Source organism: Magnolia sinica, chromosome 7, assembly GCF_029962835.1.
Source record: "Magnolia sinica isolate HGM2019 chromosome 7, MsV1, whole genome shotgun sequence".
Lineage (NCBI taxonomy): Eukaryota > Viridiplantae > Streptophyta > Magnoliopsida > Magnoliales > Magnoliaceae > Magnolia > Magnolia sinica.
This window is the reverse complement of record NC_080579.1, coordinates 78,787,505-78,859,593: the sequence shown is the minus strand read 5'-3', so window position 1 is coordinate 78,859,593 and position 72,089 is coordinate 78,787,505. Positions and strand designations below refer to the sequence as shown.

General features: G+C 41.3%; 1 protein-coding gene and 1 long non-coding RNA gene across 3 annotated transcripts; both read right to left on the bottom strand.

Annotated features, from left to right (window-relative positions):
* Window positions 1-51,524: 51,524 nt before the first annotated feature.
* LOC131251487 (uncharacterized) lies at window positions 51,525-54,586 on the bottom strand. Its single transcript, XR_009173890.1, has 2 exons — window positions 53,372-54,586; window positions 51,525-51,790 (listed from the first exon to the last, which is right to left on the bottom strand). It is a non-coding gene; the product is annotated as an uncharacterized LOC131251487 (long non-coding RNA).
* Window positions 54,587-57,314: 2,728 nt separating this feature from the next.
* Window positions 57,315-63,084, bottom strand: LOC131251486 (protein TIFY 6B-like). 2 transcript variants are annotated; one of them, XM_058252228.1, is made up of 7 exons: window positions 62,859-63,084; window positions 59,579-59,778; window positions 59,195-59,493; window positions 59,024-59,114; window positions 58,429-58,759; window positions 58,248-58,305; window positions 57,315-57,797 (listed from the first exon to the last, which is right to left on the bottom strand). In XM_058252228.1, the coding sequence occupies exons 1-7, from the start codon at window positions 62,941-62,943 to the stop codon at window positions 57,632-57,634; spliced, it is 1,230 nt and encodes a 409-aa protein (XP_058108211.1). In that variant the 5' UTR covers window positions 62,944-63,084; the 3' UTR covers window positions 57,315-57,631. The 2 variants fall into 2 exon arrangements, with proteins under 2 accessions (XP_058108211.1, XP_058108212.1); XM_058252229.1 differs by lacking the exon at window positions 58,248-58,305 and having other exon boundaries at window positions 57,613-57,797.
* Window positions 63,085-72,089: the final 9,005 nt, after the last annotated feature.

Sequence of the window (72,089 nt, the reverse complement as noted above, 5' to 3'; positions counted from 1 at the left end):
TGGTCTACAGCCTGGGTAAGGGTTTCGGTTACGAGAGAAAATGGGATTAGGAACTTTCTCTTGCTCGCACTTACGTGCGGTCTATACTTTAAGGGATGTGTAGTTTTCAAGGAAATCGTATATTTGCAAGAAAAGTTAGTCATATGGCTGTACCATGCATGACCCTACGAGATGGCTGGGCAGGCAAAAGAAAAAATTAAACAAATCCCAGCCTTGCTTCACAATGTCAAAAGACAATGGGCAGGCAAATTGAATAAAGTAAACATGTAGGAAAGATCATAGCCTTGCTTCACGAAGTTGAAGCCCGGGTAGACGAATAAAATAAAGTAATAGAAAGTAAATGTAGTAAAGAAAAAGTGAACAAGAAGCAAGGTTAACTTATAATGGAATGTGCAGAATGGACCATGTTTTGACTTTGATTAAGATGTGATAAAGAGAAAAGGAAAGTCAAAAACCATTTCCTTGTATTAGGAAAGGGATAATCGGACATCCTTAATCTTGACGTGACAGGGTTGACTTTGTTGATTTAGATTGTTGTTGCTGGTTGGGATAGAACGTATGCGTTATTATAGTTGCTGTAGGGGAGCCTAGGCGGTAGAATCTCCTCATTGTTGGGAAGCAGAAGCCAAAAAAAAAAACTTTAGAGTATTCCCTCTGCCATTTTTGCATCTGTCTGGCTAAGGGACGAGTGCCGTTTAAATAAGTTAGAAAACCATTGGCTTGGCACGGTCGACGGACACATGTCAAGAAATTTTCATGTAAGGTGGACATGTGTTAAGAGCGAGCCATGCAGGTGTTGCACAAGTGGGGTATCTACACCCCTCCAATATCAACGTGGTACTAGTTGGTGTTCTGTGGACCCCTCCAAGATGTATGTGTTTTATCCACATTGTCCATCCATTTTGCTGGTTCATTTTAGGGCATCAACTAAAAAATGAGGAACATCCAAATACCAAGTAGAGAACACTAAAGGAAATGATGGTTATTAAAAGCCCACTACTAAAAACTTCCTAGGGTCCATTGTAGTGTTTATTTTCTATCTAACCTGTTGATTAAATTACATGATGAAGGGAAAATACAAATATCAGCTTGATTCAAACCTTTTTTGACCCCCATGAAGTCTTTAGTGGTGGGTAGAGGTGGGCATCGAGTCGAGTCGGACCAAATTGGGACCAACTCGACTCGGTCTGAAATTTTCATGGCTTGACTGGAATTCGATCCAATCCGAGACTGAGTCTGGGTCATCTAACTCGATCTGATCCGTTGTAGTGTTAGTCTGACCCGAACCGAGTCCGACTCGGTCAAGAAAACTAAGTCGGATCGGAATGGCTAATGTTGGGATTGAGTTTTTATTTATTTATTTTAAATCACCGTTCAAAAATTTGTAGGGCCCACCATAACATTTATTTTTCCATCCAATCGATCAATAACGTCATAACTACATGGGTGAAAAGGAAAAACAAATTTTATATTGATCCAAAACTTCCGTGACCCTTAAAAGAGTTTCAATGGTAGATGTTCAACCCCATTGGTTTTTTAAGTGTAGTCTACTTGATATTTAGATTTGTATTATTTTTCGGCTCAAGCCTTAAGACGAGCCTGCCAAATGGATAAATGGTTTGAATATAATACATTCCTCGTGATGGGAGCACATAATTTGCTAACGTCAATGCAAATATACAGTGCTGGTGCAAGGTACACCCGCCAGCTTCAGGACATCTCGTCACATCAATGTGGACGCGGATTTCCTGCAAAAGCCTTCCGCACAAAGTTACCGCACTTAAAGTTAGGTGAGGCACACCGTGATGTTTGCGAGAAATCCACACCTTCCATCAGTTTTGTGAGACCATTTTAGGACTTGAGACCAAAACTGAACAGGATCCAAGACTCAAGTAGGCCGCAATAAAGAAAAATGTGTAAGGAAATTCCTGTCGTTGAAACGTTTCTAGTGTCTATAGTGATGTTTGCATAGCATCTTTACCGTTTATAACGTGGTTCCTATTGGGTTGAAATGAAAACACAAATACTAGCATGATTCAAAGCTTCTGTGGCCACATGACTATTTCAACTGTAGACGTTCAATCCTCACGTTTTTGCCCACCCGAGTATTGGATCCGGATCATTTTTTGGCTTGTATCCTAAAATGAGCTCACAAAACGGATGGATGGAGTGGATTTCTCCAAAAAAAAAACTCACTGTAGGCCCCACCTAAATTCCAAGCGTAGGAACTCGCTGCGAAAGGCTTTCTCCCGCATTTAGTCAATACACGGGAGCTTTTTCGGAATGAAATGGATTGCTACTAGAGGTGTACACAAACCGTGCTAGCCCGGTTAACTCGCTCGACTTGGCCCGAAAAAACTCGACTCGGTCCGACCCGGAACTGAGTTCAGGTTAGGACGGGCTAGTTTTTGCAGCCCGAAACTGAGTTCGGGCTGAGTTCGGATACGTCCAAGTTCGGCCCGACTCGACCTGTCCCGACTCGGCCCGACCCGTCTCGACTCGCCATACGTGTATATATATACCCCTTTAAGAAAATCCCTAGGTCGCTTTCCCTTTCCCTTTTTGAGAAAATGCCCGACCCCAGCCGTCCCCACCAAACCCTCTCCCCTGCTCGCTCTCTCCCTGCCCGACCCCACCAAATCTCTCTCTCTCTCTCTCTCGTCCAGCAGAGGCCGTCCGCATCTCTTTGCTCGTTCGACCACCAGAAGTCGTCCGCCTCTCTCCGATCGTCCGACCAGCAGAGGCCGTCCACATCTCTCTGCTCGTCCGACCACTAGAAGTCGTTCACCTCTTTTTGCGAGGCCGTCCGCTCTCTCTGATCGTCCGACCTGCTGAGGCCGTCCGCCTTTCTCTGCTCGTCCGACCGTCCAACCACTAGAGGACCTCCGCCTCTCTCTGCTCGTCCGTCCGTCCAACCACCAGAGGACCTCCGCCTCTCTACTCTTCTCGCCATCCGTCCAGCAGAGCTCGCTCATCTTTCCGTCTAACTGCAACGAGTATGATTTCTCTCTCTCTCTCTCAGTGTGAATTCCAAATCTCTCTCTTTTTTGTGTTTATTTCATAATAATAGGAGATTCTGAATCCAAGATGCCAAACACGGCATGGCCGTTCATCGAAAGCCATGGTAAAACATCACCTTGATTGGATGAGCTTAACCCTTTTGAAGTGGGCCATCTTTTACAACCATCCATTTTTAGGTGTTATAGATCGGATGCATGGCATGATCAAATCTTGCTTCTTTTGATATATAGAATAGACATTTCAAGATGATGATTGGAACTATTTCGTTTCTTTACTTGCTAGGGACTCCATTTTTTCATGACGCCAGGACTATTGTATAACATGATTTTTACAATCTAACATTTGTCCCAGATGAAAGAATGAATAAACAGTTGAAATTGATGACTGATCATGACACATGTCACATAAAATAAAGAAATTACATCCTCACCTGAACGGCTTATTGCTGTGAATTTAATACGGTTAAAATGAAACATAACCAATGGTCCTTATTCACTGAACAAATGGTCCATTAATCAGAGTTTAGAACTCTTTGATCAATCTAATTTTGAAATTATGACCAATCTACAGTTGGTATGTAGATTTGGACAGTTTAACTTGAGTTATGCACATGGCAATATTTAAGTTCTTAGTGCATGTATATGAATCATTATACTCTCCAGCAACCAAGAGAGTATCCTGCATAACTCCTTGGCAGTTTTACCTCAAAATCCTATAGTAATTCTTATTTTAACAAAGTAGTAAAATCGAGAATTGTGGGCTGTATGGTATATGTATGACATCTAATCCGTCCAACAAATACAATCCACCAAGACAATCAGATGAACTGAAAATATGTGTGATTTAATCATAAGGCGGGTCCACAAAAATATACACCACCCTATCTATTCAAAATTCATGTAACGACCTTGGAATTTTTGTGCTAATCTTTCCTTAAGTAGTTGTTTTGGGGTAATTAGCGCTTTACTCGATTGCTTGTGAAATTCGCATCAATCACTTTAAATTGTATCTGCATGGCTCTAAACGTGTAGATTAGTGAGCGCTACGTTACTCTGAAATCTGGGATCCATCGCTAAATCCAGTTGTTCTGAGGAATTTTTGGAAGATCTGGATCGGACCTAGACCGCGCGTCGAAAGTCCGATAGCGATGATCTTAGGCTGTTGCGGTCACTGAGTTGGGCTTGGTCTTCACCTCAAAAATCAAGTCGATCTGATGTTCTGGGTCGATTTGGTTGAGCTCGGAGTGAAGAGTGTGAGAACGGTTGGAATTTATTAAGCTTTTTATGAAATCTGAGTCGTGTCGCTTGCGCGACGATTTTAAGCATTCTGACCGTTGGATTCTGACCCAATTTCACCCTCTGATCAGGATGGTTGGCCCAGGCATATCCTAGTGCTTGTGGACCTGATCGAGATTCCGTGACCGTTGAATTGAGTGTGGTCCGCCACGGCTGATCTGAAGAGCCGGTCGGTATGAAAACTCAGCCTGACCTAGATCCATGGTCAGTGAGCTTAAGTCCGACCTTTCGTGGTTATAGGCCCACCAGAAGTGCTTCGTTGGATCGAGAAAGGCGTACTTTGGTTATAACCTAAGTATACCTTGACCCTGGGGTTATTTCCATCATTTTAAGGTCTATATATAGTCCTTAAACCCTAGCTCTCATTTCCATACGAATTTCTCTAACCCTACCTTGGAAAGAGAGTGGAAAAGAGAGAGGAAGTGAGAGAGATTAGTTGGTGAATCACCTTGATTCTTCCTTGTTCTTCTTCACCTTTGAATCTTCACTTTGAATCGTTCCTTTGGCGATTCTGAGTTCTTTTGGGGTAAGTTAAACTAACCCTAACCTGTGTTAGAGCTTAGATTAGACTTGGTGTTGTTGTATCTCATTTCTATCCTTATTTTAGGGTATTCTTGCGCCGTTGACGAAGACAACTCGTCTAAATCAGTTCGGCGGTTCTTTCTTTGCTTAAGGTGCGGACTTTAAGTGTATAGGTTATGGTTTTCAAGGCTTTCAATCCCAGTTAGTGATTTATTCTTGTTATGGATGAGATTTCACATGCCAAATGTTGCGCTTACGTTGCTTTCCTGATATGCATGTGATATGTTGAGATTTGTGTATTCTATGTGTATTTATAAAGTACCGTATACGTATAGAATATGCACTTATGTTTGCCATGATTAATTGTCATGTATGTATGCTGGATGCATGTATGACAACTCCTTGGGAAAAGGAAATGTCTAAGTGCATGTGTTTCAACATACGTCATATATGTTGTTCCCTGAATGCTAAGTGTTTGTAGAAATGCATGAATGACCTAAGTGTAACTGATTACACTAAGTGTGGGCGTTGAGAAGTGGTTCTCAATACTTCTATGGATGCGCATGATTTCCTTTATGCATTTACATTCCAAGTTATTTAAATTCAAGCATTCCTATGCTTACATTTATGTTAAGTTGATATTCTTCAGATGTGTATGCACCATGATTTGAGTGGTTGTTCCATTACTGTTTTACATTCCATATGAATATCTGTAGTAGTGTAATGTATTTGGGACTATGCCTTAGTCCAGGAAATCGGTAATTGACCCTATGGTCGTGGTTGAGATTGCTTTCGCCACGTGAGACGCATTAGACGAACCCGAGTCGTATTAGAGTTGTCGGCAGTGGTTCGACCACGCGGAGTGTTTGCGCACTCCATGTCGTTCAATTCAACGTGCGCTCGTGCTAGTCGAGTTCGTCAACTAACCCGATTGTCCAGTGTATGTTAACCATGTATGGACGCTACTGCTTGAATCTAGGGTACCGAACTTACCAGTGAAATCCTAATAACCATGGTACCTGATCCGCTAAGACTCATGAGCCGGACATGGTGGTATGGGACACCGTGGTCGAGCTGTCGGCCTACGCTGGGGTGACGAGCCTCCCCGTAGTGACCAGTGAGCAACTTAATCTCGTGAGCCGATTATGGTGGTATGGGACACCATATTCGTGCTGTCGGCCTACATTGATTGGTGACGAGCCCTTTGTAGTGACCTCGAGCATACCTGGATACCGCAAGGAGGTGACGAGCTGATCTGTGGTAGTAAGGGCATGAAAGGCGTGCATTGATTGGTGACGAGCCCTTTGCTACGACCTCAACTATATGATCGTATGCAATATCTAGGATTGACGACCCTAGTATGGATCACTGTTTGGATGGTGATATGAGGAAGGTATCTTAGCTTCCCAATCCTGTTGTGTGAAATGGACTAATAACAACTTGGTAATCATAACCATGCACCGCATTTGCATGTGCTTTGTAGATGTGGCGCACTTTGAGGCGATGTCATGCGTAACGTAAGATGAAGACGCTGAGGGTGTACGTGTGAGGGCACGCATCATATTTCATTCATACCTGCATTAATAACAGTACTTAGGATTTATTTATTTATCCTGTTTTATCATTACTGTTTGATTGAACTGATAGCATGTTAACCAGAGCCTTATTGTTCCACCGAGTTGATCACTCACTCCCACGTTTCGGGCGGTGTTTCACACCCACCAGACTGTCTTAGGCCCTGATGTCGCAGATGTGGATGCGACGCCCGAGGCAGAGCGGAGCCGGATGACGACGAGGCCGCCTTCTCCTATATGCACGACGGGTTCTAGCGAGCCTTGTCCTGATGCGCGATTCCTGGAATATTTTGGGGATTGAAATGATGTAATTTGATACTTATAACTTTGTTAAATAACACTTTTACACGATCTGGTTGTATATGTAATTCAGGGATTTACACTTGTACACATTTTTACTATAAGTCTTCCGCTTGCTTTATTCACTTATCCCTGAATCATATCTGCGTTTTGGCTTAATCTATCCCATGTTTATGTGCTAATACAGTCAACATACATCATTCATTAATTATGTTGCATAAGTGATGTTTTGGAACTCGGGAGCTGAGTTATGCTCGACCCCCGAATTTCAGGGCGTTACAAGTTGGTATCAGAGCATGATCTGGATTAAACCGGACCTGGGTTATGGTCACACACCGCACGTTGTCGCCACTATAGTGTAATTGGGTGCGGGTCTATCATCGCTTTGTGTTTGTGCTCCGTAGTTTCTATCGGCGAAAGTTTCTTGAAAACTGTTGCCGAGATCGAGTCTGTACTCTTACCTGATCACACACAGCAACCCGAAACCTTTCCTAGACCCTCTATTAATGAGTGTAGATGGTCTATCTTCCCATTATTCATTTTTAAACCTTCCAGAAATCGCTGTTTCTGTCAGAATGACCCGATAGGCTTCAAACTACACAAGGGGCCAATCGGGGCATTTTCTGTGGGACCCAGGGGGGGAACCACATCATTTGGACCAAGGAGGACCAGGAGGACCTCGCTAAATCGGTGAGGCATCGCCGATATGTCCAGAGACCGGCGATGCCATCGCCGGTCGGCGGGCCAAGCGGGCCGGGCCGACGCGGGCCGATCGTCCCTAGGCTCAATGTGGCCCACTCCTCCACGGTTTTCATTTTAAAACCATTCCTTTCATCTATTTCCTTCACAACACCCACCTCCAAGCTTTCCTTTTCTTCCAAAACCTCTCCAAACTCTCTCAAATCTCTCCCAAATCTTCATCTTCCTTCCATTTTCGTGCAAACCCATCACCCCATTCTCAAATCTTCCATTCCATTGTTGATTTCTTCTTTTTCCCTTCTCATTTGAGCCCTTTCATTCCCTATTTGGCTAATATTTGTGTGGAAGCTTCACCATCTTCCTATTTCTCTCTTTCTCTCAATTCTCATGGCCCTCTTTGAGATTGTGACGGCCATCTTTTCCATTTCTTCCCTTCTTTCCTTAATGGGGAAGAAGAGAGCGCCCGTGGATGAAGCCGGGCCGAGCCGCCCAACCCGTGCACGGAGGCCGAGAGGTGCCGCCGGTAGCACGTCCGCCACGCGCGAGTTCCAGACGAAGCGGGACCTCGATCCTCGAGCTCCTGTCAGTAGGACATTGTTGGCAGAATTATCGCATGGAGTCTATGAGGGGCGTAGAGTCCTTTTTGAGGCTCATGTTGATCCGCGGCTCTTTGGAGAGTTCTTTTTGTTGGAGCGCCTAGAAGGGGCCGGTTGGGGTCCCTTGTTCGAAGGCGAGTATCGCGCAAATGCTAGCACTGTTCGGGCCTTCTATGCCAACATTCTGGAGCCTTCGCTGGATCCTCTGCAGTTCAAGATTCCCTGTGGTAGCGGTCGAGTTAGAATTGTCAATGTTGCTTTGATATCCCGACTCTTGAAGGTGCCACTTGGGGAAGTGCATGCCAGCGAGAAGAATGTGGACAGTGTGCGCGAGAGGGATCGTCGCACCCGATCCTTGTGTGGTCGTCTGGTTGAATGGCAGCCGAATAGGAGTCTTTTGGCTTCTTTCATGACGGACGACTTCCGTTTGCTTCACCACATCTTTACGTTCAATGTGTATCCCAGGTGGAGCAATCGCAGTGAGTGTACGCGCCCGATGGTAGATTTTCTATATCAGGTGGGGCAGGATGCGAAGTTGTGTGTGCCGACGTACGTCCTGCGTCAGATTATTCTCATCGCTCGTTCGAGTAGACGGACCGAGTCTCTTCCCTTTGGCCGCCTCATTTGCAAGATCACACATGAGTTTGGTTATAGGCTTGGAGCTGAGAAGCCGGTCCCTGTTCGCCATATCAACTTGAGGACCCTTAAGCTGATGGAGGTTGGTTCTTGTCGGCTTGCCTCTGAGGGTGAGGCCGGGTCTGAGAGTGGTGATGATGAGAGTTATGCTGAAGGCGGTGCGGAGTCTGAGGAAGAAGCAGAGCAAGACGAGGAAGAGATTGAGGCACAGGATTCGAGTGATCGCTCTCCTCCTGTGGTGCCAGAGCAGGGCACAGAGCAGGTTGCCAGAGATGCCCGTCTTACACGGCTTGAAGAAGGGCAAGCTGCTTTACGCCAGGAGATGGTTGATCTTCGAGGCTTGGTTAAGCACAAGTTCAAGAAGATGTCTCGGACTTTGAAGTCTATCCTGTGTTGCTTGCAGGATAAGGGTGCTCCGCCTCCATCTCCTGATTCCAACGAGTAGCATCGTCGTGGCCGTCTTTCCTTTGTTTGGTGTTTCTTTCTGTGTGTGGCCGTTGTTGGCTTGTAGTTGGAGTTGTTATAGTGTGGTAGCTGTTAGTGGTTGTAGTAGTTGTGGTTGTTTGAAGTGTTAGATGTTGTTGTTTTCATGCTTTCCTAGTCGTGATTCATGTATTGCTGCACTACTTGTATTGCGATGATTTTGGTTAATGGAATGCATGTTGTTTGTTTTTGGAGTTGTGCTGTGTTGTTGTTGTGTGGATGGATTATGTGACTTAGAATCTGACAGGTTGCATCCTTTGATTTAATGAAGGGATGCCTCCTAAGGGTTCGAAGACTTCGACCCGTCTTTCTCTGATTGAGTCGCTTGCTGGGGTTCCTCCCTTGAGCGATAGCCAGTCAGATCCACAGGCGGGTCCATCTCGTGCTGGTGTTGGGTCGACACCTATGGCTCCTCCAGTCACACCCTCGGTTTCTGAGCCGAGCCATGCACCTTCTTCGGCTCCACTGTTGATAGGTTTGAGCAGATGATGTTGTTGATGCAAGAGCAGCAGATTAAGGCAGCAGCAGCAGCCGCAGCAGCAGGAGTTCCTCTCCTCCATGGTTGGCATCTTTGCTCAGAGTAGGGGCGACTCCAACTGTTTCACCTATGCCTCCATCCGGGAGTGCCAGTGTCAGTGCCAGGCACATTCGAGTGATTCAGCGCTTGCGACCTCCTACTTTTGCGGGTTCTCATGACCCGAGGAGGCCGAGTATTGGATTGACCGCATCTCTAAGATGCCGAGGCCGCTACACTGTTCTAGGTCGAGCAAGTTGAGCTTGCCACCTTCATGTTTGAGAAGGAGGCCGGTTTGTGGTGGGACAGTGTGCTTCGCACTGTCGAGGAGGACTTCGTGTGGTCGTGGCAGCGTTTGAGGCGCACTTCCACGAGAAGTATTTCCTGATTTTCCGACACGAGAAGGAGAGTGAGTTCCTTCGCCTCCGCCGGGGAGGGATGTCGGTGACGGTATGAGAACCGGTTTACTGAGTTGGGGCGGTATGTTCCTTTGATCTGGGCGATCAACCGATGAGGATGCGGCGTTTTTCCGAGGGGCTGCGACCTGAGATCCGATCAAATTTCTTTAAACTATGTGTGAATGCGAGCTAGTGAGCATGTCCTTGCGAGCGAAGCAAGACGGAGATAGAGCGTCCCGCATGCGAGCACCGATGCCTCCTAGGCCGAGACCGGATTTCCATGGTGCACCTTTCCTTGGCAAGAGGCCGCGTGTTGATTCTCCTCCTAGGCGTTCAGCGCCCGCTCAGCAGATGAGAGCTGATCTGAGATGTTCTTATTGTGGGAAGGTTGGGCACTTGGACCGTTTCTGCTTTTCGTATGCGAGCCGGTGGTTTTACTCCACCGCAGAGGGTTAGCCGTCCGATGCCTCGGTTATTTCTCCTCCTCCTCTTCGATCGGCCACTCATCCATCCTTCGAGACTGCAGGTTCTGGTTTCGAGCCACCTCGGCCCCATGGTTCCTCCGCCGAATCGTCAGCAGCAGGCTCGTGTTCATGCGCTTTCAGCTAAAGCGCCTATGCCTGACTTAGTGCCGAGGTCCTTTGAGGTGACAGCGCACATTGAAGGTATTCCCGTTTCTGTGTTAGTGGATATAGGGTCCACTACTTCTCTTATATCTTATGCGGCAGTTAGGCATTTGGGTTTGAGATCTGTTCCTATGCAAGGAGTGACGCTTACTACCGCTACAGGAATTTCCTCTGCTTTGGGCAAGCGTTGTATGGATTGCTTGGTCGATCTGGGAAGTGGATCGATCTATGTTGATTTGCTAGTCGCACCGCTTTATCACTACGATGCTATTATGGGTATGGATTGTTGTGAAGCTAGATCAGTGACGATCCATGGACCTGAGGGCGAGATTGTTACTTTCCCAGTTCAGGTCAGTTACCCTCTTCGTATTAATTTTTATTCTTCTCTGTTGGAGAGTTCGGCCGAATCGGCGTTGGTTAGTACGCCGGTAGTTCAGGAATTTGAAGATGTGTTTGAGTCGATTCCTAGATTACCTCCTCAGTGTGAGATTGATTTTGCTATCGATCTTATGCCTAGTGTGGCGCCCATTTCTTTACCCACATATCGTATGCCTCCGAGTGAAATGGAGGAGTTGAGGAAGCAGATAGATGGTTTGCTGGAATTAGGTTTTATTCGGCCTAGTGTGTCTCCTTGGGGAGCACCTGTTTTGTTTGTGAAGAAGAAAGATGGTTCCTTGCGATTGTGTATTGATTATCGCAGTTGAACTTCTGGTAATCGTGAAGAATAAGTACCCTTGCCCGGATTGATGATCTGTTTGATCGGTTGAAGGGGGCACGGTACTTCTCGAAGGTTGATCTGATCGAGGGTATCATCGTGCCCAAGGATGGAGATGTGCGAGACCGCTTCGGACCGCGGTCATTATGAGTTCCTTGTGATGTCGTTCGGTCGACGAACTCACCGGCCGTGTTCATGGATCCGATGAACAGGGTATTTGGCCATTTCTGTTTCGATTCGTCATTGTATTTATTGATGACATTTTAATTTATTCGACGAGCCGGCAGAGCACGAGGAGCACTTAAGAGCGGTTTTGGGTACTCTTAGGGAGCATCAGCTTTTCGCATAGTTAAGAAGTGTGATTTCCGGAAAGAGGAAGTCAAGTTCCTGGGACATGTGGTGTCCAAGGAAGGTATAGCCGTCGACCTTGCCAAGGTAGGTGCAGTGCAGGACTGGTTATTGAGGTGAGGAGTTTTTTTGGCCTTGCAGGATATTATCGACGCTTTATTCGGACTTCTCGAAGATTGCCAGATCGTGTCGCAGATGACACGGAAGGATTTGAAGTTTGCTTGGAGTGAGCGGGCGGAGTGGAGCTCAAGGACAAGTTGACGTCCGCCCTGTGCTAGTATTGCCGAGCAAGGGGTTAAGTATATTATCTATACCGACGCCTCTCGCGTTGGCCAGGGTTGTGTCCTTATGCAGATGACAGGGTGATTGCTTATGCTTGCGTCACTTAAGGAAACACGAAGAGAATTACCCTACGCACGAACTGGAATTGGTCGTCATCTTCGCATTAAAGCTTTGGAGACATTACCTCTATGGTGAGGAGTTCGAGCTCTTTTGCGACCACAAGAGCCTTAAGTATATTTTCACGCAGCGTGATTTGAATATGAGGCACCGAGATGGATGGAAACATTGAAGGACTTCAAGTTCGATGTTTCTTACCATCCTGGTAAGGCGAACCTTGTGGCGATGCGTTGAGTCGCAAGAAGGCTTTGGAGTTTGCGGCTCCGCTAATGATAGCAGAGTGGGAGATGTTGGAGTTCGTGCGCGATTTTGAGCGAAGCTTACGGTGGTTGAGCCGTATGAGGTTATCGCACACATTCGTGTACGGCCCTTATCGACGAGAGGATCGTTGCGGCTCGGGCAGATGATGAGCTTTTGGTGAAGATGAGGCGGCGGGTTGGTACAGATGGGAACTCCGATTGGAGTGTTAGTTCGATGGGGGCCTACGTTTTCGTGGCCGGTTATGTGTTCCCGACATCCCTGACTTGAGACGTGAGGTTCTCGAGTTAGCCCATAGTTCTAAGCTTGCGATGCATCCAGTAGCACGAAGATGTATCGGGATATGAAGAGGTCTTATTGGTGGGACAATATGAAGGTCCAGATTGCTGAATTTGTTTCTCGTTGTCTCACGTGCGGTCAAGGCAGAGCATCGCCGACCTCCTGGGTGGTTGCAGCCCATGCCCATAGCTGAATGGAAGTGGGATTTCATCTCTATGGATTTTATTTCCGGGTTGCCGAGGACGAGAAAGGGATTTGACTCTATTTGGGTGATCGTCGATCGATTAACGAAGTCGGCGCATTTCTTACCGATCGAGTCACTTACTCTGCAGACGAGTTGGCTAGGTTGTATATCAAGGAGATAGTGCGTCTGCATGGAGTTCCCCTGGAGATTGTGTCCGATAGAGACACGCGTTTTACATCTATCTTCTGGACTCGTATCCGGGAAGCAATGGGTGTGAAACTGAAGTTCAGCACCGCGTTTCATCCGCAAACAGATGGGCCGACGGAGCGCGTGAATCAAGTCCTGGAGGATATGTTGCGAGCTTGTGTTTTGGATTTCAAAGACATTGGGATGATTGTCTTCGTATGCAGAGTTCGCGTATAATAATAGTTTCAGTCGAGTATCGGCATGGCTCCCTTCGAGGCGTTGTATGGTCGCCGTGCGAGCACCACATTGTTGGGCGTAAATTGGTGAGCGTAGTTTGCTTGGCCCGAGTTGGTGCAGGTGACTTCGAGAGAAGGTTGACATCATTCGACATCGACTTCTAGCAGCGCAGAAGGCAGAAGAGTTATGCCGATACGAGGCGTCGACCGCTTGAGTTCGTAGTGGGAGATCATGTTTTTCTCAAGGTCTCTCCTATGAAGGGAGTTTTCGGTTCGGTAAGAAGGGAAGCTGACGCCGAGATTTATTGGTCCATTTCAAGTTCTGGATCGAGTGGGAGCAGTAGCATACCGCCTTGCTTTGCCCACACCTCTTGCGGGCGTGCATAACGTATTTCATGTTTCTATGCTGAAGAAGTACGTTCCTGATCCTTCGCATATTATTAGTTGGGTGCAAGTATAGTTGAGTGAGGATGCCACTTATGTACTGCAACCGACGCCTATTCTCGACAGGAAGGAGCAGGTATTACGTAGCAAGGTTATCCCTCTTGTGAAGGTGTTGTGGTCGCATCATGGTGTGGAAGAGGCTACTTAGGAATCTGAAGCTGAGGTCAGAAAGACCTACCCTCTGATCCTTGCGGAATTTATGAAGGTATGAATTTCGAGGATGAAATTTTTTTTAAGGGGGGTAGATTGTAACGACCTTGGAATTTTTGTGCTAATCTTTCCTTAAGTAGTTGTTTTGGGGTAATTAGCGCTTTACTCGATTGCTGTGAAATTCGCATCAATCACTTTAAATTGTATTTGCATGGCTCTAAACGTGTAGATTAGAGAGCGCTACGTTACTCTGAAATCTTGGATCCATCGCTAAATCCAGTTGTTCTGGGGAATTTTTGGAAGATCTGGATCGGACCTGGACCACGCGTCGAAAGTCCGATAGCGATGATCTTAGTCATTCGGTCACCGAGTTGGGCTTAGTCTTCACCTCAAAAATCAAGTCGATCCGATGTTCGGGTCGATTTGGTTGAGCTCGGAGTGAAGAGTGTGAGAACGGTTGGAATTTATTAAGCTTTTATGAAATTGAGTCGTGACGCTTGCGCGACGATTTTAAGCTATCTCACCGTTGGATTCTGACCCAATTTCACCCTCCGATCGGGATGGTTGGCCCAGGCATATCCTAGTGCTTGTGGACTCGATCGAGATTCCGTGACCGTTGAATTGAGTGTGGTCCGCCACGGCCGATCCACTGATCCGATCGGACCGCTACCTGACCTAGATCCATGGTCATGAGCTTAAGTCCGACCTTTCGTGGTTATAGGCCCACCGAAGTGCTTCGTTGGATCGAGAAAGGCGTACTTTGGTTATAACCTAAGTATACCTTGACCCTGGGGTTATTTCCATCATTTTAAGGTCTATATATAGTCCTTAAACCCTAGCTCTCATTTCCATACGAATTTCTCTAACCCTACCTTGGAAAGAGAGTGGAAAAGAGAGAGGAAGTGAGAGAGTTAGTTGGTGAATCACCTTGATTCTTCCTTGTTCTTCTTCACCTTTGAATCTTCACTTTGAATCGTTCCTTTGGCGATTCTGAGTTCTTTTGGGGTAAGTTAAACTAACCCTAATCTGTGTTAGAGCTTAGATTAGACTTGGTGTTGTTGTATCTCATTTCTATCCTTATTTTAGGGTATTCTTGCGCCGTTGACGAAGACAACTCGTCTAAATCAGTTCGGCGGTTCTTTCTTTGCTTAAGGTGCGGACTTTAAGTGTATAGGTTATGGTTTTCAAGGCTTTCAATCCCAGTTAGTGATTTATTCTTGTTATGGATGAGATTTCACATGCCAAATGTTGTGCTTACGTTGCTTTCCTGATATGCATGTGATATGTTGAGATTTGTGTATTCTATGTGTATTTATAAAGTACCGTATACGTATAGAATATGCACTTATGTTTGCCATGATTAATTGTCATGTATGTATGCTAGATGCATTTACGACAGCTCCTTGATAAAAGGAAATGTCTAAGTGCATGTGTTTCAACATACGTCATGTATGTTGTTCCATGAATGCTAAGTGTTTGTAGAAATGCATGAATGATCTACGTGTAACTGATTACACTAAATGTGGGCGTTGAGAAGTGATTCTCAATACTTCTATGGATGCGCATGATTTCCTTTATGCATTTACATTCCAAGTTATTTAAATTCAAGCATTCCTATGCTTACATTTATGTTAAGTTGATATTCTTCAGATGTGTATGCACCATGATTTGAGTGGTTGTTCCATTACTGTTTTACATTCCATATGAATATCTGTAGTAGTGTAATGTATTTGGGACTATACCTTAGTCCAGGAAATCGGTAATTGACCCTATGGTCGTGGTTGAGATTGCTTTCGCCACGTGAGACGCATTAGACGAACCCGAGTCGTATTAGAGTTGTCGGCAGTGGTTCGACCACGCAGAGTGTTTGCGCACTCCATGTCGTTCAATTCAACGTGCGCTCGTGCTAGTCGAGTTCGTCAACTAACCCGATTGTCCAGTGTATGTTAACCATGTATGGACGCCATCGCTTGAATCTAGGGTACCGAACTTACCAGTGAAATCCTAATAACCATGGTACACGATCCGCTAAGACTCATGAGCCGGACATGGTGGTATGAGACACCGTGGTCGAGCTGCGGCCTACGCCGGGGTGACGAGCCTCCCGTAGTGACCAAAGTGAGCAACTTAATCTCGTGAGCCGATTATGGTGGTATGGGACACCATATTCGTCTTTGTCGGCCTACATTGATTGGTGACGAGCCCTTTGTAGTGACCCCGAGCATACCTGGATACCGCAAGGAGGTGACGAGCCGATCTATGGTAGTAAGGGCATGAAAGGCGTGCATTGATTGGTGACGAGCCCTTTGCTACAACCTCAACTATATGATCGTATGAGATATCTAGGATTGACGACCCTAGTATGGATCACTGTTTGGATGGTGATATGAGGAAGGTATCTTAGCTTCCCAATCCTGTTGTGTGAAATGGACTAATAACAACTTGGTAATCATAACCATGCACCGCATTTGCATGTGCTTTGTAGATGTGGCGCACTTTGAGGCGATGTCATGCGTAACGTAAGATGAAGACACTGAGGGTGTACGTGTGAGGGCACGCATCATATTTCATTCATACTGCATTAATAAGAGTACTTAGGATTTATTTATTTATCTGTTTTAAATAATGGCTTGATTGAACTGATAGCATGTTAACCAGTGCCTTATTGTTCCACTGAGTTGATCACTCACTCCCACGTTTCAGGGGCGGTGTTTCACACCCACCAGACTCTGTCTTAGGCCCTGATGTTGCAGATGTGGATGCGACGTCTGAGGCAGAGCGGGAGCTGGATGACGACGAGGCTGCCTTCTCCTATATGCAGTTTTCAGACGGGTTCTAGCGAGCCTTGGTCTGATGCGCGGGATTCCTGGGATATTTTGGGGATTGAAATGATGTAATTTGATACTTATAACTTTGTTAAATAACACTTTTACACGATCTGGTTGTATATGTAATTCAGAGATTTACACTTGTACACATTTTTACTATAAGTCTTCCGCTTGCTTTATTCACTTATCCCTGAATCATATCTGCGTTTTGGCTTAATCTATCCCATGTTTATGTGCTAATACAGTCAACATACATCATTCATTAATTATGTTGCATAAGTGATGTTTTGGAACTCGGGAGCTGAGTTATACTCGACCCCCGAATTTCAGGGCGTTACAATTCACATGTAACTCATATGATGAACGGGTTGGAAGTCATATACATGCCACATGGGCCCCATAAATTTTAATTTTTCCCTATTTAAAATAATAATAATAATAATAATAATAATAATGAAGGCATTTTGGCCGTTTCTCTCCCAAAAAACACTACCCTGATAGCATTATAGAATGAAATGACAACTCCCAAGAAATTTCATGGTAAAAAATCATTTTTCCTTTAAATTTTCCTCCTGGTAAAGGAGAAATTCTACTGATTTTCCTGCCAACTGTTTTGAAGTCACCCTTCTATGGACTGGGGGATCCCTGATGTGTGTCATTGGTGTCGTGTGGCCCATCTAACATTCAAAATGAGCGGTATGGATATTGCCTTGGTACGCACTCAGCTTCTGTATGCATCACACATGTACCTAAATCTAAACCGTCTAAAAAATTGGATCTACGCTGGATGGAATGTAGCTTGACTTTCTTTTGCTTTTAAATAGGACTTCATGTATGAGTATATAGTATATACTAGAAAGCTTCACATGAAATCTTTTATCACAAATGTTTTCTGTTTTTGTTAGTTAGTCTTAATCTATGCTTATACCAATTGCCTATTAGATACATTTTTATTTTTTTTGTTCTTGTTGTTGTAGTATAGGATAATCAGTTGCCCATTTGAGGATTTCTATGTTGCCAGACATAAATTGAGTGTGTTCATGGATGCATAGAAATTCTCAAATTGTCCCTTTTTGGACAGTTCAATGTTGGATAGATAGTAATGTTTTCATTTATTCTAATTTAAATGCACATGCTTGTTTCGGTTCGTCTCTCCTAATTCTCTCTGGATATATTTCTTGTATTTACTTTCTCATCAAATATCCACACTTTATGTGGATAGTTGACGTATGAATCAAATCCAAGATTAATATATTCTGGAGAGATAAGGGGAGATGCTGCCGAAATTTTGGCGTGGCATTTAAATTGAATAATGAAAGCATTACTATCTATTCAACATTGAATGGGTAACTGATTTAATTATTTTTTTATATTTTTGTTGTAATATAGGATAATCAGTTACCCATTTGAGGATTTCTATATTACCAGACATAGATTGAGTATGTTCATGGATGCATAGAAATTCTTACGTAATTGTCCCTTTTTGGACAGTTCAATATTAGATAGATATTAATATTTTCATTTATTCTAATTTAAATGCACATGCTTGTTTCGGTTCGTCTCTCCTAATTCTCTCTGGATATATTTCTTGCATTTACTTCCTCATCAAATATCCACACTTTGTGTGGATAGTTGACGTGTGAATCAAATACAAGATTAATATATTCTGGAGAGATAAGGGGAGATGGTATCGAAATTTTGGCGTAGCATTTAAATTAAATAATGAAAACATTACTATCTATCCAGCATTGAATAGGTAACTGATTTATCAGCTTAGGAAATTCTTTACTAAGGTATAAGGATAAATGAAATTATTTCATATCTTTAGATATGGCTAGTGAGGATGAAGTCCAACCTAACCCTAGTGCCAGTGCCGGTGCGTCAGCCACTTCACCACTTGTTGTTGAGGGAGAGGGGTCTTCAGCTGCAAACAAAGGAAAGAAACGGTCAGCTGTTTGGGATGATTTTGAAGAAGTAGTAGTTAACAATGTCCCTAAGATTAGATGTATGCACTGCAAAAGTCTATATACCAAAAGTGTCGGGGGGTCGACGTCTCATTTAAACAGACATAGACAAAGCTGTGCAAGGAGACCTAGACTTCCACGTTCAGGCCAACAATTTCTATCATTTATAAAGTCCGAAGGATCTGCTTCTGAAGGTACGCTTACCACTCATAAGTTTGAAAAAGAGAAACTAAAGGAGTGGTTTGCAAAGCTTATTATCATTGATGAGCAGCCATTTAAGATGGTAGAGAGTGAAATATTTATAGGATACAGCAAATACCTTAATCCTCAGTTTGAGAAGGTCTCCCGTGTTACTGTGAAGAGGGAGTGCATGAAGATGTATGCCAGTGAGAAAATGAAGCTGAAAGCAGTTTTAGATTCGGTTTCAAGGGTAAGCTTGACGTTTGATATGTGGACGGCGCAAAATCAAAGAAAGGGTTACATTTCATTGACTGCACACTATGTTGATGAAAATTGAAAACTCTGTAAGAGAATATTGAACTTTCGCCACCTTCCACCTCCCCATTCCGGTCTGGTTATTTCAAATTGCATTTACAACTGTCTATGAGATTGGGGCATTGAAAAAAAAGTCAGTTTATTAACTTTAGATAATGCTTCGACAAATGACAGTGTCATACAATTCTTATGTAACCAGTTCAAGGCAACTGACAGTTTATTTTTTGAGGGAAAAATATTTCATGTTCGGTGTTGTGCACATATTCTCAACTTAATTATACAAGAAGGGTTGAGATCAATTGACCAAACTATAGAGAATGTGAGGGAGAGTGTGAAGTACATAAGAGGCTCGCCGTTAAGATTGAGTATATGGAATGACATCGTCCAACCTTTGAATTTGACGTCTCCAAAAACGTTGAAACTAGATGTATGCACGCGTTGGAATTCCACTTTTGAGATGTTGGATTCGGCTCTGGAATTGAAACATGCCTTTCCAGAATATGCAGCGCGTGATAGAACATATGCTTGGTTGCCCACTGATGATGATTGGAGCAAAGTAAAAGAAGTTCATAAAATTTTGAAGGTTTTTTATGATTGTACAAAAATATTTTCTGGCAATAAGTTTCCTACAGCAAATATGTTTCTTCCATCAGTGCGGAGGATCAAGGATGCCTTGAAGAAAGCTGCTGATGACGGTCCATTTTTTCTCCAAATCATGACAGGTGGTATGCAAATGAAGTTCGATAAGTACTGGGATGATTGTCACCTGATAATGTCTTTAGCTGTTATTCTTGATCCTCGGCGCAAGTTGAGTTATGTTAAGTATATCTTCACGAGGATTTATCTTACTGAAAAGGCAATATATGAAACCTCGAAGGTTCGTGACGCAATTGAAGCATTGTACAACGCGTACATAACCACAGTGTCCACACCAAGTGTTTCTGAAGTTAGATCGCAAGTTACTTCAAGCTTTGACGATGATGATTTCATGTCTTTCTTAGAAAAAGAAAATATAGACACAAGCACAAAAGAATCAGAGTTAGACATGTATCTCAAAGAGTCGGTCATACTACGACAGGATTCAGAGTTTGATGTTTTGGAATGGTGGAAATTGCGAGTTAGTGAAGGAAAATATCTTACACTATCGATGATGGCACGAGATATTTTATCAATTCCTATTTCAACAGTGGCATCGGAATCTGCGTTTAGCACAGGGAGCAGGGTCGTGAGCAAGACTAGAAATTTCCTTGCACCAGATACAGTAGAAGCATTAATTTGTACACAAGATTGGTTGCGTCCGAGTCTAGGAGGTGTTCTTGATGAAGAAGATGAGGAGAATGTGAATGAAGCCGCAATACATGAAACAACAGCAATATGATGGATGTTTGGGATGAATGTTATGATCTTCTTAGTTTATTTGAATTTGTAAATGTTGTAATGGGTACTCTTTTGACTTTTATTTTTATTTATCTGTTATGTTGAAAGATATTATGCAAGCTGCGCAATGCATTTCTACATCTGTCTGCTGACTTTTATTTTTATTTATCTGTTATGTTGATGGATGTTATGCAAGCTGCGCAATGCATTTTTACATCTGTTTACTGACTTTTATTTTTATTTATCAGTTATGTTGACTTTTATTATTTTTTAATCCATAAATTGCTTTTATCTTATGTCGATATTTCATTATTGTTAAAAAGCCTAAAATACTTTTCCAACACAATATGTAGATATGTCTTCAAGCGAACCATCGATTAACGTTTGGGACTATAGTTCCTTAGTCCATTCTCCAAAGTCTGGAAAGTTCAAGATTTTGTGTAATTTGTGTGGAGCCAAGTTTGTTAATAAAACTAATCGGCTTAGATTACACTTATCCTGTCGGGGTGGAGATGCAAGACCATGTCCTAAAGCCTCAAAAGAAATCCAAGTTATTTTCCAAGCAGTTCTTGATTCAAACAAAAAAGCTTCCACTCCTCAATCCAAACTTTCTGAGGCAGAGAAGGAAGCTAAACTATTAGCATTGGAAGAAGAACAATTTCAACTCGCCTTAAAGTGCAGTATGGAAGAAGCTTCTACACATCAACGATGTCCTCCAAGACCACATGATGTAGAAGCAGGTTCAAGCTGCACAGGTAAAGAGAAAAATAGTAAGAATTCAGCTAAGTTTCTCTCCAGTCTGGGTGCGTTTTACAGGACGTTGGGAACTACGTATAAATCTTCTCACAAACATAGTTTGAAAAATCTAATTCAAACTATATAAGAGGAGGGCGATAAAAAGCTATCTCCACCTTCTAAAGAGGGAGAGGTGAATGAGTACGTATACGAAGATTTATGTAGCAGCTCAGGCTCAGATGAATTTCCTCGACAGTAGTTAGTAGTGTATGACTGTATTCAGTTTGTATAAAATGTTTTATTTTATGCTTTGTCAAATGTATGTAAATGTAGTAAAATTATAATATATCCTCTCTCTCATGAACTTATAAATTATAATGGGACGCGGATTACCTACCAAAGCCCTTCCCATAAACTTGCCATAAGGTTCGAAACTGGCCCGAACTCGAAGGTTCGAAACTAGCCCGAACTCGGCCCGAACTCGCCCGATTGCTGTCGGGCCGGGTTCGGGCTGGTGATGTTGGCCCGGTGACCAGGCCGGGCCGGGTTCGGGCCTGGTGCGGCTGTTGAACGGGCCTGGACGGGCTGAGGCCAGTTCGACTCGGCCCGACCCGTGTACACCCCTAATTGCTACTCCCCTTGCCACCAGCATGGTGGCTGATGGTCGGCATTTTGTGGGCCCCACTATGATGTATGTGTTTCATCCATTCGGTTCAACCATTTTTATAAATCATTTTAGAGCTTGACTCCAAAATAGAGGGATATACATCCTAGGTGGACCACACCACAAGAAAATAATAGTGATTGGATATCCATCATTAAAATCCTCCTAGGGCCCACTGTATTGTTTATTTGACATCTAATCTGTTTATTAGGTCATACAGGCCCAGATGAAGGGAATAAACAAAAATATGCTTGATCCAAAACTTGTATAGCTCCCGAAAGGTTTTCAATGGTCGACGCTCATTCATCGCTGTTTCCTGTAATGTGGTCCATTTGAGATTGGTATATATCTCATTTTTGGTCATATAAGTAAAATGATCTGGAAAAATATATGGACGGCATGGATGAAACACATACATCATGGTTTGGGCTCACAGAGAACTGACCACCTGCTATTGGCCGGTGGCAGGGAGAGTAGCAATCTGTTTCCGTCAAGGCTCAGAGGCCTTGTTTGGACGCGGATTTCCTGCGAAAGCCTTTCGCAGGAACTTCCTCCGCAAGGATGGTGGGTTGGCCCACTGAAATGTAAGTGAGAAATTCATTCGGTTCATCCGTTTTCAAACTCATTTTAGAACGTTGAGACAAAAAATGAGATGGATACAAAACTCAAGGGAGTCACACGAGAGGGAAAATTGGGGAAATAAATTTCCACCGTTGAAACCTTCCTAGTTTCGATCTTGATCTTTATATGCTATCCAAGCCGTTTATAAGGTCATTCCAAATGAGATTAAGTGAAAAAACTGAAAATATAGATTGATACAGAACTTTCATAGCCACGAGAATGCTTCAACGGTACTCACCGAATGCCCAATATTTCCTCTCGTGTGGCCTACTTGAGTGTTGGATACATCTATTTTTTGGTAAAACGTTATAAAATGAGATCTCAAAACGGATGGCCGGGGTGGATTTCATACAAACATCTCCTTGGGCCCCACCTAGCATCCTTGCGCAGGAAGTTCCTGCAAATGGCTGTCGCAGGAAATCGGCGTCCCATCAGAACTCGGTGCTCGAGGGGAGGGCAAAACGGTGGTCGGTGCTCTGTGGACACTACCATGATGTATTTATCTCATCCACGCGGTTCATCTATTTTTCTAGAGAATTTTATGATATTAAATAAAAAATGAGTTATATCTCAATTTCAAGTGGACAAAAATACATAAAACAGTGTTAAATGAACACTATGCGGATCGGTTCGGTTCGGTTTGAATCAGATCCAATCGAATCGGATTGGTCCGGATTGGTCATTGATCCAAACTCGACTCGATGTACGGTCGGATCTGGGTGGGCCTACTCAATCCGACCCGATCATGACCTTCGGTTCGGATCAAGTCGGATCGAGTCGGATTCGTTGGATCAGTCAGATTCTTCCCAGCTCTAGGTGGGTATTCAATGACCATTGTTTCTTGCCATGTGGTTCACTTTTTTATTTTTATTTTTAACAAAACATACTCACACCCACACACACTACAATTCCAACTCATGACCTAATTAGTGTTGACACTCACAAAGTCTACCAGTGGGCCATGAATAGGGATCCTGTGGTGTGGCTTACTGGATTGAACGCCCACCATTAAAAACTTCTTAGGGCCTAAATATCAACTTGATTCAAAGCTTTTTTGTCCCCAAGAATTTTTTTTAGTGGTAGGCATTTAATGACCAGTATTTGTGACAGTGTGGTTCACTTTTTTTTTTCTTCTCTTTCACACACACATTGATGCAAGGAAAAACATTAAATAATAATGAGAAAGATCATCATCTTTCTCAAGTAGTCAAAACATTTAATTCACAAGGTAGTTTTTGAATTTACAAGAAATAATAAGAGAAAAAACTTGAATATTTTATTAAATAATTGTCTAATGTCTATGTTTTCTCGATTACCACCTCAATAAAGAAAAAATAAAACTTAATTTGTAATTACCAAAAATAATAAAATTCTAACCCTAATATAAGTCTTAATTTAACTAAAATAAAACTCACTTTAAATAGTAAGTTTTGCCAAAAATAAAAGTTATAAATTAACTTTACTAGAGAGCACCCTACATGATTATAATTAATATCTAAAAAAGATGATTTTTTTTTTCTAATTACTAAAAGTAATATTTTTTTCTAAAATTTCATTTTTGAATTAAAATCGTGTGTTTTCTCATGAAATGGACAGACGCAACCCACCATGTGGGTCGATTAACCCCATATGGCCTGTTACTGTAAAGATCGATAGGTTGTGCATCCTATAATTGATGCAGGGATGGACGTGATGAGGTCGAGCACCGTCTTTCTCAGGGGATAACTATTCCGAATCCACGGAACTTCTCCGGACTCTTCATAGAGATACCTCGAATCCACGTGGAAAATAAGAAAATAGAAATAATTTCTATAAATTCATAATAAATTCATTGATAATTAAAACAAGATTACAACCTCTAAAATAGTGACATGAACCTTATGAAGAAGTTTTGGAATCAGACTACAACTAAAACTCTCAAAAATTGTGACTAAATAGACGGTCATGATTTCTACTTAGACATCATGGCTTCTGGCCAAAAATAGTAAGTGTCCTATTTGGCTTAACCATGCTAATCTCCTAATTTTTTAAAGCACTTTTCATGTTGAACACAACTCCTAAAGCCTAAGAAATGAAGAGTGAAAATCAAACTAAAACTTACTATAAATAGTAAAAATGAAAATAAAATGGAATTTTGACCGTCAATCTGATGAAATCTTGCAAATTCGGCATGTGCAACCAGGCTAAAGTAGCTTCTCCTATCCCAAAATCATATATGGCACGTCGGATAACTCATTCTTGTTTGCAAGATACGCCCATCTTAATGTTCTGATGGTCTGAATCACTTTCGCTTCCAATCAGGCCTTTTCTGGTCCATCTTGGCCATGAAATTGTACGCAACCTACTCTACATCAATAACGATACCCAGATTAAAATGTGCCTATAGCCTAGTTAGATCATGACTTCAAAGGACTGAGACCAAATGTGACGAACTACTTCCGCTTCCATTTGGCGTTCTTTTAGTCCAACCATTGTAAAAATGTATCTATGTCATGTCCTACATCACACACACTCACACCTACACACACTATAAGGGGTACTCGAACCCAAGACCTTAGTGTTGAAAGTCACAAAGTCTACCATTGAGTCATGTGTGGGTATTCAGTGGTGTGGTTCGCTTGATTGAGTGGTTAGCTTGATTGAACACACTATTAAAAACTTCTTATGACCATTGTAGCGTTTATTTATCATTTAACTTATTGATTTGGTTACGTAAATTTAGATGGAGGGAAAACACAAATATCAACTTGATTCAAAACTTTTCTAGCCTTAAAGAAGTTCTTAATTGTGGGCATTTAATGACCACTATCTTTTTAACCATCGGTCCTTACTCTTGATCCAGTGGCGGTGGACTCTTATGAATTTCAACACCCGGAAGGGTTCAAGTACCCTTAGGTGGTGAAATTCCACTAAGCGTGAGTGTGTGGGGTATGTGTGGATGTGTAAAATAAAATTCTTTAGAAAAGCTTAAATTTATAATATTTTTAGGATCATGCACAAAAAAGGCAAAAACAATATAGATGAACATCCAAACACATACATCATAGTGGCCCCCACGTAGCTTTTACAACACCAATGGGCACCGACACTAATACCGAAACGGTTACTATGCCACTATTGAATCCGAGTCTGCCCTAGCTTGGTTGAGATACCTGGCCTTGGAAACGGATTGGCTACTCCCCCTGCCACTAGCCTGGCGGCTGGCAGTCGGTGCTCTATGGCCCCCACCATGATGTATGTGTTTCATTCATGCCATTCATTCATTTTTACCGATCATTTTATGGCTTCATCCCAAAAATGAGAGGAATATAAATCTCAGTGGATCACCCCACAGGAAAACAATAGTGATTAGATATCCACCATTAAAATCCTCCTAAGACCCACTGTACTGTTTATTTGACATCCAATTTATTGATTAGGTTACATAGACTTAGATGAAAGCAAAAAACAAAGATCGGCTTGATCCAAAACTTTTATGGGCCTCAAAAAGTTTTAAATAGTCGATGTTGGTTCAACATTGTCTCCTGTAATGTGATCTACTTTAGATTGGGATATACCTCATTTTTGGTCTCATTTCCTAAAATGATCTAGGAAAATATATGTCCCACATGGATGAAAAAATACAACATAGTGAGGTCCACGTAACACCGACCACCAGCCATTGGTTGGTGCCAGGTGAATAGCCAATCCGTTTCCCCAGGCCTTTGCCAACCCTAGACGGATTATTTACACTTCTCCGCATCCAGTCATAGTGGCAACTGACGATTCTCGTTCTCGTAATTTCTTGAGATATTTTCAAATTTTAACATTTTCCCTGCAATATGATGGAGAAAATCTGGCTAAAAAAAGTATTTAAAATTATTAAATAATTTTAAAAATAGAATATAAAAATATAAAAAATGTTTTAACTTTTATATAATATTGTTTTAAAATTATAATAATTTCACAATGAAATCATGAAAATTTTAAAAGTACTTAAAATTTGAAAATCTTGTAATATTCTGCCTGTTATGCCAGCTCATAATATGACCCCAAAATCCAATCAATGGTTGGTGTCGCATCTAAACATGTCTCATGTGCAGTAGCTCATGGGACTGGACGGATTTTGATGTGACCCATCATGGAATGGTCGGTTTCCATATGAGCACATAACATTGCAGAGGCTGACATGTGGTACGGAGGTGGATCAGCACAGGTTGAGCAGCGAGAGTCTCTACTGAAGTGAAGTCACCAAGTTCTACGAGCCCAGAGTAATGCATTTGTTATATCTGCACCATTCATCCATTTGGATAGATAGTTTCAAGGCATGATACAATGCATAAAACAGATAAACATCTGAAGGTGGGATCCATTCATCCATTTGGATAGATAGTTTCAAGGCATGATACAATGCATAAAACAGATAAACATCTGAAGTAGATCCCACCTCAGAAAACATGGGGAGAGTGATGCTCACCGTTAAAACCTTTCTAAGGGCCACCATCATGTTTATTCGATCGCATACATGAAAGAAGGGAGAACACGGATATCAGCTTGATCGAAAACTTTTGTAGCCCTCAGAAGTTTTTAATGGTAGGCATCACTCTCCCCACTTTTCTTTGGTGGGGTCCACTCGATCTTTGGATATGACTCATTCTTTAGCTCATGCCTTAATATGATATCCCCAAATGGATGAACGGTGTGGATACAAAACATACATCATGGTGGGCCCACAAACTTGATGACATCACTTCAGTAGCCAGTCTTATACCCAACCTGTCACAGTAGCTGATCCGTGTCCCATGTGTTCGGTATTGGGGCCCACCCACCTGACAATGAGTCCGTGAATGGCTTTATTTTTATTTTTATTTTTACACACGCACACACACCCCCACACACTCACGCCGTGCATGGCTTTAATTCTGGGGAAGCAGATCGCCTCACCAAGTTGTGTGGCGCCACACGATGTATGTGCCGTATTCACACCATCCATCCATCGATCCATTTGGGGAGATCATTTTAGAGCACGAGTCTAAAAAATAAGGCAGATACAAATCTCAAGCGATCCACACCACATGAGGCAGCGAGAGCAATAATGTCCACCGTTAAAGCCTTTCTAAGTCTAACCATGATAATAATAATTATTATTATTATTATTATTGTTTGCAATCAACCTGTTTTTGATAAGGTCAAACAGACCTGAAAACAAATATCAACTTGACCCAAAAGATCTATGGCCTACAAAATGTTTTCAAGGGTTCAATCCACACTACTCTATGTATGGTTCATTTGAACTTTTGGATCTACTTTAATTTTGGGCTCTTGCCTTCGAATGATCTAGTAAAATGAATGTACTGTTTATATATAAAACATACATCATGGTGGGGCCTTATAAAACTTAGTGACATCGACACACCACCAAAGGTCCGACATACCAAGGAATCCAATTCCTAAAATCTTGTACTAAACTGACCACCACGTGAGGGAGAATCTACATCAAATCCACCCGTCAAGCATGTGCCCTGTCACATTTCACCGTTAATGCTAAAATCAGTCCCATCAAAGACTTTCTTAGGGTAAAATCATGCTTAAAATGATAAATACACGTGGTGTGGCCCACTGGAGTCTTAGGGTAAAATCATGCTTAAGATATCTATTCATCACGTGGCTTGTCAGATGAATGAACTGGATAGCACATATACATTACTGTAGACTCACACACAAATTGAATAATTTTAATGGTGGGATTTTCCATATTGGCTGTTCCCATGGTTTGCCTACTTGAGTATTGGATTAGCTTTATTTCTGCTTCCCCTGTCTAAAGATAGGGTGCATGTCTTATAGATGGTGTACATCTGATCCACACATGAAGTCTTCCATCCACATCAATGAATGTTGAGGCACCAATTAGAATTTTTGTTAATTTTAGTTGCATGAATTCCACATAGGTTAGGGCTTTAAGTGGCCACCCTGATGTATGGGTTTTATCTGCATTGTTTATGCAAAATCATTTTAAGGTATAAGTACAGGAAAAAAGAAAAACAAAAAAAAAAAAAAAAAAGAGAAGAAAGAAAAAGAAGAGATACATTCACAGCTCAAGTAGACCATATCACAAGAAGCAGAGGTGATGATAATAACAATTATGATATTTATTAGCCATCTAATCTATTATAAGGTCAGGCTGGATGAAGAGAAAATATAAAGATCAGCTTGATCTAAAACTCTTTTCGCCAGTAGAAGTTTTCACTGATAGGTGTTTAATCCCTTCTTTGTGGTCCACATGAGCTTTGTATCTACTGCATTATCGGGCTTGTACCCTAAAATAATAGGGTTAAATGGATGGACGGTGTGGATCAAATCCTTACATCACGGTGGCCACTTAGAGCCCCTACCTAGATCTTCTACCGTCAGCTGGTGGTGGATGAGAGAGTCAGGCACATTGAAAATTCAGTTCAGATGGGAATGTGCATGTGGATTCCCGCCACCATTTAGAAAGGGCGGGAGGTGTTTGGTATACAATCACTCCTGGCCCTTGCAATCTTTTCCAATATCCAAAGATTTGTCTTTTGGTATGTACTTGAGTTACCATGTTTTCAGTGATCCGACCGTTGATATTGTGGGCCTAATGTGGTGGAACAATGCACCAAAAATTTCCCAGATTAAAACATCCTAGCCCTTTGATAATTGGCAACTAGGAAAAGCCACAATTAATTAGATGGTTAAGATCTTTCAATCGAAAAGACTTTTTGTCGATGGGACAGCTATGGATGGGCCTAGAATTTAGCTGGGCATCGAGTCGAGTTCGACCGAGTTAGGCTGACTCAACTTGATCCTGTTTTGGAAAAAGCTTGACCCGAACTCAATCAACGTACCGAGTCCAACATGCCTGACTTGTTCCGAGTCTGAGTCTGGGTCGGACTGATCCAAACCGAGTTTGATCCAGTAAGAAATACCAAGTTGGAGAGACTTGGCATCGAGTTGGATCGGGTTGTTGGGCTGGGTTTTTGGGCAAGGCTACAAGGGCTTGGGTCAAACACTTGACCCGAAGGTTGAGCCCAAGCTTTAAAATGGATCCTTAGGGATCGAGTTGGCATTGAGTTGGATCGGGTTGTTGGGCTGTGTTACTATGGTAAGGCTGCAAAGGCTTGGGATCAAACACTTGACTCGAGGGCTGAGTACCTGAGCCTAAGTTTAAAAATCTAGTCTTAGGGTGTCCACTTCAGACTATATTCAAAATACATACGTCACTTAAAAGCACTAAGAGGGGTTTTCTTTAAAATTAAAATTAAATAAACCATGTTCATAAAACGAACAAAGTAAATAAACATTGTCAAAATTCAAAAGTAAATAAACCACGTCTACAAACAAATCAATAAACGTTTCATTCATTAAATATCCTCTGTATGATGAATGCCTTTGTGGCATGTAATATGAGTAATCTTCTCCGTAATAGTAACCCCCTCATCCACCTTCGTCACCAGAATCATCATTTGGTTCTCTTTTTACGGTTTTAACTATGAGAGAACTTTGGGCTGACTCCGAGTTGAAGGTGTACAAAAGATGGTTGTTTACCTTTGCTGAATCAGATGGTGGATATGCCTTTCCATTGTCTTCATTTATAAATTCAACAAGTTTTTCAGCCACTTTTAATGATCCAATTCATACGAGATTCCCAACCGTCTATAGAATACCGTGAGACTTTTAAGAAACTTTGATGATTTACTCATACTTGCTTCAACATCATGCTGTCTTGAAGGGGGTTGATGTTGTTACCTGATCCCGAATGCAATTTTTAAATTTTTTTTTTACGACATCTTTATAATCTTGTTTTTCTTGTTCCTTTAATGGTCTCTCTTGTTTTTCTCTACTAACTGTGGAGGTAGTTCTTCTGCTTAACCATTTTTCAATTATAATAAGCCTACTTTTATATCTTTTGTGGCTGGTTGTATTAGTTGTAATTGTAGGGGAAGAGGTAGAGAAAGTCTTTCTATTTGAGTCAAGAATGACATGAAATAAATCGCAGACTTCCTAAGGAGCTTTGCTATATGAGGCAGCGTATCTTCCCCGACAAGCCAAATGTAATTTCAACCAATTTGTTTTGTTTACAAATTGTTTTCTACACAACTTACATTGTAACTTTATCTTTCTATCCTGAGAGTAGACTTGAGCTCCATAATTCCAAATATCTGCCAATTGATCATTTTTCGATGACATATTTATAGGTTTTTATTTTAAAAGAAAAAAATATTTGATTAGGTTAAGACAACACAATTAATTAATGAATGAAGATAAATAAACGCAATCAGCCAACCAAATGAGATTTAAGCAACATTAACTAACTTAAAAGCACTAATGAAAAGAGGAAACTATTCATCCACCCATCAAATATTACAATTTAAGTCTTAAAAAAATAACTGTCAAAATCCTATTATAAGTAAATGCAAGAGAAATAAAAGGCAATTTATTGTCCCGCTTCATGCAATTGTTGCAGGTACTGTATCATCTTGCTTCTTACTATCCTCTTCCTCGAATTCCTCATCAATAAAGTTCTCTTTCCTCTAGATCAGATGCAACCAATCTTATGTACATATGAGCGCTTCGACTGATTCCAGTGTAGGTGAGCTTCGATACTTGTTCACAACTCTACTTCTTATACTAAATGCAGATTTCAAAGCCACAGTTGAAATTAAAATTGATAATATGTCTCGTGCCATTAACGAGAGTACAAGGTACCGTGAATGATGAGCTTTCGACTTCCACCAGTCTAAAACATCAAATTCTTCGCATTTGTTTTTTACAAGTGGCTCATTGAGATAGTGGTCAAGTTTTTTTTATTTTTTATTTTTTGGATGGTTTGCGTTTGAGTTTTAACCTGTGCCATGAAAGATATGAAATCATTAGGCCTGCTTCGTTGTTCATCAACAATAGAACTAAAACCCACTTTAGGAGTTAGGATTGCGACTGCAGTATTGTCTTTTGCGGTGCCCAAATTTTTTACATAGAAGTTGTACAAATTATCAACTGTATCATAAATCTTATCCACTTCAGTGGCACTCTTCTCACCAAACAACTTATTAAAGATGAATATAAGCATGAACATCTTATATCGAGGATCAAGAATGACGACAATAACTAATAACATGTTGCACTTAAACCAGTACTTATCAAACTTTAATTGCATATCCCTAGTCATTAATTATAAAAAGTCTAGTTTACTACAACTTTTGTACAAAACATCTTTTACCTTCCAAAGTTCTGGTAGAAATATATTTGTTGTTGGATACTTACTTCTTGAAAATTTCTTTGTTGTGTCGTAAAAAATTGAAAAGAACTTGCGAACTTCTTCAGCTCTTGTCCAATCATCATCAGAAGGCAATAAAAAATATACATTATCACGCTCCGCATAGTGAGAGAATGTATCTCTGAAAGCTATCATTTAATCTAATATTTCAAAAGTTGAATTCTAACATGTCATGACATTTAGCTTCATCATTCTCTTAAATGATAAACTCAACCGTTTCACGATCTCATTCCATGTATATAATCGTAAAGGTGACTCCCATATGTACTTCACACTCTCTCTTATATTTTTGATCGTTCATTCAATTGCTTTAAAGCCATCTTATACAATCAAGTTTAGGATGTGGGCACAACACCAAATATGAAACATCTTTTCACCAAAAAACAAGTCACCGGTGGCCCTAAATTGGTTCCATAAATTCTTTATCATGCTATCATTTGCAGATGCATTGTCTAAGATGCATTTTCTAAAGTTGAGGAGATTTTCTTCTCAATGCCCCACTCCATAAGACATCTGTAGATGCAGTATGAAATCATCAATCCAATGTGAGGAGGCGCAAGATAACAAAAGTTTAAGATTCTTTTACAGAGCCTCCATTCGGCATTAACGTAATGGTTAGTTAGTGACATATATCCCTTTTGTTGATTGGATGTCGTCTACAAATCTAATGTTAGGCCAATTTGAAAAACTGATTCCAACTATCCTTTTAACTTGAGCTTCTCGCTTGCATATATTTTCATATACCTTCTCTTTATTATTATACGGCAAACCTTCTTGTATCTGAGGTTAAAGTTTCTAGCTAATTCGACAAAGGAAAGACTCTTTACCATATGCAATGGTTTTTCATTGGTAATAATACATGTGGCCATCAACTCATTCACATGGTCTCTGTTATACTTATAGATCGACAATATTCCTTGCGATGAACTCACTAAAGATTGAATAAATGAAAGTGTCTGTTGCCCTAGGTCTGATTTCTCATTTTTTTTATAACACTCAAAAATGTATTTCTTTAGAGTTCTGGTCGACCCATTTACTTGTTTAGCATATTGACTCTTGCAGTACTTGCATTGTATTTTCACCGTGCTGTTTTTCAGGGTTACTTTTTCAAATTCTTCCCACACTAATGATTTTTTTTTCCTAAAATCTGTAATTGTGAGGTATTAATATCAATGGGCACCTCTTCATCTTCTAAACCTAATCCTTTATCATCCAAGATCATCGACGATGTGACTGACAAACTGACAGGGGAATTAAAAATTTCCTCATTAACTATCTACTAATTGAAAGATTCTAAATCAGATTAGAATTAACACTTTGATGCTTTAAAGGTTTATACTAAATCCTAAATTAGTCACCCATCCAAGGTTAGATAGATTGTAATACTTTCATATTTTCATTTAAATGTCTATACCGAAAATTCGGCAGTATCTCTACATGTCTCTCCAGATAAGTTGATCTTTCATTACTTTCTAATGCTAAATATGTCACACCCCGAACTCGGAAACCGGGCTCACAAAATTCCCAATCACCGAATCCGGCGCCGACAGCCTCCGTAGAACCCCGTTCTCGGATCCCGATACCCATTCACCAGGTTCCGATCCTGGGATACTACAAGGAGGGTTTCAAATCATCAGTCTGATTCATAATGAGCATAACAAAAGCATAACCCACAAACAATAACCACAAGAACACCACCACAAAATCCACTATGATCAAAAACTTTTTGTACAATACAACAGAAAGGGAAAATACAATGTAACAAAAGAAGCGAAACTCCAGAAGCTTAGCTGCAACGCTCCAACTACAGTGAGACTATGGCTGCGACTGCGTCCTGGCGTCACCTGCACGCATCAATCGTGCATAAGCTTATAGAAAGCTTAGAGGGTGGTGTGAGTGTGTGCGCAATACAAACGTGCTCAAAATGCAAGGTCAGAGTAATGCGGAATCATGGTGATGAGCACATGAATGCAATTAGCCGTATCAAGGCTATGCGGTGCAAGATATGAATGCTATCGGCCATACACAGCCATGCGATGCGAGATGCAACTCAAGCATGCCAATCCTCATCATGTATCAGTACAGTTCTCATTCTGGATAATCACCGGGGTTCAATACACTCCAAATGGCACTGTCGCTCTCCTAGCCGCACAGTCCAAGTGAGCGTAAGAAACCTCACTATCCGCCTGACCAATAGTCTGCCAATACCTATCCGGCACGTCGATAGCGGACCCATTCGCGAGCTGGTCAAACTCAGCCTAGTATTGCCCCCTACCCTCGGGCGAGTAAGGCCACACCCCTTTCCAACCGACCACGAACAGTGGGAGACGCGGCCTCCTGGTATTCGGCCCTCGTGCGCTCATATATCCACTCGGTCTCGACATTGGAGTCATCCTTTGGTACCATCGGGTTTAGGGATTTTCACTCAGGGACATCTATGGTGCCCGTATGCTAGAATCAAATATTTTCGGTCTCCAATCCTGCCATCCACGATGTATCTGTGGAGGCTATGGCCCTGATGTCGCTAGGGCATACAGTAACTACAATCACACCGGTCTCCAATCCTGCCATCCATGATGTATCTGTGGAGGCTATGGCCCTGATGTCGCTAGGGCATACAGTAACTACAATCACACAAATGCAAGTGCATGAATCATACTATCAGTCATGCAACAGCCCTGTATATACCATGCACTTATATGAGGCAACTCCGCCTATCAGGGAGCCCATAAACAGTCTATCCAAAGGTATATGCTATGATCGGTCATTCCTCACATCAGGCATACATATGGTGCGAATGATCATAAATCATGCATCTATACTAAACATGTAATAAGAGATGGGTTCTAGGTATAATGGAGATGGGCCTAGACGGCTTACTTACCACAAGTTTGGGCCTATCAGTGGGCCTTAGGGAGAGCTATAATGCGGACATTTAACCAACATTATCAATGTGGATGTCAAACCAACATCGCTCCCAAGGAATGGCCTTCCATGAATCACATATTGTAATGGGCCTTTTGTACATCTAATTGGGCTTTGACCAAAGGACCCAAATACATCAAATGGGCTACATAACATGAGCCCCATATCTATATCAAGGTGGGCCTCAATGGGCCACATAATATGGACCTAATACAAATCAAGGTGGGCCTCAACAAGGACCACTAATGCATGAAGATGGGCCTCCATAATGGGCCTTAAATTATCTCCAAAAACAGTTGGACAGTGGGATGAAACACATACATTATGATGGAGCCCACACTAATAGAGGGTGTGGTTTACAATACTTACATAAGTGGGGCCCACCAAAATGCTCATTTTCCACCCAGCTTAAGGCCCAACATAATGTTTATTTTCCACCCAACTGTTCATAAAGCTACCTGAATCAAGGTAGGGCCCACTGGACTGGGCCCACTGGAATGTTTATTTTCTACCCAACCTGGGCCCATTGTATTGTTTATTTGCCATCCAACTGTCCATGAGGTTGCTTGGGCCAGGTAAGGCCCACGGTAATACTTATTTTCTACCCAGTCTTTTGATAAGGTCACACGTGACCTGGGCCCATATTAATGTATATTTGCCACACAACCCATTAAAGGGTCACGTGCGCCTGGGGTAGGGCCCACTGGACTGGGGCCCACTGAAATATTTATTTCCACCCAACCGGCCAGGCGGTCAGGGAGGGGCCCACCGTAATGTTTATTTGCATCCTACCTATTTAAAAGGTCACATGGACCTGAGAAAAATGGGCCCACCAAATGTGGTTCCCAAATCTAGCCTACCCATTATGTGTGTCCCACCTGGCTAAAGTTTCAGACCAAGTTTCAGCGGCATTCAAATTTCAGGTAGGCCCCACCAAGTATTTTTATATGTTTAGGCAGGTCTTCACACGATTTTAGATGGCGTGGCCCACCTGAGTTCCGTATACAGCTGATTTTTGGGATGAATGGCTGGACCGTGGGAACCCATAAAGTGCACGGTCCTGATGGATGAATGCATCAAGTGGGGCCCACAACTGGGGCCGTGAGCCCCAGCCCACCTGTCCGTCCGCAGCCAGCGCGGGCGCTGCCAGCGCCGCTGTCAGTTGCAGCAGCAGCAGCGCTGCTTCTTCCCTTTTCTTTTTTTTTTTTTAAAAAAAGACTTTTCTGTGGTTTTCCACAGACGGGGTCCACATCAGAGAAATCCATCCCGTTCATTAGCTTCCATATCTCAAGACCATTCAAACGAGCCCGATATATAGCATGTTTTTAGCGAATAAAAACATCAGAGTGGGTTTTAATGGTACACATTACTGTTTCCCATGGTATGGCCCGTATGATTGTCAGATTAATTTCAACTTCCGGCTCAACGCCTAAAATAATCTGAGGAAGAGGATGGACGGCTTGGATTTGACTTATACATCAAGGTGGGGCTTGCATGAGAGGCCCACCACTCCTTTCTTCTTTTCTTTTTATAAAATACCCACACATGACACTCCACTGTTTGCAACGTCCAGCGTCCAGGGACACTGGACGATTTACATATTCACAACATTGTGGTGGGTCCCACGTAGACGTGGCCCACCAATATATATATATATATATACATATACATATAATATTTATCTTATATTATATATATATATATATATAAATACATATTATATTATATATTATATACATATATTATATAAAATATAACATACATATATATATATATATACATATAAAAAAAATGCATTGGGCCCATCCAAACAGTGGATGGTGCGGATCATCACCTATAATAGAGTGGGCCACACCGTCTGATGTAGATGGACGAGGGAGATGTAACACGTATTGGTGGGATCCACACCATTACAAAGAAAGAAAGAGAGAGAGAGATAGAGAGAGAGATACACGGTGAGATAGAGGAACCCCGCCACTATGGGCCCTCTTGATTAAATCACATACATCCAAATGGGTCCCACCAACAAGTGGGCCCTAAAGTTTAAAATAATGGAAAATCACCCACCTTATCTTCCTTCTCCTTGCTCCCTTGGACTCCTTAGCTCCTTACCTTCACTTTTAATGGAGGTTGATGAAAGATGAATGGTTGAGATTGGAGATGAGAGGGTGGGCCACACTTGAAGTTGAGAGAGTGTGTTGGATGTGTGAAATTTCTCATGGAATTTGGAAAAATTGCTAGAGAATGAGAGGGAGAGATAGAAATAATGGATGGAGGGATGGGTGGAGTGATGGTTGTAAGAAAGGAGTGATGAGAGGTATGGTTTAGTTTGAAATTGGTGGAGAAGAGAGATGGTTGTGGTTGAAAATGAGAAAAAGAGGAATGGTGAGGTGAAAAGATGGTGGACTTTTGAAAAAAGAGGGAATGGGTGAATTACTTGATGTAAGGATACATTTAATGGTTAATTAATGGGATTAATTGTGTAGAGATTCCCTCGAAATCCACAACGCGCGGTGTTTCTCGAAATAAACACAGATCGGCATCTTCTTGCCTGGGTATCAGTTCGGTGCGCAAGTCACGGCATTGGAACCGCGACGACGACGCGGTCGCTATGATACAACTTTCGGATCAAGCCGACGTCGGTGCGCGGGACCTGGCTTAGGATCGTGCGCAAACTCTGAATACGGTGCGAAGGTTGCCGAAATTTGACCGGAAGGACCGCGGAAGCTAACGGAACAGTACGGACTAGGACACGGGTCTTACAAAATATCTAAGCAATGTGAAGATATTTAACATGAGAAATGAAAGGGAAGAAACATATCCAAAGAGAAATTTAGAGATAGAGCGCAGATCAGGAATGAACATTTAGATAAGTTATATGAAAGCATACTATCTATCTAACCTTAAACTATCCAAAATGAGACAATTTAAATGATTTTTATGCCACAAAAAACACACTATATCTATGCTTGGCCACATAAAAATCTTCAAATGGGCAACTAATTATCTAACTTACAAGTCACAATATTAAGCTAAAAAAAAATGTCATCTATACATATTAAGGTAACCATCTAATGCACAATAATAAGTTAAGTAAAAAAATAATGTAATCCATACATATTAAATTAACTATCTAATGCACAACAATAAGTTAATCAATAAGCAATGTAAATCATAATTCCCAAAAATTAACCACTAATTGTTTAATTCAAATAAATAAAACACATTAACAAATTAGGAGTTAGGGTTTAGGGATTAGGTTTAGCTATTTAGGTCTTAGGGTCTAGGGTTTAGATTTAGGTTTTAGGGTTTTAGGTTTAGGGATTGGTAGGGTTTAGGGATTAGGGTTTGAATTTAGGGTTAGGGTTAGGTTTTAGGTTTAGGGATTAGGGTTTGGGATTAGGGTTAGGTTTTAGGTTTAGGGATTAGGGTTTGGGGTTTGGGGTTTAGGACTAGGGATCAAGGTTAGGGATTAGAGTTTAGCCCGGCCGCATCACCAGGCTAGATGCACCACAGCGAGCTCGGACGCATTACACCCGAGCCATGCCATGCAGGACACACCACAGGTCCACAGTGAGCTCAGCCTCATTGCACCCGAGGTAGGACGAGTGCACCAAATCAAGCCCGAACGCACCGCACCTGAGCTAGGCCAGGCGAGACGCACCACAGGTCCATAAGACCATAGTGAGCTCGGCCGAATGCTTGCATCGCACCCGAGCAAGCTCGGATGCACCACAGCGAGCTCAGGCCGCTCCTGAGTTAGCCTAGGTGCACCATAGTGGGCCCAGGCCACTCCAGAGCTAGCCTGAGCTTACCCGAGCCATCCCTTTGAGATATTATGATGATTTATTTAATTAAAATAATAATAAATACATGAAATAGAGATGAATTGCTACCGGAGTCGGGATGAATTGGAGAGAGGAGAGAGAGAGAGAGAGAGAGAGGAGGAGGAGGAGGAGGAGGAGCTCGAATGGGTTTGGCCGGATGGGTGCTGCTGTGCAGGAGTAGGTGTTGAGGGCCAAATACTGCATATTAGACCCCGGTTATTGCCTGGATTTACGAACATTGTACTGTTTAACGCCCTGCTTTAATCGTGTTTGTGATACAAGGTGTATTTAGGAGCTTGGACTACACAAGGGTGCTAAAAGCACGGATTTAATGTCCAGAATTCACCAAGGCAAGGGACGGACCTCAGAGGACTAAGATTGACAGATTTGCATGCTAGGGATCCAAGAAAATCGAGAAACTGAAGCTCAAGTAGCCCGAAAGACGTCCGGAAGGCAAGATCACAGGGTTCCCACCATCCGTGTAGCTCAAAACTCTATATGTGGCCTGAGGATCGTAAATTAACCGAACAGGTCAAAAATCAGCCATTGGATTGCTGTAGAAGTGGCCCAACGGATGGATCAGCCCTTTAAATTCTTAAGTGGGGCCCACCTGATCTCTGGATACGCTTCAATTTTGGACTCAACGCCTTAATTGAGGCGAAAAAATAGATGGACGGAGAGGATTTCTCATAAACGTCCCGATGGACCCTACCTGGAGGGTGTGTGTGTGCACAACACACTTACAACGTGCACCAAAAATTGGAAACGGGTCAGCGCACGCTAACCCGTCTTCCTCTCTCCTCTGCGAAAGAACGGACAGCGTCTTTATGCTGTCCGTCCGTTTTTCACTAGTGGGCCCCACTCATCATCCTTTTGCAAGATCTGGATTGTCCATTACGTTCATAGGGGAGGTTGGACCCTCGTCTAGGTGTCCTTATGTTCCCATGCGTGCACACATGTGTAAATCGCGATCAAACGCAAGATGAACGGCGGAATAGAAGATCTCATGGGCTACACCGATTTCACTCAAAAAAACACTCATTCCCGGATGGTTTTTCGTCCTGAAACCAATGGACGGAGTGGATTTTCCATTTGGATTCAATAAGTGGGCCAACGCAACGTACTTTCTTGTGGGCCTCCATGGACCATGATCCAAATAATCGAAACCGTCCATCAGGCTTAAAAGGGCCCTATAAACATGTACTACGCGTCGGAATCGCGGAATGAAGTGCAGGCGGCTGTTGATATTCTAAAATGCAGAATAGACAGTGTAACAAAATAAACTATGGGCCACCATGGTTTTAACCCAAAATCGATCAGGTCTGAATGGTTTTTCTTAAGTAATCCGGTGGACAGTGTGGATCTCTTGAAAGATAGCCAAAGTGGGCCCCACCGAGAGCTCAGCACAGCTCTTGTGCGTATGTTACGCACGTCCGAAAATTTCGGACGTTCCGAACTGTGGTGGCCCATCTCCGTCAATCTATTTGATGATCCAGACCATTCAAGTTGCAGATTCTGGGGTCTAAACTCCTCCTAGGTGGTCGGATCAACCGGACTGGCTTCACTTTCATCTTGCACTTGTTCCAAACGCAACAAAACTATGTGTTTTCATGCGCAGAAGCAAAGTTCCGCGAGGAGTCTGCTGCGAACGGTGGAGCACAACGGAGTTGGTTCACCGACTCTAGATCTATAAAAGAGGAGAGGGACGGGAGAAGAGGGGGGCTGGAAATCCTAGACGGGGACGAGGACGGGCAGCCGTGGAGGCATCATCAGCACCAAGTAGTCTCTTTTATTTGTCTGTTTTATTTTTTCTTTCTTTTAAGGGTAGTCTAATTATGTTGGGTTGAACCTCCTAGCTAGGGCTAAGAGGTGAAGCTTGTAGCGTGACGGGAGAACTAGTTATTTGTGCCTTTTATTTGGATTGAACTGATGTTGATTTTAGTTGATTATGGGAATGTTTTTAGTTTTTAATGGTCTGCGATAGCTTTGAGCATGTTCCTTTCCTTCTATATTTATGACGTCAGGAAGCTCTATTGTTCACCATCGTCTCCTGCGCATGGTTGGATGACGGTACCCTTCCTAACCTTTATACATTGTTGATTGGTTGGTAATTATTTTAATTTTGTTGTTTACTTTGTCTCCTGGGCATGGTTTGGTGATAGAATCCATTCTAATTCATACACCTTTCATCTCTTGAAAACTATATCAAAGGAGGTTCAGTCTTGATTTCCATAGTTACACCTTCAACTGGATGAAGATGGACTCTAAGTCCAGTTGAGTTTTTGATGCAGGCATAAGATCTCTCTGATCTCTACAAGTAAATCCTCTGAATCCCTAGTTTCCTATCTCTGATTTCTCTTAAGTTTTAGATTAATCTCTCACCATTATTCATCACTTTATATTCGATTTAGATTTCATCTTAGGCTAGTTCTATTTCTACCTAGTTTCAGGTAACATACAAGTATCAGTCCCTTGGGATTCGACCTCGGTCTCACCAAGTTTATTACTACATCACAACCCTGCACTTGGGGAGTGAACAAGTTTTTGGCGCCGTTGCCGGGGACTGACGGTTATGATTCTTTGAAATTAATTAGTTTTAGAATTAGTTTGAGATTAGGATTTTACTAACTTTAGTTTTAGATTCTTATTTCTATTTGATTTCTAGAACTAACTTGTTCCTGTTTTGTAGGATCTTGACATAAACTTCTAAATTGGTAATCCCTTTCTAATTTCTCTACTTTTTCTATAGTTTATTTTTAGAAACTTTCCTCTTTTGTTTTTAGAAACTAGGTTAGTTATTTCCTCTTTTGTTTTTAGAAACTAGGTTAGTTATTTTAAGAAAGATTTTTCTGATTTCTAAAAACTAACCTATTTTCCTTTTTTGTAGGACCTTGACATTCTAAATTGGATCTTAATACAGGAATCTCTAGTCTGGTAACATCTTTCTAAACTTCTCCTCTTACTTTCTGCATTGCTGTAGGATTTTGATTTCTTTTAAGATTAGACTCAGAGTTAGGGGTCTACCATAAAAGCGTGGGTACGTGCATATGCTGAGATGGATAGGAGATATTGGGGAATGCCTGAGGTTTGTGGAATTCAACATATACCTCAAGATTTCTCTCCATCGAGAACCGATATTGAGAACCGACTAGAACGTTTTGTTCCATCGGTTAATAGGGCTATATACGATCGTAATTATGGGAATGAGGATTATTATCAACCATCATATTCTCCCACCTATGATCAGTATGACTATAACCAGTGGAAACATCAAAATTGGGAAAATGAACCAACAATATGTTATAATGATTATTCTCTTGGATCCCATACCTTTGAAATCCAACCAGAAACAACCCAAGAGGATTCATTTCAACGTAACATGGCCTGTCTTACGAAAATTAGCAAATCATTGAAAACATTTAATTCGCGCCTTAATAAGGCAGAGGAGGCTCATTCATCACCGCCACAATTGATTCCAGAAATACAATGCGAGGAAAGTGATCCTCACTCACTTTTGAAGAAATCTGGAATTTGGAATGAGGAGTTGGATTTCATTACTGAGCATGCGGTTTAATTTTTTGATGAATCGATCTCGATGACTGTTCAAAAGAATGGTGAAGATACATGGGTGTCTTTTAAATACAATGATGATGACACACCTGCCTTACATGACACACAGGATTTCAATGATGAGGTAGATGTTAGTTTATTTGAACCTTAACCGAATTTAGGAATAGAATGTGAGGAAGGCGATCCTACCCCAAGTGTGCACTGGGCTGAACTATAATATGATGAGTATTGGGATGACGATCTTAAATGTGCAGCCACAGTTCCCCTGGAATCAATCTTAAGTTTGGTCCAGGTTAATGATCGAGAAGTACACGAAGAGAACGGTCAAAATGAGCCACTCCTCTCACCTAACATGTCTAATTTAAAAGTGGAGGATGAGCCCCTTACAACCGACCCTTCTAACTCTTGTGAAATATGTTTGGACCACTCCCCTGAATTGAATGACGATATGATTCAAGAGATGGACGAGTTACTCGATATAACTTGGGAATTTGAAACCACCCAGTTGAGGCCACTATCTGAACTGTTGAATGTTGACGATTCAATGCTTCTTCTGAGTAGTATCAATGAATAGAGTCCTCACATCAATACTTCGTCTCCTGACCTTCAAATTGTTTGTGCAGGGTTGGAGCAAGAGAGCATACCTCCATCTACTTTTAGAGATGATGGACTCCTTGAGCAGATCATCACAAACTTTAATGTAGAAAATAAGTCACCCTCAGCTGAATGTCCCAACTCTTTTGATGATTTTTTGGCACACTTTGCAGATTCAAATGATCCTATGATAAGAGACATAGTGAATGCCTTACAAGACAACATCTCGGTAGTCATCACTGACCGAGAGAACCCTTACTCTGAAGCCGCTTATTCCATAGATCCTGAATGTTTACCATTAAGGGAGGAGGAGCTGAAAATTGAACCGAAGTCTGACACTTCGGAATGTGTTGAGACTACATTACTTCTTGCGAAGTTTTCTAAACTTTATCTACCTTTTTGATTCACTATGGGATACTAACGTTGAAACTTCTTCTGTCATAGGTGAATCGTATATACTATGGATACCTCAGGCGAATCAACAATAAATTTTTAATGAGGTACATAAGTTTTTCTGGAAAGTCAAGCTCCAGGGCATCCAAGCCTATTGCAAAAAGGACTTTTGGATGATCCTGTTGAGGAACTTACTGAGAAACTTATCACGATATTGGCCGGAAGAGGAACCTTGCGACATGATCGAGTAGTTTTTTCCTACCTTCTTAGGACTAGGGTAGTTTGCTTTATTTCTCTGACAGAAGACGGTAAACTTAGCGCTCCTGGGAGGCAACCCAGCTTTTCATTCCATTTCATTTTTCTTAGTTAGTTAGTTCAATGTTTGCGGGTAACATGACTGCGACTGCAAACCCTCACGAGACTACAACTCGTCCACTAGGTGCAACCTAGGGGTTTAAAGGCTTGTTGCATACGCTAAATGCAATCGAGAGCACCTGCGAAAATGGGGTAGGTAGGACTTTATTTTTATTATTTTTGTTTTACTTCTGTTGGTTTCTCTCTTGTGCTGACTCGCTCTTACGTAGATATCTTTGGAAAGCCTCTTGATTCTTTCGTCCAGGTACTATCTTTCCATCACTCCTCTTGTACTTTCGTTGTCCCATATTTCTTTTACATTGAGGACAATGTAGATTTTAGGTTAGGGGTGGGAGCTTAGGTTACCTAATCAGTGTTTTCTTGGTCTTGTGCAAAAATTGTGAAACTTTTTAAATTTTTCTGGAAGTTCTTATGAATTCGAAGTGATTTTGACGACCATCTTGGATTTAGAATTACAAGATAAGTGATGTTGGTAATTTATGACTCTTGGATTCAATTATCTATTAGATTTCACGATTAAGTTTGAAGTGTCAATCCAGAATTAGAAGTTATAAACATTGATTGAATCATGATTTCACATGTTGCATCCCGCTTTCACATTAAGGTTTCAGTTTGATATTGAAGGGTTAACTTGGTGATCATTAAGCATGGAAGGAACCAACCGAGGGAATTTGCCTGTCATGATCAATTGAAGAAAAAGAAAATACCTGGCGAAAAAAAAAAAAAATGCCTTTGGAAAGGGTTGGGCAAATAATCTTCACCATAGGTTTGCTCCCTATAGGTGTAGATTTAATTCTCCATGGACATATGTGAAAAGGGTTGGGTGTACAGTCTTCACCATAGGTTTACTCCCTATAGGTAAGTACTTGATTCCCCTCCTTGGTGCTCCTTTTAATAGAAAAATCAAAGGCTAAAAGAAAGAAAAAGAATGATCTATGAGGCACGTTTTAGTTTAGGTTTTGGGTGTCCTGAATGCTCTTGTGGTTACCAATGATATTATGAAATAATGAATTGAATCTTAATGTTGATAAGTCGAGACTAGACTATATACTTAGGGATCCTAATGTTTAGAATTTTTCTGATGGATGGATTAATGCTTTGAACTTGACGATAAAGTTTACCATGCGCTTGAGTCTAAGAGAGAGTAATGCTAACAATCATGAATCTTAGACTACTTGTATCTAGATTGTTTTCCAAAAATCACTCGAGTTCATAAAAATTGTCCTGTAATTCTCAACTTATTTTTCACATACCTTTCTTGGGACTAGCAAGATGCTAGTTGGTGGTTGTGTTGAGGGCCAAATATTGCATATTAGACCCCGGTTATTGCCTGAATTTACGAACATTGTACTGTTTAACGCCCTGCTTTAATCGTGTTTGTGATACAAGGTGTATTTAGGAGCTTGGACTACACAAGGGTGGTAAAAGCACGGATTTAATGTCCAGAATTCACCAAGGCAAGGGACAGACCTCAGAGGACTAAGATCGACAGATTTGCATGCCAGGGATCCAAGAAAATCGAGAAATTGAAGCTCAAATAGCCCGAAAGACGTCCGGAAGGCAAGATCACAGGGTTCTCACCATCCGTGTAGCTCAAAACTCTATATGTGGCATGAGGATCACAAATTAACCGTACACGTCAAAAATCAGCCATTGGATTATTGTAGAAGTGGCCCAACGGATGGATCAGCCCTTTAAATCCTTAAGTGGGGCCCACCTGATCTTTGGATACGCTTCAATTTTGGACTCAATGCCTTAATTGAGGTGAAAAAATAGATGGACGGAGAGGATTTCTCATAAACGTCACGATGGACCCTACCTGGAGGGTGTGCGTGTGCACAACACACTTACACACGACGTGCACTAAAAATCGGAAACGGGTCAGCGCACGCTGACCCGTCTTCCTCTCTCCTCTGCGAAAGAACAGACAGCATCTTTATGCTGTCTGTCCGTTTTTCACTAGTGGGCCCCACTCGTCATCCTTTTGCAAGATCTGGACCATCCATTACGTCCCTAGGGGAGGCTGGACCCTCGCCTAGGTGTCCTTATTTTCCCGTGCGTGCACACATGTGTAAATCGTGATCAAACGCAAGATGAACGGCGGAGTAGAAGATCTCGTGGGCTACACCGATTTTACTAAAAAAAACTCATTCCTGGATGGTTTTTCGTCCTGAAACCAATGGACGTAGTGGATTTTCCATTTGGATTCAATAAGTGGGCCAACGCAAGTAACAAAGTCGACATGCGTCGACTCTGTTTCGCAACAGAGGCTGCGGTCCTTTCTTGTGGGCCTCCATGGACCATGATCCATATAATCAGAACCGTCCATCAGGCTTAAAAGGGCCCTATAAACATGTACTAGGCGTCGAAATCGCGGAATGAAGTGCAGGCGGCTGTTGATATTCCAAAACGCAGAATAGACGGTGTAACAAAATAAACTGTGGGCCACCATGGTTTTAACCCAAAATCGATCAGGTCTGAATGGTTTTTCTTAAGTAATCCGGTGGACAGTGTGGATCTCTTGAAAGATAGCCAAAGTGGGCCCCACCGAGAGCTCAGCGCAGCTCTTGTGCGTATATTCCGGATAGTGGTAGCCCATCTCCGTCGATCTATTTGATGATCTAGACCATTCAAGTTGCAGATTCTAGGGTCTAAACTCCTCCTAGGTGGTCGGATCGACCGGACTGGCTTCACTTTCATCTTGCACTTGTTCCAAACGCAACAAAACTATGCGTTTTCATGCGCAGAAGCAGAGTTTCGCGACGAGTCTGCTGCGAACGGTGGAGCACAACGGAGTCGGTTCACCGACTCTGGATCTATAAAAGAGGAGAGGGACGGGAGAAGAGGGGGGCTGGAAATCCGGGACGGGGACGAGGACGGGCAGCTGTGGAGGCATCATCAGCACCAAGTAGTGTCTTTTATTTTTCTGTTTTATTTTTTCTTTCTTTTAAGGGTAGCCTAATTATGTTGGGCTGAACCTCTTAGCTAGGGCTAAGAGGTGAAGCTTGTAGCGTGACGGGAGAACTAGTTGTTTGTGCCTTTTAACTGATGTTGATTTTAGTTGATTATGGGAATGTTTTTAGTTTTTAATAGTCTGTTGTGACTAAAATTACAATGGGTCTGCAATAGCTTTGAGCATGTTCCTTTTCTTCTATATTTATGACGTCAGGAAGCTCTATTGTTCACCATCGTCTCCTAGGCATGGTTGGATGACGGTACCCTTCCTAACCTTCATACATTGTTGATTGGTTGGTAATTAGTTTAATTCTGTTGTTTACTTTGTCTCCTGGGCATGGTTTGGTGATAAAATCCATTCTAATTCATACACCTTTCATCTCTTGAAAACTATATCAAAGGAGGTTCAGTCTTGATTTCCATGGTTACACCTTTAACTGGATGAAGATGGACTCTAAGTCCAGTTGAGTTTCTGATGCAGGCATAAGATCTCTTTGATCTCTACAAGTAGATCCTCTAAATCCCTAGTTTCCTATCTCTGATTTCTCTTAAGTTTTAGATTAATCTCTCACCATTATTCATCACTTTATATTCGATTTAAATTTCATTTTAGGCTAGTTCTATTTCTACCTAGTTTCAGGTAACGTACAAGTATCAGTCCCTTGGGATTCGACCTCGGTCTCACCGAGTTTATTACTACATCACAACCCTGCACTTGGGGAGTGAACAGTAGGGGTTTCGGTCTCGAATTGGGTTGGGTACAGTGACCGGCAGGTAGGGTTACTAGGGTAGAGGGGAAGGAGTTTTTTTTTTAAAAGGTTTATATAGTTCCCGATAATCGGAACGTGTCGGGTTTCGGATCGGGTCAAGTTTGACCGGATCGAGTCGGGTCGAGTTACCATGTAACTCAAACTCAACTCAGTTGGGTTTCAGATCGTCCTAAGTCTACTTGATTCGAACCCGACTCTGCCATTCGGTTTAGGTTGAGTTAGGTCTGACTGAGACGGTTGAGTCGAGTCCATAGTGTAGTTCAACTTGTGTGCAACTCTACTCTACAATTTCAATGGTTGAGGGACATCTCTACTTCATATACTAACATAAGTATTAGGTTTCCTTTCTTTTCATTGCATGTGCGATATTCACAAGTTCTAAAAAAAACCCGTTGTTTATATTTTCTCTACTTCACCCGAGGTAGGACAAGTGCACCAAATCAAGCCCGAACGCACCGCACCTGAGCTAGGCCAGGTGAGACGTACCACAGGTCCATAAGACCATAGTGAGCTCGGATGAATGCTTGCATCGCACCCGAGCAAGCCCAGACGCACCACAGCAAGCTCAGGCCGCTCCTGAGTTAGCCTAGGTGCACCATAGTGGGCCCAGGCCACTCCAGAGCCAACCTAAGCTTACTCGAGCCAGATATTATGATGATTTATTTAATTAAAATAATAATAAAAATTATATGAAATAGAGATGAATTGCTGCCGGAGTCGGGATGAATTGGAGAGGAGAGAGATAGGAGGAGGAGGTGGAGGAGGAGGAGGAGCTCGAATGGGTTTGGCCGGATGGGTGCTGCTGTGCAAGAGTAGGGGTTTCGGTCTCGGATTGGGTTGGGTGCAGTGACCGGCAGGTAGGGTTACTAGGGTAGAGGGGAAGGAGTTTTTTTTTTTTTTTTGGGGTTTATATAGTTCTCGATAATCAGATCGTGTCGGGTTTCGGATCGGGTCGAGTTTGACCGGATCGAGTCGGGTCGAGTTACCATGTAATTCAAACTCAACTCGGTTGGGTTTCAGATCATCCTAAGTCTACTCGATTCGAACCTGACTCTACCATTTGGTTTAGGTTGAGTTAGGTCTGACTGAGACGGTTAAGTCGAGTCCATAGTGTAGTTCAACTCGTGTGCAACTCTAGTCTACAATTTCAATGGTTGAGGGACATCTCTACTTCATATACTAACATAAGTATTAGGTTTCCTTTCTTTTCATTACATGTGTGATCTTCACAAGTACTTAAAATTGTATATATTTTCTTAAGAGATCATTTGAATGCCTTAAATTTTATTAGTTATAAAGGACTTATAGGTAACTCATAGTCAATGTTTGGATATGATATTTTACCAATGAGTTATAAGCTATAAGTCACTTAGCTGTAAGTAACTCAACCTAAAAATCACTTTCTTGTGTAACTTGTTTACAACTTGAAAGGTTATAGACATCCAAATGACCCCTAAGTTTATTACTTATGTACAAAATACTAATGTTTTGAGCAGAGTACCTCTCTCAGCATAATGAGTGGGCTTAACCCTTTTTTCATATTGATGAGGGTCAAATATTGCATATTAGACCTCAGTTATTACCTGGTTTTACAAACATGATAATGTTTAACACTCTATTTAAATCATGTTTTTGGTTGCAATGTGAATTTAGGAGCTTGGACTTAAAAGAGTCCTAAAAGCCTAGATTTAACACTAGAGATCCAAGAAAATCAAGCAATTCACGCTAAAGAGGCCTGAAAATCGTCCAAAATTTAAGATCACAGGGTTCCCACCATTCGTTTGACTCAAAACTTTATATCTGGCTTGAGGACCATAAATTAACCGCACATGTCAAAATTCAGCCCTTGGATCCCTCTAGAAGTGGCCCAACGGACAAATCAGCCCACATATAAGTGATTTGGGGCACACGTGATCTCTGGATATGCTTCAATATTGGTCTCAACCCCTTAAATTAAATGAGGAAAGGGATGGACGGAGCGGATTTCTAATAAGCATCACAGTAGACCCCACATGGGGGTGTGAGAGTGCACAACTGGCGCACTCCCGCGCCACACCGGACCGCTGAGATTAGTCAACGGGCACTTACCTGACCTAGTTTTTGCATACATACAGCGTGGATGCTGAGATGAATAGAGGGCCACACCGATCATCCAAACGGACGATCCAGACCGTCCATTGCTTCCATGGAGTGGCCAAGACCCTCACCAAGGTCTCCTTTTAGACCCATGCACGTGTACACACGAAGATCAACGGAAAATGCAAGATGTATAGCGAGTTGATTTGATATAGTGGACCACATCAAAACTCAACCAAAACCACTCCTTTTCGACTGAAATTTTGCCAAGAATCTAATGAACGGCGGGGATTTCACCGAAAACATCACTGTGGGGCCCACCGAACATGTCAGCACAGGTTCTTTCGCACCATACGCACGTCCGGTTTTCCTGGATGTCGCGGGGAGCTGTGGGCCACTGTTTGTGGTCAAATGGGTGATCCAAACCTTTCAGAACCTTCAAAGGGGGTTTTTAACCCCAACAATGGAGCTAAAACATGTTTCTTGGCCGTGTATCGTCCAGAAAATCGATCCAAACACAGGTCTATCGCGTTTTTACAACTACCAGCTGTGTAAATAGATTCCAGCTACCCTTAGGGCCTATAAAAGAGAGGGAGAAGAACGTGGGAAGGTGGGCAGATGTGGAGGCTAGAATGTGTGAAGAAGGGAGAGAGAGCAAGATTAGCATGGGCCGACGATCTTAGAGTTCTTTCTTTTCTTCATTTTTCTTATTTTCTATTTAGTTATGTTCCTAAGAAGATTTTAGTTTAATCATGGTCATGATTGGCTAAATCTCTTAGCTAGGGCTAAGAGGTGAAGCTTGTAACGTGATGGGTGGTCTTCTATCACTTTGATTTATGTTACATTGAACTGACTTTGATTCTAGTTTGATTAATAGGAATGCTTTCAGTTTTTAATGGTTTGTTGTGACTTAAATTACAATGAATCTGCGATAGCTTTAAGCATGTTCTTATCATTATAGGGATTGTGAATTTAGGAATCCCTGTTATTCACCATCATCTCCTGGGCATGGTTGGATGATGAAATCCTTCCTAATATTCATAACTCCCTTAGATTAGATGTGAATTGGCTAAATTCTATTGTTTGCTTTGTCTCATGGGCATGGTTTTGTGATAGTATCAATTCTAATTCTCATACCTATCTTCTATTGAAAACTATATCAAAGGAAGTTCAGATTTGAATTTTTAATGATATATCTTCCAACTGGATGAGGATGGTAGTCTAGATCCAGTTGTATTCGTGAATCAAGCATAGATCTCCCTGATCTCTACAAGTGAGTCCTTGGAATCCCTAGTTTCCCACCTTTGAATTCTACAAGTTTTAGTTAATTAGTTCACCATTATTCTCTTAAATTCTCCTGATTAGATTACATCTTCTTCTAGTTCTAGTTACTTTCAGATTACGTACAAGGTTCAGTCCCTGTGGATTCGACCTCGGTCTTACCGAGATTATTACTACATCACAACCCTATACTTGGAGTGTGAACACATATTATGCAAACAATTTTCAATTTATTAAAGGCCCTAAATTGGGAGAATTTAAAAACCAAGTGTCCCGTCATATAATTCCCTAGTAAAAATTTAGATGTCGATATGGAAAATGAAAATAAAATCCTAACAATTGATTTTCTTCATTTTACCCCCAATCCATACACGCCTTATGAAAATGTTAAAATTATTTTTGTCATGTTCCTTAAATTAGTTTTTTGAAATTTTGTATGTTATAACCTTTCTTTTAAAAACTTTTTTAAGATCCTACATTGTAAGTAGGGTTTGAAATGTAATTTATATAGGGCCATTCTTATATTTTAAAAACTTATTAAGGTGCACTTGGCACGTCAAACTATTAAGACTCTATCATGATTGTTGATGCTGAAATCTGGTCGATCCTGCCTCACCTCCTGCTAGTTGGAGTACCTCTAATTTAATGAAGAACAAGAGAATACATTGGAGGTGCAGGTTAAGGCTGAGGACCCTCCGATGCCTAAGTCAGGGTAGGTCTGCAGAAGGAGTAAAAGAATCAGGATCGTTGTGTCTACCTTTTACCCATAGTGTAACGCCCTGAAAATCGGTACCCGAGTACATAGACTCTGATTCCGAGTTCCCGAGAGTTAACTTAATGAAATGCACGTGTGTCTTCATTCAAATTCACATTTAATCTATACACAAATAATCAGAGTAGCACAATCCAACTTATCAGATACAAAGCGAAGTAAAGATAACAGAAATCCATAAATATAATGCTAATGGTAAAAAATACAATTCCAGTAATAGTGAACGCCTAAAATGGGGATTATACAAGTCATAATGAACGTACAACAAAACTTACACATAAAGCATGCCCGATCAGGGATTCTAACATATACAAGCACAAAACAGGAATAAAAGCAAAGTCTTCTAGCTTCGCTCGACACTCCCAAGGCATCACGACGAAAGTCCAAGCTGATATGAGCCAACTCGCCAGAGGCTTCGATAGAACCTGCATTAACAACAATGTCTAGTTGGTGTTTTAAAACATAGTCCCAAGTGAGAGTGAGTAGCTAACTCAGTGGTTCCATTAGTTCTAAGTTACACATGTTATCGACTCAATCAGCGCAGTTAATGATAAACAGGACATCAAATATTTCCTAAATACTCTTGTTAAATATCTGAATGAGACTATGAAATGATGTATGTACCTCATAATTTAACACTCTCTCACAAGCGACTTCAATGCTTATTTTGCAAATGCCAATACTCTCACATCACGCGACTCTAACGCTAAATCGCCACATCCTATCTAATGCAATGCGATTGATGCGTATGTTAGCCGAATAATTATTAAATTCTATTCATCCAGCATAATGGCGAAGCTAAGATACCAACATCATATCACTAGTCCTTATCTGAATCACGTGGTTCATTGCAGCACGTAGCAGCTCCTTACTAGTGTCCCTTGATTCAAATTTAGGTGTCACCCATTTATCTCACAAATCAACGATTCCAAAGGTACGACATGATACCTAAATGTATGAGGATTAACTCAGTATAAGTCGTCACCCAAACACCGAATATGATGACTCAGTTACGAGGTGTGGGCTTGTCACATAAAAGTAAGTCACCATAAAAGGAAAGGACTTGTCACCCAATTCAATTCATGCATAGGTCATTCGAACGGTACTCTGGCACACAATTATCAGCCTAGTAATTTGACGGAGGTCATTCGAACAATGATATATTACCTCCATTAGTGTTCACTGGTCATTATAGGGAGACTCGTCACTCCAACATAGGCCGACAGCTCGGACACGGTATCCCATACCATCATGCCCGACTCATGAGTCTTAGTGGGATCGTTTCGCACTAACGGTTATGAATGGACCATCCATTAGGAATGGGGTATCCTAAATTCAATTTGGTCGTATTATACATTGTGAACATACATGATCAGTCGGCTAGTGGAGTAATTTGATTGATCTGTAAGAACCATAACGCAACCGATATTAGGTGTAAGCATCCCGTGTAGTCCACTTACTGTCGGTCGTCTGTGTTCAACCCGGGTCAATCAAACAAGTTTAGGGTGGTCGGCCTAACTCAGGCCATTCATTGATTTGGGCAATTTACCAACTGACCCAACATTATAAGCAACCTAAGCATCACTACAAACTTAGTAATTCATCATATTGTTAACATAAATTCAACGATACAATCACATAGGCATTTTATCAAACATAAGAGCATTCATAGAACGCTCACCTATTCACTTAGGCAATTTATCAAACATGTGAGCCTCTATGAAATAACACATTCACTAGAGCATTTAATCAAACATGTAAGCATCAAAAAATTAACACATCCAATCAAGTATTCAACCAAACATGTGAGCATCATTAGAATAATGCATTTAATCACCTGGGCATTTTATCAAACACGTAAGCATTCATAAACTATCAATGACACATATTGCAATCAAAATTGAAATATAGACATGCAAGCTATTCACAAACCATTCACTACAAGATATTATTAATTGACACCCTCAAGGGTTGATAAATGGAAACCTAGGCATAATGGTCTGCACCTTAAGAAGGAATTTTCAATCTTTGAGCTCCTAGGATTGTGAATTTGGGTAAAATCACTAATTCCTAATGTCAAGCAAGGAAGTATTGTTAATTATAAGTAAATGAGGTATAAGTTGTGAAATTGAATTGTTGAAAGTAAGTCTTACCTTTAGTTGCGAGTGACGGTAGATTTGGCGAAGGATTCGGTAAGTTAAAGGGTTTGATTGATGAACTATTAACCCCGAAGCACCAAGGTCCTTCTCTCTCTCTCTCTCACAACTCTCTTCCTCTTTTTCTTTTCTTCTCTTTCTCTTTCCATTTTTTTTTCTTTCTCTTATAAGGTATGAAATTCGTATGGGAGCAAAGGAGGCCCCCAAATGCCATATTTATAATACTAGATTAGGTGCATATGGCCCTAATGGCCCTTTATTCATTATATTGACCCTGGAGGGGGTTGTTTCTAATCAATGAGACTCACTAGGAGGCGTACAGGTCAATCTAAGTCATGTAATGAGTGTCTCAATAGGCGATCTATGTTTAGACACAACCATCCGATGATCGGACGTGCGTATTAATCGGGAAGGCCATAACTTAGATCGACGGTCACTGATGATCAATTGGGGCCTTGGCTATACGGATATGTATTAGGAAATATCTTTAGTCGGTACCCCGGCTTTGTCCATGAATCGACGGTCCGAAAGTCACAACTTCATGAAAGAACAAAGTCACTAGTTTCACTTAAGTTCCATATTTCAATCTACGGGATTCGCATATTTAAAGCACTTAGATTGCAGCCTAAGTTCAGTAATTCTGGGCACTATCTTGGTTTACCACCCGTGATGAGTATCAAGCCTAGTGAGACAGACATTATTCTATAGTTTCGGGTTTAGTGGGCAACAAACGAGCGGTTCAGAGCTTATTTGGATAATTATGGCATTTTTGGAATGAATTGGGTAATGAGATTTCTTGTATACAATTATTAGGGTTTGGATTAGTTAAGTTTATAGTGTGACCAATTTATAATTGGTAGAAACAGCGACTCGATCCTAATAACCCTAAACCGTTGGTTCTTAGGCTAGAGGAGTAATTAGATTAATTTGGTTTGTTAATTAAGATCTGACTCCTACTTGTCTCAGCTTTCGGCATGTCTTTATTTAGTTACGGTTGTCTTGATTTGTCAATAATAGTTCAAGTAGAAATAGGCCCTATGTGAATAAATCACAAGGCTAAGCCTGATGTTCGGCGGATTCATTGGCTTCCTACGGTTGATTAATCGAATTTGTGTGGTTCTTTACTAGTACCACCCATGTGTAGGCTCACATCGAGTATTAATAGTCAATAAGTGACAAAATAAGTTAATTATATTTTTAAAAAATTCAAGGATTTTTGGAAATTCAAAGCAACGAAAATTCAGGACGTTACACATGACGAGGGTGTATTTATAGGCTTTTTGGGCGGTCTCGTATCTGAGTTGATTTGCTATATATGTTGGAGGTGCTCGTATTGGAGTCAAATTCTAACTTCAAGAATATCTCTGACTTTACCTTGATCGGCGTGATCTTCAATGCTTTTTGGGCGGTCTCGTATCCAAGTTGATTTACTGAATATGCTGGAGGTGCCCGTATTGGAGTCGGATTTTAACTTCAAGAATGTTATGGGGAAAAACGGACCGACCTATAATGAAAGGTTAGGTTAGAACCTTATGAGCTCGGCCTCTCGAAAGACCAACATGAAGCTCGGATCCTACAAGGGCCCACTCCCTACTCCCGGATTGTGACAAAGCGACATGTCTGCAAGGGCACCACCTCCATCAACTCTAAGATCTCCAGAGTTCGTCAGGACCCCCTGTCTTCCTACTTGATTAGGAAGGTAGGTTGGCACAACCTAGCTCGACGTTATTCGGGTCAGCATGCCCTGGTCGGCCAAGACCACTTCGGCCTCCCACTGCACATCTCCGATGGTTCGATAGTTCTGGGGAGTCAATCCTCATCTAAGGGAGATTCGCCCGTGGTCTTCCCCAAATATCTTAGGGGATATTTACGACATGCTCAGAATCCCGAGATTCTCCCCTAGGATTTTGGAATATCCTCTTACTAGTTCGGGATCTGAATCCCTTTACAATACGCACCTACTAAATAGGTAGATCACCTCTACACCACTAACTCTCCTAAACTATAAATAGAGGTACTTCTAATGGTGGGAGGTATGCACTATCTTTAGCCCTAAACCCTCAATCTTCAACTCAACTCAGATTCCTTTCATGACTTAGGCATCAGAGGGTCCCTTGCTCTAGCCAGGGTCTTCTTTGTCCGTTCCTTATGTAGATAAGCAGGTTCGGAAGAGACTAACCAAATTTCTACATCAACAAAGAATATCTCCGACTATACCTCGATTGGCATAATACTCGATGAATATCTCAGAGGATAATCCTATTTTAAAGATATTGTCACTGAGGCCAAGGTAGAAAGTAGCTGACACCAAAGGTCGGGGTGATTTTTCGACCCTTAAGCAATCCATAGTCATCAAGTCTGGCTACTCGACTCATTTGTCTTATACATTTGTTTAGCTCCATTTTACCTATAACAATGACCCCGAGTCTTTTCTAGATGGACTTAATTGTTGGGCATTAGGCTCAATGACTGTAGAAGAAATATCGTAAAGTCTCTAAGCCCATGTCTGTGTTGAAAGGTGATGGTATGGGCCAACACCCCAACCGTGAAGGAACCGTTATACTGACATTTATCGATCCCCCAACTTGGATATAAAACTATTGTTTCGGCTTTGGCTAACAAGTTAAGCTTTTAGCTCACCAGGTTGGAACAATAAGGTTGAGGTCCTATAAGTGGTATCAGATCTAGGTTGTTCTTTTCAGGATTTATCTCCTAGAACTAGATCTAAAGCTATTAAAATGTCAAATTTCGATAGTCTGTCCATTACCAAGCTACCTCCCTTTGATGGCTCAAACTATTCTTATTGCAAAGTCAGAATGAGGATTTTCCTCAAATTTATTGATGAAAGTGTGTGGCAAACCACTTTAACAAAACGGGCCTCTCCAACTATGTAAGTATTTGCTGAGGATGGAATAATAGTTTTATAGCCAAGTCGAGAGATCGATAAATATCGGTGTAATGGTTTATTCACGGTTGGGGTGCTGGCACATACCAACAACCATGCTTTAAATATAAGCACTTACAAAAGGTCTTTTAACCTAAAAGCATCCTACAATTAACAGTGTACTGGGGACCGTGTATTTTATTAACTACATAGTTAATATCTTTTATCTTTCTATAAGAAAAGATGAAGATAGGCATTGGAACTACTTAACTTTTATTTTCCCTCTTTTCAAATTCACTCTGGGCATCTAAAGCAGATGTTAAGTAAAGTGTCCTGGCCAAATAGTGCGCTAGCTCACTAGAAGTCTAGATCAAGCCATGTTTAATTAAATTTCAAAGGTAACATGGCTGAATCCTGTAAATTTGCGAGGCTTGACTATCATTAAGAAGCATATAGTGGTACCACTTCACGATTAAGCTACGTTTAAAAGCTGTGGGAATGCTTTTAACGACCTCAATGAAAGTATGAATGGTGGGGCCGTTAGCAAAACTTTTTTTTTTTTTTTTCCTTTCATACAAGTTGGACCTTCCTGATTCACGCTCGGTTCACCTAGATCCCTAATGAACGGCCAGATCTCCACAAGGTTTGAAATGGATGTTTCATGACATGTCGTTCACCACTGACACCACGTATTGCCCCAAATCGCCATGTATTGGGCTGTTTCGAGCCGATACATCATGCATCAGCTTTTTTAGTGTATCTACACCTAAAACATCAAAACAATTACAGCCCAGTTTTACAAACGGTTTGATATTTTACAGTACAAAATTGAAACAATCTCTAAAGCTTCAAAAAAAAAAAGGGTTGCACCATACAACCAATTGCAGGTCATCAGTCCTCTCCCTCAAATAAGTGAAAATACAATATCAGGATCTTAATATTAAACCTGTATTATTTCTACAAAAATCATACGAGTTATATAGATTTATGTATGTTACAAAAGCATGCTGCAACTAAACGCCTCTCTCATCAGTTGCGCAGAGAGAAAAGCCATGCTTATATATATATATATATATATATATATATATATATATATATATATATATATATATATATATATATATATATATATATATATATAAGTGATGTCTGATACTGAAAAGAATCAAATTAAAATCCAAAAATACAAAAAAAGGAAGAGTAGAGCTCCTTAGAGAAATTTACATCTATAAATTCGTTAGCATTTTCGAACTATCTGTGTCGTTCTTCTGTGGGCCCACACACCATGATGGCTCTTTGGTCAATGAGTTGCCAGAAAAACCAGCACCGTCAGACCTGAACATGCTCTCCGGAGACTTCCTGGAGGTGGTATAAGGCACCGCACTCATTACCCTGGCATGGGTACAAAACAACATAAGGATAACATAACAGATGCCAAATGATGATGCGAAAAATCTTGCCTCTGGTGAATGGTATCTGCATCCAATCTTGCTCAATCAGGGACAAACAACGATGAGAGTTGGTCCCACTTCCCATTACCACTAGACCTTGATCGAGCGATGGCAACAATATCAAAAGATGATTAGGAAGTAGACCCCACCTGGCCATATTGAGATGTAGGGGCTCGTTTGGCAGAATGGAATGGAGGGATTAGGGATTTGGATTTTAGACAACAAAGTCCACCAAAAGAAACCTTTCTAAAATCCCACCTTACAGTTGATTAGCAAAATTCACTTGATTTTAAAATCAAGGCTGCCAAACGAGCCCTTAGGGCCTGCACTTTCCCATCATCAATGGTGGAAACATTCACCCTTTACAAATACAATATGTCCAGCAAATTACCTCTCCTTGCGCTTCTCCAGAAATCGAGCCAACGATGCTTTGCGAGCCTGAGGAACGGCTGCAGAACCAAAATCATTACATATATTATTTGATAAGGGTGCATTTGGTCCACCAAACATGAAATGCAATTCCAGACCGTTAGGAACAGAACCATAACAGATTAGTTGGGGAGAAGTGATACCTGCTGGCATCATATTTGCAGTGGTAGATCCTGCTTGAGTGACTATCTTTGGAGGTTCTGGTTGGCTGGTGGGGCCCAATCCTCCAATGGCCTTTGTGGCCAACAAGTCTTCGTTATTGCTAGATCCGCTTCCGGATTGAGCATTCGAGTGTGAAGTTACAGATATTGGGCTTGAAAGGCCTGAGCAAGGGGAAGGCGAATGGGCTTGGTTGATGTAAGCACCATCGCAGGCAACTGGCTTCGGGGCCATTGCTGGAACTTGGGCTAACGGATTCACCATGTTTGCAGCCACTGAAGACCCGTTCCCCGCCAAGAACATAATCGCCTGAGCCTGCCAAAGCACCAGGAGAAATCTGAGTACCACTACTAAAAAGACCACCCTGCCATCACTACTCATGCTCCCCATGCGTGCCGGATGGGGTGCATTCATCAGGTGGGTCCCACTACACAATGTGGCCCAGAAATGAGGACAGTCCTATAATCATCTGGGGCACACAGATACAATCATCGGATTGGACCTATTTAGAGGGACCATTAGATGAATGACCGAATCGATGAATGACCGAATCTCAAACGCACTAATCTTGTGCCATACCTTCTCCAGTGGGACGTCTTCGTAGACATTCACTGCACCCCCATAAAATATGGTCAGTTGCGCTGGCGCTGCCATGGGTTTTGAAACATTCCTGCAGAGCAGATCCATTTCAGTTGCCATTTTACACTTTCAAAATTTATTTGAAGAGATTCAAACAGAAAATTTTAGTACCTTGGTGTGTATGTCCCGGCCAGAGACCCCATGAAGGGGACCATAGAATGTGGGGCTGTCACTGGAATTCCCCCAAGTGGCTGTTGCTTCATGGAATTGGCTGCCACATGGGGCCCAGTCGAAGCGCCATGGACCTTGAAGTAAGGATTGCCCATAGCCACCGAGAATGGATGGTTGGAAACCGGATACGTTCTGATTTCATGAGCGCGGTGGGCCGGAACACCATGGCCATCGATTGGGTGGACTGGATAAGTTGGCATTGCATAATGGGCACCTTGCCTATCAAGATTGAAGGCTTTCTGCACGGCAAGGGAAGAGAAGTTCAGTTCCCTGATAAAAAAAATTCAAATTCAATCACATATTAGAGATGTGGGGTTATCGGACCTGGTTTGCTAAAGATGAGGTTCTATGAGTGGAATCAAAAGCTTCAACAGTTGAGATCGGCTGAAATGCAGATGCCATCAGTGGATCGAACATGATCTTTTTCGGCCTCTCCTCTTGTGGGGCCTTGAATGACATGAACGGGGGCAAGGCGGACACCTTGTTTGAGAAACCCCACTGCATCCCAGAACTCGCCACAAATCCTGCAAGGGATCCATGACATTAATCAGAACATGAAAGCAGATCACGGTTCTACGCATGATCTGAAGCTCTTCAAAGTCCAATTTCATCGACATTATAGCACAAGCGTCCAAGATCCAAGCATTCCATCAGTAGGCAACACAGTTTAGATCTGCAGGCCAAAAAATCAAGATGTTTCAATCAAGAAGTGGCCTGATTTTTAGGTCAGCAGATCCAAGTAGTGTGTCACAATGGAAAGTTCAGATTTGCACACATCTGCACCATCGATTACACATTAACGGAATTCGTTCAAGATGGATCAGCCCAAGAAATTCAACCAAATGAGATGGATCACCTGCTTCTATCTAAGAAAGAAATTCAACAAAACAGAACAAAACCCATGTTGAAATCTTCATTTCTTGATTAGAAACCGTCGATTACAAATCGACAGAATTTGTTCAATATGATATAAAATCATATAGAAATAATACCATGATAAATGCTTCTAGCAAAGACTAACAACATCGACACAAATTGCAACTCAAATTCTCAAAAAACATATTAATTAAGATCTATTCTAGGCATATGATCACAACCCATCTCAAATCTGTTGATGCAAATTGCAATTTAAAATCTTCAAACACATGATTTAAGATCGATTATAGGAATATGATCACAACCCATCTTAATTCTGTATTATCTTAATCAGGATCAGTCTTTGAAAATTAGGAATCTTGACATATGCAAATTGCAATCAAAAGTCCTCCAACCACACATGAATTAAGATCCATTCTAGGCATATCCATTTCCAAAAATTAGAAACCTCGCATGCCAAATATTCAATTACATCACCAGTAGGTTGAAATGAGCTATTTTACCTAAGATTACAGGTGTTATTCAGCTAGGGAGACGATCGACAGATTGTCTATCATCATTAGAACCTATCAAATCAGCGGTCTGGATCACTTGGCCATGGGCCACAATTGTACATATGCACAGTATGGCTACCTGATTTTCAAACCTACTGATACAATGCATTGTCATAACTCAAAATGGTACATCCAATACATTTATCATATCATCCATCACCAATAATTATTGATAACGCATCCACTGAGAGCCATCTGATCGATCAGTGGCCCAATTCAGATTCTGGACCAAGATAATAGCATAGCTTAGTAATTATTATATAAGGTGCTTTACGGTAGTATCAGCAACACTGGCAGATATGGGGCCCACGTGGTGTATGTAGTCCATGGAAACTCGTGGGCCACAGTACAGGGGAAAAGGAGGGAGGGGATGTACACCATTGATTTTCAACAGGGTGGACCTGATTATTTAGTCCTGACTCTTTATCCATAGCAGATGAAACAGAATATGATGGACATCCCATGCAAATCAACGGTGGGCATCCCCTCTCAACTTGTACCCTTTGCTGTGAACCACTTGAGTTTCCATTTAGGCTGATTTATAGCGCCTGAGAGTAATATAAAACGGCCCATCTGATGGACGGGTTGGATTTTAGGAATACATCATATGGGCCCCACTTCTACCCAGTAGGAGTGCACCCATATGGTATTATCATTTTATAATGACACATATTCCTAAAATGGTCCACCATTAGATTAAAAATTAGTAAGACCATCACTGCCATTTATTCCTCAATTGTTTTATAAATGCCGTTTGTATTCTAAATTGCCCTCGCATGCATGGCATAATTATTATTTAGAAGGTGTCTGAGTCCAACCTGTTGGACCACAAGTTATGGTCAACCAGCTAGTATCTCCCAACATTTCATGTGCGTGAGATATCCAATCCGCCCAATAGGTTTGGCCCACTAAGGAAATTTAATTACGCAAAAATCAACCATATCTAGTCATTTAGTGTGCCACATTTACTTTTCTATTTATCAATGGCTCGAAATTGTTTTTTCATGATATGGCCCACAAGATGAGTAGATACAACTGATTTTAGTATAGAAAATTAATTGAAAGGATTGGATGTCATATTCATATAAGAAGTAGGAATTTACTAACTGGATGGACTATAACTTCTGTAAGAAACAGCTGGAATGGAGACCTCTCTATTATATTATAATAATGATATTTAATGTTATTTTCTAAGTCTACACGTGTGCAGAGCATTAGCATCTACACATGCAACTTCGGCACGTGTTAGCAAGATCCGAGCTCCACACCACTTGGGCCGTAGAATCTCCGGCCTGTATCCGGCTTTGTACAAAGCAATCAGACGGCTAGCATCTTTTTCTTCTAGCCATCTGTTTTGTACGGATTGATTTTAGGCAGGGAGGTCTACGGAGCGTGGCCCACCTATCGAAAAGCTCGGATCTCCCACGTGCGTTCCGTGATAGCACGTGCGGCCTACATTAGAACAAAGCATACACACCGAATCCGGATGTATTAGACAGTGGGGGAAAAGGCCTCTCGATGTTCGTTTGACCAAAACCCTGGCTGTCTGCCAGATGGCGGAAAAGGCGGAACTGAAGGAACCACTCTAATCTGGGTTTGGAATATTTGAGTTCCGGCTACCGTCTGATCCGCGGCGCTAGTGCATGGCGCACGTTAGCAACCACCCCTCCAGAAGTAGAATTAAAAATTAAAAATTAAAAATATTTCCAAAAAAACATAAAATTGGATATTACATAGTCAGATCCAGTTGATCCCGAAATCAATCCAACAAACATAGGAAAAAATGTAAATAAAAAAGTATATTCCGAAAACATAAATTGCAAAAATCTAACGTAAGCCGCATATGCGCACGTTAGCAAAATCCCCGACAAAGCACCTATCGACTCAAATAATTCAATCTTCCTTCCACTCAAAAAAGATTACGAAAATAAAAAATCGAAGTTTCCGAACTCCAAATGAGGCGCACGTTAGCACAATCCTCCTCTCTGCCTCTCTCCATTAACTCCAGTATCTTAAATCAGATTCCCAAAAATTCCGAAAAAACAGAAATAAAAAATAAAAAATAAAAACCAAACTTCTAAATTTAGAAAAACTCATATCGAATTCTAAAACACCAAAAGAAAATTCAAAAAAAAAAAAAAGGAAAAAAGAAAGAAAAGAAATCAGAACCGTACCGTAATCTTTCGATCCTTCTTTCATCTCTTCTTTCACTGCGACGGATTCCTTGTTCGAATTCAATCCCAAGAAATCTCTCTCCATGTCCGCAACCTACCCACAATTGAGATCTAAATTACAAAACTGCCCTCGGATTTTTCCCTCTTATCTGCCTGCAACGCTCTCTCGACTTCGTCGACGAAGGCAGAAAAGCATATCCAAATTGCTGAGGCTTTCTTCACAAGAGCTGCGTCTTTTTTATAACTTGGCTTTCCGGAGCTCACCAAACGCACATTCTCAGCCGTTGGATCATGGGATCCAGATCAGACGGCCACCTGCTCTCCCGGTCGAAACCGTCTTGTTCGGTTACACCCACGTGCTCTCCTGGGCACTACATTACCGAAACAGCAGTTGGATGATACTCTGGCTGCGTATGCCTCTTGATACGCAGCCACTAAAAATTTGTACACGTGGCAAATTAAGTCAAATAAAATCGACTAAATTGTAGATCTCAGGGTTTTCAAGCCACTGATCCTAATATCAGATTGGTTTGAAAGATGCTAACCTTTGATTAGAGGACACAATTGCTTGTGGAAACAGGACCGTTGGAGGCCGTCCAATATGTGTCCAATGGTGATAATCAAGTAATTTTGATTTTTGGTTCACAATATATGTATATTGGAGTACCATAATTTGGACGGTTTATTTTGATTGGTGGGATACCGCATGTGCAAGTTCCATGTGGTTTTTAAATGGTCGCGTATCATCCATCATAGTCGGACAGAGTACCAAAGTTTTTCTCCACAGTTTCGACTCGTGAATTACGACGTTTGGGGCACGGATAAAGAGAGAATCAGTCGGCGATTATTTGACAGTCTCATACGTATTCCTCGTCAGGTTTTGTGGACCCGTCGCGCAAGTTGAAGATTGAAGATGCCACAAGTTATGTGGGGCCCACCGTTAACACGAGGTGAGTCAAAAATAGGATCGGTCCACTCGTTTAGGTCGAACGCAAATTTCATACAATTGCATGGAACCATTAAGGTTAAAAATCTCCGTGGGGCCCACCTTAATGTCTTTTAGACATCTGCTCCCTCCATTACTTGTTCTAGCTCTGGGATGGAGACACTCAGCCCTTAAGCCTTTTTTTTTTTTTTTTTTGGTACACTGTCATATTTGTATTCCATCCAACCCGTTCATTAGATGGGTCCCACCAAAATAAAGAGGAAATTAACAAATATCAGCCTTATCCACAACTTCTACGGTCCTAGGAAGGTTTCAATGATTGTCATCCACATCTCCACTCTTTCTTGTGGCGTGCCCACTTGAATTTTAGATCTGAATGGACGGAGTGGATGTCATATAGACATTAGGGTGGGTCCCACAGATTTTTGTTGCAAGGGCTCCTTCCAGTACAAATTTGTGTCTTATTAGGGGCAAGTCTATCTTTTTCTAGCCGTTCATTTTTTAGTGTGTCACATACTCTCATTGGATCAGTGGATCAATGCATGGTCAGGATGGTCTAGTTGTGGGGTTTGGAAATGTTCGCATCTGCTCTCACCCGATGAATGGTCCGGATGAAATCTTCTGTATCTGGTACACTACAGGAACACATAAGCATAAGCTAAACCTATAATAAGAACCATCCGTCAGGTGGCCCCACTAGACATGGTCCGTGATGAAGGAAAACCAAACCCAGTTTACAATTCTATGTTAGAAATTATACAGATTACTGTATTTCTGTATGATGTGGAAACCGAAAAGTGCAAAATAATCAGAAATCAGGACAGGCTGAAGCACGTCTGAAACGCTGTCCTTAAAACGTTATTTGCCCCTACTCAAGTGAATTGAGTATGCTGGTAGGTTATAGGCAAGTAGCTTCTAGGATACGACGAGCCTGGTGTGGGTCTGCATTCAGCAAACACGAAGGCTCACCAAATGGAACTCAATTACACACTTTCTGGTAGTATTACAGTATAAAGGAAAAAATCTCAAAAGAAGAAGAAAAGAAGAGAAAAAGAGTTTTGACTTCTGCACAAGTCAGTTCAAATCTTCAGCCACTGGTTCAGTTGAACCGTTCTAGACCACACCACTGGTCTGTTCTTCAAGCTAAGGTTTAAGCCTTGCTATGTTGCTGGAAACACTAGAATATATGAGTGGAAAGGGGCTGGCTGTCTCAGTTCGTATGGGTTTACTGGAGTGAGTTGAGATGGTTTGGAAACCCATCCAGGTCCTCCTTTTATAGGCTATGGTGGCTAGGGGGTTATGGTCCAGAGACTTAAATTCCATTAAGTCATTTCTGGCTGTTGGAAAACTAGCCATTTTACGACTGTTTTCTGACTGTTGTGCATGGATAATTAAGCTGTTGCATGCTGACTGTTGTGAGACAATAGCTAGTCGTTTTCTAGCTGTTCGGCTAGCCATGTAGCAGTTACAGCTGGACCCTGCACTAATGGCTCAGCTGTTATAGTTTCTGCTGCAACAGCTCTTTTCAGTCCCTCTATTTATACTGAGAGATTTCTCTCTCAGTCCTTTAGTCTCTCTGCTAACCAGCCACCTGCCATAGTCACTTAGTCGCACACGTCTCGCTTTGATTCACTCAAGGTCGCGAAGGAGCGACCCTTTGTGACATGATGCAGACGTACAAAGTGCAAAGTGCGCCACTAGCGCTTCTACAGCCACACTGCCTCATATGCCCACGCCCTCGCACCGAGCCCGAGCTTGTGCCCATGACCGAAACCAAGACCAAGACCAAGACCAAAACCGAGTCCGAGTCCGAGTCCGAGACTGAGATCGAGACTGAGCCCGTGCCCGAGCCCGAGCCCTAGCGCGCGCGCGGGTGTTCCAGTGCTACGCACTAGAACACTTAAGGTCCATAGTTCATGGACTAGGTAAGTAAATATTATAATAGTCCATGGACTAGGTAGGTAAATCAATATTTTTTGCAACATTCTAACCATCCAATCAATGGACACCGGAACGACTTCGTTCATTGATGGTGGACTGCCAGTAACAACTCGCTACTGGACGGTGCCCTGTGGGCTCCACCATGATGTATTTGTTTTATCCACGTTGTTCATCCATTTATCCAGCTCATTTTTGGGCTCAGTGGGGCAGATCAAAATCTTAAAACAGTGGTGATTGATCACCGACCGTTAAAAACTTCCTAGGGCCCACTGTAATGCTTATTTGCCATCCAAACTGTTGATGAGGTCATACAGACCTGGATGAATGGAAAAGATAAATAACATATTGATCCAAAACTTTTGTGGCCCCCAAGAATTATTTAATGTTGGACGTTCAATCAACACTGTTTCCTTTGGTGTGGTCTACCTGAGATTTAAATTTGTCGTAGATTTTGTATCATGCACTAAAAGGATCTGAAAAAATGGATGGACGGAGTGGATAAAATAAATACATAATGGTGGGGTCCATATATCACTATTCAGTACCGAATTGCTATGGGCAATGTGAGTGTACAATCCGCGTCCATTGATAGGTAAGCACGCTGCTAGTGCCTCATACAGCGCAATTTATGCTGCTGCATTCGGAAGCGGATTGCGTACTGAGTAACTCAGTACGCTAAAGCGTACGGAGGCGGATTGCATACTGTGTAACTCAGCACGCTAAGCGTACTGAGTAAACTCTGTGGGGTCCACTATTATTTATGTATTTTATCCCATCCGTCCGTACATTTACCATATAATTTTAGGGCCTTATCCCAAAACTGAAACATATGAAAAACTAAAGTGGACCACACCACAGGAAACAATGTTAATTGAATGTTGACCGTTGAAAATTTCTAGAGGGCATAAATTTCCAGAGGGCATAAAAGTTTTGGATCAAGCTTATATTTGTATTTTTTATTCATCAATGTTTGTGTGATCTAATGAGGAGGTTGGATGACAAATAAATATCATTGTGGGGCCTAGGAAGGTTTCAATGATGGAAACGGTTATTTCTATTGTTTCCTGTGGTATGATTCACCTGAGCGTTGGATAAGCTTCAATTTTGTGCTCTACCCTTGGAATGAGCTGAAAAAACAGATGGCCAGTGTGGATAAACCACATACATCCATTGTGGGCCCAATGTAGCGTACTCTGTAAACTATGTGGGGTCCGCCGTGATTTATGTATTTTATCCGCCCGTTCATCCATTTTCCCGGATCATTTGAGTTTAAAAATTAAGTATATCCAAACCTCAATGGGACCACACCAAAGGAAACAGTGTGAATTGAACATTTATCATTGAAAATTTCTTAGGGCCAGAAGTTTTGGATCAAGCTTGTATTTGTGTCTTTCCCTCATCCATGTTTGTGTGATCTTATGAACAGGTTAGATGAGAAATAAACATGCCTGTGGGCCCTATAAAGGTTTCAAAGGTAGAAATTATTATTCAAACTGCTTCCTATGATATAGTCTACTTGATATCTGGGTATGCTTAAATTTTAGTTTCAACTACTCATAAGAGTTGGAAAAACGGATGGACAGTGTGGATTACCCACATAGATTCACGGTGGGCCCAACAGAGTTTACTCAATACGGTTTTGCTGCGGGCTACGTTACGTGTCCTCAATGAGAATTCATTAATGAAATAATGCTATTGATGTAGGGTGGTTAATTTGCTGGGCCTGGGCATTTAAGGTCCCAGATTTTTCACAGGTGGGCGGTTTTTAAATCCTGATTTTTCATTGCCCGATGCAATCAATTGATAGCTCTGATTGGTGTAATCTTGGCCACTCATGCATGGTTAGGAATCTTGACTACATTTAATGATGGCTTTGGCTAAATGGAGGTCAACCGTCCATTGACTTAAAAGCAAGACCCACTTTAACCATATTAGAATGGTGAAATGTAGTCTGTCTACCATTAATCTGGGAGCGGATAAGGTGCAGCCCGCGCCTTACACAACACGGTGCGGCCCTGACTGTGGGGCCCACCTCGATGTATTATGGTATATCTATGCCGTTCATTCGTTTTTCCAGATCATTTTAGGGTACGAGGCCAAAAATGAAGTAGACACAAATCTCATGTGGATCATATTACTTGAAACAGTGCTGACTGAACACCTACCACTAAAAACTTCTTAGGGCCCAACGTGATTTTTATTTGACATCCAGCCTGTTTATAAGGTCATACAGATATGGATGAAGGGGAAAAACAAATATCAGCTTGATTCAAAACTTTTTGGGCACAAAAGAAGTTTTTAATGGTTAATCAGCATTGTTTCCTGTAATGTGGTCAATCTGAGGTTTGGATCTACTTTTTTGCTTTGTCTCATGCCCTAAAATGATCAAGAAAAACAGTTGGATGGTGTGGATATACTACAAATACATCAAGGTGGGCCCCATGATTATAGCTGCACCTAATCCGCTCCCCATTAAGCTAAGCTGGAATCCGCGGCCTGTCAGTGGGGCTCACAGAGATGTCCATGACAAATCCATTCCGTTCATCTGTTTTGCAAGATCACAATAGGACACGGTTCTAAGATTCAGGCAGATCCAAAACTCATGCAGGCCACACCACACTAAACAGCGAGGATTGAACGCCTGGGGTGACAGATGTCTTGTATCAGGATCATATCTGTTCCTACAGTTTATCTGAGTGGTAATAAAGTTATGAACGGTTTGGATGGAATATAAGCATCATGGTCAGCTCCAGGAAGGTTTCAATGGCAGATGTTTCTGTTTCCACTATTTCATTTGGTGTTGCCCATATTAATTTTGGATCTGCCTGAATTTTAGAATCCAGTCCTGTTGTGGTCTTTCAGAACAGGTGAACGGAGTGGATTTGTTACAAACATCTGTGGACCCCACACAGCCCCTGTCAGAGGCAGTCCACTTCCTTTTTAAAGCTCCATTTAGATAAATCTATAAAGCTAAAAGTAGGTTAGAAATGCTCCAGCTACTCTGAAAGCACTATAAACAAGTCCAAATCAAGGATGGATTATATCTTTTGATCATTGCCATTTTGCATCCCATGGAATGCGTTTTGGAATTAGATGGATGGTTCGGATCAATTGATTGGACTGTTCAAGTGAACCTATGCAATTAGGAGCACTATAACTTATAGTGTTATGAGAGCAATGAAGCATTTCTCAAAATAAATGAGACGATTTTATATATTAATAGCTAATTAATACGGTATTTACATATACGTGATACAAGAGTAATGGAGTATTTCTCAAAATAAATTAAGAGTATTTTTATATAATACTATCTCATTAATATAGTATTTACATCTTGGTACCTTTTTCATTAATGACGAAGATAATTATCCATATAGATAAAGAGATGTAAAATTTAGATAAAGAGCTAGAGAACTTTCATGGATCTATTTAAAAATTTGCCCATAATGTAATGAGATTATTACGGTTGTCCGTATGAAAGCTTTGCAGAGCTAATGAATGAATTGCATGTCTTGGAGAGGGGTGATCAGGACCAATTAAAATTTGTGTCGTTTAAATCACAATTGGCTACTTAAACTAATATGTAAATTGAACTAAACAATGTAATTAACTATAAGGCTTCCAAGCAAATAAAGGGTCCAATCACGTATGTATAACTGATATGAAATAAGCAACTAGTCTATAATATGATAGTATATACATGTGTGTGGTATGTTCTAACTATCAAGCTGTAACATTCATCTAATCATGCATACAAAAAATTAAACATTCAATCATATAAGTATAATTAAATAAGTGTGCAAATGACAATCTCAAACACAAGCATGTATAGTGATTCAGTTTTCCTACTCTACTCCCGACGGATGCACTCAACCCATGAGTGTATCGAATTTCACTATCGGAGGTTTTAAATCAGGTTAACCTCTAATCTTTACAATCATACATAAGTAATGACTCCCATAAGAGACTTTAAGTGTTTTCCTATAAGCTTATCACAAACTTCCATCTTACACAAGAATCTACTGACGTACACTCCCGTCGGAGGCTCCCGTAAGAGACTTTAGTTGGTTTTTCGTAGACTAACCAACAATCACAATCCTAGTACAAGGACCCACATTTACTCTTGTCGGAGGTTTCCATGAAGACTAACATGTACACACCCGGGTCCGGTGGCCTACACAATGACTTGATTTAGGTCCTATACAAGACCCAATGTCCTACACAAGAACCAAGTCGAGTTTGGGTCACAAACCCTTACCATCAATCCTACACAAGGAAAGAGAGTATAAAGACTTTTACATTTGACAACCTACTTGTCATATTGAGCCCCTTTTGTAGTCCCTTATTGGGTTTTTTAATCGATGGTCTCCTGTGCTTAAATAAACTCTCTTTTGTTCCTCCGATCATGATGTCAATGCTTTGCCAAGGCTCCAACTCTAAGATTAAATACATTGCATGTAGTGCTCTTTTAAAGCGACCAATGTTATGGGAGGTTGGTTAAATCTCCTAAAACTAATGAGAAATTATGTTTATTAGGGGATCCACTTAGATGAGTCTTTTAAAAGATTTAGATAATAGTTATGCCTATAGAGGTTGGTATAATAGTTAGAAAATGGAGGAATTCAAGCACATCTTCAAAGTGGAGGTTAGAATCTTTATTAGAGTATTAATCTCAAGGAAGATGACTTAAAACTCATTGGTTTAGAGGCTTGAGACGATTATGGAATCACCTAGGCTTTTATTGCACCAAAAACTCATCCAATTGCTTAAGAATTGAATGCCCTTTATAGGAAGTTTAAGTTCCAATGATAAAAAAATGGGCAGATAACAGCTCTCCCGATGCCATCGAGGGAGCTTTGATGCCATCGAGGACATTTTTGATGCCATCAAGAAAATTAGATTTTCTTGTTTGATATATCTAAGTTACCCATTCGATGTCATTGAGAAAATTAGATAAAATGTGAATTCTTATTGGATATATTTGACTTTCGATCGATACCATTGAGGTACTCTTCGATGCCATCAAAGACCCATCGAGATCTGCTTGATGGGATCGAACATCCGTAAAAAACTGTCGTTTTGGGCGTATGTTTTCATAGCAGTTTCGCACCTCTTTTAGTCTAACTTATCATGTTCAAATTAAGTTCCTAACACTAAGGGATGATCAATAAGGTATACCTATTAGGCCAAAATTATCTAAAGGTTCAAATGATCTTTTGGGTCAAATGTTAGGGTCACCAAGGCACCTCGTTTTACATGTTCTTCACTTATTGATGCTCCATCTTTGCTTGTGTCTTCGATCTTTAACTTCCAAGGGCTGAGCTGACTAAGTGACATGGTGACTAATGTGATTGACAAATAGGATACAAATCAGTGCACTAATACTATCTTGTCCATCAGGCACATTAGTTTATGTACAACATAGGACCTGAAAATCATGACCATCCTAAACTTAGGTGGGACATACTCTTAGAAAAAAGTTTGGATGAGACGGCTACTTAGGGCCTACTGTGGTTTTTATATGTCATCCAATCCATTCATCTATCTGCCTCGTTGGGATGAAAGAATTATCCAAAATGAGATAGCTAGGTAAATAATCCTAACCTTTGATTTGTGTGTACTTATTTTTGGAAAGGAAGTTCCCAATAAAATAGTAGTATTATGTCTGTAAAGAAAGAAAGAAAGACAAAACCCCCCACCTTATCTAGGACGTCCTTTCCCTGTGCCATACACAATGGGAAGTTTTTGTGATTGGACGCTATGTGGAGTCTACAAAGATGTCAGTAAGAAATCCACTTCGTCCATTACTTTCTCAAACTCACAATAATACATGACTCTAAAAAAATCAAGCAGATCTAAAACTTGTATGAGCCACACAACAAGAAAAGTGAGAAAAAAAATGTCCAAAGTTGAGACCTTCATGGAGTCCACCATGATGCTTATATGCCATCAAAACTGTTCATAAGGTTATTAATGCTTAGATAGACTCTAGGGACAAATATCATCCAAACTTATGTAGTCCCTATAAAGTTTCCAATAGTATGCATCCAATCCTCACTATTTCTTGTCATATGGCCCACTTGAGTCTTAGATCCATTATTTTTTAACACTTGACGTATCATGAGATAGAGAAACTGATGAACAGAGTGAATTTTGAAAAGGTTGAGCGGGGGGGGGGGGGGGGGGTATAGGACTATGCCAAATTAAAAAATAAATGAGAAATTTAAAAAAAGATAGTACAATCAAATAATAAAAAAGCACAAATAAATAGCAACCTCAAATGTACTAGTCTTGAGAGGTTGATACAAACTTAGTTCTAAGGACAACCTAACACCAAAAACCAA

What these genes read in the sequence shown, in the direction of transcription:
- LOC131251486 (XM_058252228.1), bottom strand. Translation starts at nt 62,943, where the DNA reads ATGGAGAGAGATTTCTTGGGATTGAATTCGAACAAGGAATCCGTCGCA. An exon ending in GCCGGGACATACACACCAAG is followed by an intron (nt 59,115 to 59,194) that starts GTACTAAAATTT and finishes TCTGCTCTGCAG; the next exon opens with GAATGTTTCAAAACCCATGG. An exon ending in AAGACGTCCCACTGGAGAAG is followed by an intron (nt 58,760 to 59,023) that starts GTATGGCACAAG and finishes GTGCTTTGGCAG; the next exon opens with GCTCAGGCGATTATGTTCTT.